Source organism: Astyanax mexicanus, chromosome 2 (genome assembly GCF_023375975.1).
Source record: "Astyanax mexicanus isolate ESR-SI-001 chromosome 2, AstMex3_surface, whole genome shotgun sequence".
NCBI classification, from domain to species: Eukaryota; Metazoa; Chordata; class Actinopteri; order Characiformes; family Acestrorhamphidae; genus Astyanax; species Astyanax mexicanus.
In genome coordinates this window covers 64,872,415-64,944,503 of record NC_064409.1, presented here as the reverse complement: position 1 = coordinate 64,944,503, position 72,089 = coordinate 64,872,415, and the positions used below count along the sequence as shown (strand labels likewise).

The 72,089-nt window shown below is 38.1% G+C and overlaps 2 protein-coding genes across 2 annotated transcripts; one reads left to right on the top strand and one right to left on the bottom strand.

Annotated features, from left to right (window-relative positions):
* The first annotated feature begins 38,472 nt into the window (after window positions 1-38,472).
* Window positions 38,473-46,674, top strand: smu1a (SMU1 DNA replication regulator and spliceosomal factor a). Its single transcript, XM_007228037.4, has 12 exons — window positions 38,473-38,631; window positions 40,471-40,681; window positions 40,804-40,956; window positions 41,366-41,476; window positions 41,589-41,717; window positions 42,769-42,888; window positions 43,013-43,129; window positions 43,224-43,351; window positions 44,660-44,786; window positions 45,032-45,199; window positions 45,347-45,499; window positions 46,313-46,674. Exons 1-12 carry the CDS (start codon window positions 38,606-38,608, stop codon window positions 46,409-46,411), a joined length of 1,542 nt encoding a protein of 513 aa, XP_007228099.3. The 5' UTR covers window positions 38,473-38,605; the 3' UTR covers window positions 46,412-46,674.
* A 1,644-nt stretch (window positions 46,675-48,318) lies between these two features.
* Window positions 48,319-70,716, bottom strand: elp1 (elongator acetyltransferase complex subunit 1). Its single transcript, XM_049474722.1, has 37 exons — window positions 70,621-70,716; window positions 70,219-70,383; window positions 69,130-69,282; window positions 68,955-69,036; window positions 68,233-68,313; window positions 68,034-68,119; window positions 67,743-67,842; window positions 66,830-66,920; window positions 66,570-66,693; window positions 66,056-66,149; window positions 65,734-65,964; window positions 63,827-63,997; window positions 63,559-63,643; window positions 63,281-63,442; window positions 62,096-62,202; window positions 61,790-61,893; window positions 61,648-61,701; window positions 61,330-61,435; window positions 60,914-61,029; window positions 59,626-59,699; window positions 59,443-59,521; window positions 59,267-59,346; window positions 57,725-57,871; window positions 57,288-57,373; window positions 56,999-57,147; window positions 55,783-55,906; window positions 55,572-55,669; window positions 54,512-54,713; window positions 54,099-54,160; window positions 52,153-52,215; window positions 51,976-52,036; window positions 51,759-51,872; window positions 51,435-51,546; window positions 49,974-50,101; window positions 48,924-49,075; window positions 48,535-48,613; window positions 48,319-48,440 (listed from the first exon to the last, which is right to left on the bottom strand). The coding sequence occupies exons 2-37, from the start codon at window positions 70,366-70,368 to the stop codon at window positions 48,373-48,375; spliced, it is 3,975 nt and encodes a 1,324-aa protein (XP_049330679.1). The 5' UTR covers window positions 70,369-70,383; window positions 70,621-70,716; the 3' UTR covers window positions 48,319-48,372.
* Window positions 70,717-72,089: the final 1,373 nt, after the last annotated feature.

Genomic DNA, 72,089 nt, shown 5'->3' with positions numbered 1-72,089 from the left:
CTATACTACCCTGACAGGTCAGAATTTCCATAATTCGGATTTATGAAGGTTTTATTTTTAGAGCACAGAGTAGGATTATTGATTTGAGACAATAGACGGCTTATGTCGTGTATCCAGAAAATGTGGTCTGTGTGAACCATCCTCGATATTTTAACTTTATATACTGAGGCTGTCCGGACAAAATCTTATCTCATTGTTTTCAAAATTTGAAACTAGCAGTTATTTTTACATTGTGTCAAGCATTTCTGCTTGTTTTGCTGGGTGGTGTTGGTTTTAGCTAGCCAGCTGAATGAACAAAACATGGCTATTGGTAGAAAATCATCCTAGAACTAACCAAAAGAGAATTATGTATGGAAAATCTTTTTTAGCTGTAAACACCACTGATAATGTGCAAATTGAACCCTATTGTTGCCAAACAAAATGTAATAATGACACAAGATGAGGACTGCAAAGCCTGCAGTTTTAATACAACAATGATGTGTATTTTTTTTTAAATACAAATTGCATTATTATATTTTTCAATTTCCAGAAATCATTAGGTCCTCTTTTAAAAAAGATGAGCTGACTAAAAGTCAGGGAAGAAGATGAAATTGAGAGAAAGAACAAAATTGAGACATGCCTTAGACCCATCCTCGTAATCTAACATCCTATAAATACAATCTCTACCTTGTTCACGTGTCCATGACAAGTCTTCACAACCCTCCACCACCTTATCTCCTCCAGTTTAACTCTCCATCCTGGCTACACTTGGTATTGGTGTTCTGCCAGTTCTCTTCCCTCTCTTCATTCTTCTCTCAAATCAATTTCTGCTGATATGGTCTGAACTAGGAAACTAGATTTTTGTTTTTATATCTGTTGTTCGTGGGTGTAAAGCTTTGGAAAAAATTGAGAGCACTTCAGTTCCTGAATCAGTTTCTTTGATTTTGCTATTTATAGGTTTATGTTTGAGTAAAATGAACATTGTTGTTTTATTTTATAAACTACGGACAACATTTCTCCCAAATTCAAAATAAAAATATTGTCATTTAGAGCATTTATTTGCAGAAAATGAGAAATGGCTGAAATAGAAAAAATGAGCTTTCCGACCTCAAATAATGCAAAGAAAACTAGTTCATATTCATAAAGTTTTAAGAGTTCAGAAATCACTATTTGGTGGAATAACCCTGTTTTTAATCACAGTTTTCATGCATCTTGACATGTTCTCCTCCACCAGTCTTACACACTGCTTTTGGAAAACTTTATGCCACTCCTGGTGCAAAAAAAATCAAGAAGTTCAGCTTGGTTTGATGGTTTGTGATCATCCATTCTCCTTTTTATTACATTCCAGAGATTTTTTTATTTGGTAAAATCAAAGAAATTCATCATTTTTAGGTGGTCTCTTATTTTTTTTCCAGAGCTGTATTGTGAAATTCCAGCTATAGACAAAACCTCAAGCTGAGTTTTGTAAATTAACCCAGATAAAACAATAATAAAACATCCAATGTGATTATCTGCACTGACAGGCAATTAAAACCTGCATTCCTACAAAAAATACATAATTCTCAGTTCTCATATTATCATTTGTAACTCTTCTCAGTGTATAATGAGGTACAGGTTCCAATTTGCTAGAGAAATTGTTCTTTTAATGACCTGCTTTTAGCCCACACACCCAGAACAAATACATTTTGATGGCAATATTATTAATAATGTTGTTATCCAGCATTATAGTTATTGCTCTGCAGTGCAAATTTCAGTCTTGTGGAAAAATTGTACTTACCATGACCTCATGGTGCTAACCAACATAATGTGGTATTTTATACATCAGCAAATAACTCACTGAAGCATGACAAAACATTATTGTACACTAACTACATGTGTCCCTTTATTCACACCTAATATTCACACAACAACTTATAATGCTGTTACAAAACGCTGCATATAACTACTAAAGGTAATTATTGTCCAAATGCAGCATTAACTCAGATAAAATATATACTGCAAAAGATTTCCATTTTAAACACCTTTGCCGGAGAAATACAGTATAGTGTGAAAGTCACAGTCCTGCACTCCATGTAGGAATGACCATAACATGCCTGCAGTATGACCTGAGGCATAGCATGCTATCTGTCTAATGATGTGCACTGCATAGAATGTGTAGAACCACTGTAAAACATGTCTGATTTTAATTTACATATAATAAAGTACTCAATCTTACAGACTACATGGTTCATTGTCATATAACAAGTCATGGAATTGTAGCATTTAAATTGGCCATTCATTGTAACATCAAGGTGACTGTATAAGTTGTGAGGTGTTATCTTGTAAGTGAGGCTGAACACTGACCAGCATGCTCTTAACAAGACAAAGTAAATTATTTAAGTATGAGCCAATCCTGATGGTGGGTGCCAAATAGATGGATTATTCTGGCTGGATTTTTTGCTTCTATGGGACATGGCAAAAGTCATGGTACACAATACTATTCCTGTCCCATGACATTTGGCATGTCATTTTAAATCCTTATATTTACAAACATAAATGTGGAATTGATTTAAAGTTTAGAATCTGAACATTAAAACAGTATTTCAGTAATTAAAACGTATACCATATTTTCCACACTATAAGGCATACCGGATTTTAAGGCACACTATCAATAAAAGTCTATTTTCTGGTCTATTTTTACACATAAGGCACTGGATTATAAAGCGCATTATACGACACTAGAAAGGAACAGGGTTGTCACCTGTAAGGCTAAGCTAATTTAAGTAAACAAAACTGTAATTCTTAAAAAAAAAAACGGTCTTCTTTTAAAGTCAAACAAGCGCTGAGTGTTAACCTACAAAGATTTCTCTCCTGAAAAGTGTTTATTTGCGTGAGTAAAGTGCTTCTGTTTATGTACAGTAAGCTTAGATTTGCAGATTTCCACTAAGGATAGTCATGGTTAGCGGCCAATGTTGCCAGGGTTAGCAGCAGTTTACAGTCTGATATACTCACCTCTGAACAGCAAAAGAGCTAGTGGTTAATAAAGTTAGTGGGTAATGCTAATACTGCTCCAGCAGTGCTAGCTGGAGTTAGCAGCAACCTGCAGGCTGATAATACTCACCTCTGAACGGCAAAAGAGCAAGAGCTTAGTGCGGTTAGCAGCTAATGCTAATATGGCTCCAGTCTCGAGTCTCAGTACTGGAAAGCTAAACTAAAACTCTAAACTAAATGTATAATGCTGTACTTCAGCAGAGTGGCTTTACTGATCTTTACAACCTGACTGGTAAAATTAATATATAAAGTGCACTGGATTATAAGGCGCACTGACAACTGAATTAAGGCAAATTACGCTTGTTTTTGTTATTAGTGATACCCTCAGCCCATTGAACTTATTAAATGCAGTGTCATTAGAAATGTTTGTATTATATTGCGATTGTTTAAATCAAATCAGTTTTTAGAAAGAAAAATGTCATAATATTAAAAGCACTTCTAGATTAATAAAATCTAAATAAAAGACAGGTCTACTTAGTATGCAGTCAGAATAGTATCTAACAACAGAGGACAGTGCTGTCTAGTTGGTTTGGTTTAAACACAACAAAATGAGCCACTGTCTGACAAAATCTTTGCATGTAAAGATAATAAAAATGACCAGTTAATACTGTTTTTGAAAATGGTATACAGTATTGCAGAACAAAATATCACCATACATACGATACAATATCAAAACATTCCCACACCTCTAGTTTGTATGTATTTTTGTATATTGGCTGAGCAATAGCTCTCTTTCTACGCTGATGTCTCTGTTTTATTATTGTACTAACGGCTCGGGCGGCTGCATGTGTTTGAATTTATTTCCACTTGTAACAAATGGCCAAAATCTGCCTGAGTGTGTTTGCTTTAAACATGCATATTAATGTGAAGGTCAACAGGCATCCTCATTGGCTGCCGCTGCCCCGGATGACCCATTGCATTTTCATTTCAACTAGACTTTTTTTTTTCAAAAGCCAATATTGTGTGAGAGACTGACTCAGTGGAGGCATCACCCTCAGAAGGTTTCAGAGAGCTTTCATCTTCGCTGTGCTTCAGAGCCGACTGAACAGAGATTCGCTTCAGACGTTTGATGGCTACATGGAAGTGCACTCACAAGCCAAGCTAATGCACTTCTCCAAAAGCTCAGCTCACATTAGAGCTGGAGTGTGTGTGCCAGCGGAAATTATGCTAGATTTTCTCCCAGGAACATCCACATGTGAAGCCATCTCTCTTACAGAAGATAACAAGAAGTCTGGGCCTGCATTTATATAGGAGGTTACGACAGGAGTGTGAACCTAGTGTGGAATCGGATCTCACCTTGTCTATCATTTCTGTGCTTTAAAGGAAGTTTTCTTTCTTTCCTTTTTCCTTTTCTCATTTGGAAAATGTCAGCTGTCCTTCACATTGTGTGACCGTTTCATGATAATGGAACCAATAGAAATGGTTCATACTTACAGCTCTGGAAGAATATGAAAAAAGAGAGCTCTTCAGTTTCTGAATCAGTTTCTCTGATTTTGCTATTTATAGGTTTATGTTTGAGTAAAATGAACATTGTTGTTTAATTCTATAAACTACGGACATTTCTTCCAAATTCCAAATAATAATATTGTCATTTAGAGCATTTATTTGCAGAAAATGAGAAATGGCTGAAATAACAAAAAGCTGCAAAGCTTTCAGACCTCAAATAATGCAAAGAAAAGAAGTTCGTATTCATGAAGTTTTAAGAGTTCAGAAATCAATATTTGGTGGAATAACCCTGGTTTTTAATCACAGTTTAATGCACCTTGGCATATTCTCCTCCACCAGTCTTACACACTGCTTTTTGATAATGTTATGCTACTCCTGGTGCAAAACTTCAAGCAGTTTAGCTTAGTTTATTGGCTTGTGATCATCCATCTTCCTCTTCCAGAGGATTTCAATTTGGTGAAATCAAAGAAACTCTGTAAAATCTTTTTTTTAAGTGGTCTCTTATTTTTTATTATGTGTAATAAAATCTAATTTATTGACAGCAGTAAAAGTAAGATTTTTTAGCCATTTCTCTGTAAAGTTACCATTTTACAGAGATAACAGCACAAATGTATACATCTATACTGTTTTGATGATAGTACTTCGCTGTAGCCACAAATAAAACCATCTGTACATTGCGGAACAGTGTCTGTGTGATGTAGGAAGAAATAATACGTAACCAAAAAAAATCTGTAGAACATGGATGGGTAACACTTTATAATACTGTTCCATAGTTAATAGGAGTTCCTAAGCAGGAACTAAGCAGTAACTAATTAATAGTGCTGCATTAACACCTAAATATTTTCTATTAACTACCAGGGAGTACTGAATAATTACTCAGTAGATAGTACTGAACTAATATTTATAGTAGTTCACTATTAACTCCACAATAATTACTGAGACTTACATATCTCCCAGAGAACTACTTACTAATGATGTCTTCTTTATAATAACGATTCATTAATTACTGCTCAAATCAACATTAACTACTGAAAACCCTTACATGCCACCTGGGGAACTATAGATCTAAATCAGTCTGCACAAACAACTATTCTATCAGTGGTGATATTAAAGGCATATTTGAAGCCAGTGACACCATTTGTAGTAGTAGTAACCTTAATTACCTTATTATCATCATTATCTTCCAAATATTAGCAACATGTAGTAAAATACTACAGTGTGTTGTAATTAGGGCTGGGGCGACGCATCGACATAATCGACGTCATCGATTACAAAAATACATCGATTTGCATAACGTGCGTCGGCGCGTCGTAAACATGGCGGCGCCTGTGGAGAGTATTAGAGGTTAGATCGGGCCCAAAAATTCCAACTGGCTGTTTTCGGGCTGTTTTAATGAGCGAAATATGATCAGAATTATGTTAATTAACACGGTAACATAGAAGCATAGAACTATTATTAATTAAAATGATTTTTAAGAACAGCTAAACACAGTTCTGCAAGTCAAACGCGGAGGAGTTCACGTGCGAGAGAGAGAGAGAGAGAGAGAGAGAGAGAGAGAGAGAGAGAGAGAGAGAGAGAGAGAGAGAGATTTGCAGCTCCCTCAGTGTTTTCTGCCGTATTTTGCGGCTAGCGCGAGCGCTTACAACTGACACCGCGGACCGCGAGGTGCCGCCGCGTTTGTGCCGAATCCGACTCTCTGCTGAATCTGACTCCCGCTTCGCGGACAGAATCGGCACAACACCCCCGCTGTAGAACTGCGGTAGTGAAAACAGCGCTTATAAATAAATTAGTTTAGTTTCACTTTCAGTTTTCGTTATTTTTTTTTTTTTTATAAAAATATAATTAAAAACAGACGCCTACATCTCGGACTATTTTCTGGAGCCCGGGTCGGATTTACGGGCGGGCCTCGGGTCATGTCGGGTTCGGGCAGAGAATCTAAGCTCTAGAGAGCTTGGACTCCGGAGAGCAATCTCCAGCTACAAAAAAACGCCAGCGGGCATCTAAAGTTTGGGAGCATTTCACGCAAAAGGGCAACAATGTGGTCCTCTGCCATACGTGCAAAAGGAGCACTTGAAGCGCAAACATCCAGGAGCACTATGTCAACAGGGTCACACAGTAAGTTACCGTTTACATCAGGGTCTCCGCGGGTGTCCTTAAAAAGACTTAAGGCTGTCTACCAAAGGTTTTAAACCTGCCACAGGCAGAAATTATACATTTTTGGTTTATATTTGTGCATGGCATTTCGCAGTTTCCAGAAACAGTAGCATTATTCATAAGTTCAGGTGTTTAGCTAAGCTAGCTGCCTTAAGTTATTTTAGCTAGCGCCGTCGGCGCTGCGGTGTCACACCGTTTTCTGTCACCGTCGGAATTTTGTGACCAGTGCTCACGGTTATGAGCGTTCATTGGCAAAACGGAAGCTTTCTATACCTACACCTTACCCTCAGCCCTAAACTGAACCGTTTTGGCCAGTCGGGGTAAACATTAGAAACGAACACGTTTCGAATCGGCCAGTGCACCGGTCTGCCGAGAACTACTTGCCAGTGGTCACAAAATCTAGCGGTCACAGAAAACAGTGCAACACACGGTTGTGGTGTATGGGAGCTTATCCATTTTTAGCGTTATAGATCTAAACAACGTGCTGTACATGTAAGTGATTATAAGTGTGGGGTTTGGTTTAGTAGGCTTGTGTTGTTGTTGTTGTTGTTATTATATATAAATATAGTAATTTATCGTTTGATTTAAAACGTAAAATAATTATTTAAATATGTTTCTCAATGAATAGATTAGTCGACTAATCGAAAAAAATAATCGTTAGAATAATCGTTTAAAAAATAATCGTTAGGGACAGCCCTAGTTGTAATCTGCTTAAACTTTATAACTTAATATTATTACATAGTAGACATTATTGTTCTCCAGAAGGCATCTAAGACTATAAGACTGACTGTACTCAATTTTGTTTTAATGGTCACTGCTTTAATTTTAAGCACCAACCTTATAAACGTTCATCTTTAGCCTTGCAGTCTCACAGACTTTTATTGCCCATTATTAGGGTAATTACGGTAATTCCACAGCGCCGGACCGCTAGCCTCTATCAGTGTGTTTATCTGCTGCTGCAGGTTATTCTATCAGTGGTGATATTAAAGTCAGTGACACCACTTATCATATATTAACCTTACTTACCTTAGTATGCTCAATATCTTCCAAATGTTAGACACACTGAAATGTGCAGTAATCTGCTTAACCCCCATTTTTGTAATATTCTGTCAGTGTGTTACAGGTGTTTATTCTAAACCTGTGCTCTTCTTCAGTCCTCCTGGAGATGTGCTCAGTAGAAGTGATGGCTCACATACAGCTTTACTCTAGGCTGTGTCCTACATCCTTATTCTGGGGGAAATCATGTTTAAATGAATAAATATTTGTGTTAGATAACGGACTAGGTGTCCCTGTGTTCTTCATAGATAATTAATAAGGGGTCCCTGTCTTCTTTTTTCGGGAGTTAACAGCAGCACATGGTAACCCGTTACTAATGACTGAGGAGTTACTGTAGATCAGAACACAGTATTATAAAGTGAGAAACATGTTAACTAATTACTAATTACTGAGGAGTTACTGTGTTCTTCTTTAGGAGTTACGGCAGATCATATCACAGTATTATAAAGGGAAATATACATTAATAATAATAATAATAATAATAATAATAACACACATTTAACCTAGCTAACTAACACACACACATTTAACCTAGTTAACACAATTAACCTAGCTAACACACACACATTTCCCCTAGCTAACTTAGCTTGCTAACTAACACACATTTAAACTAGCTAACTAACACACACGCATTTAACTTGCTAACACACATATAACCTAGCTAACTAACCCACACATAAAAGTTAACTTAGCTAGCAAACGAACACACATAACCTAGCTAACTAACACACATTTAAACTAGCTAACTAACACACATTTAAACTAGCTAACTAACACACATTTAAACTAGCTAACTAACACACATATAACCTAGCTAACTAACACACACATAACCTAGTTAACTTAGCCAGTTAACTAACACACACACATAACCTAGCTAACTTAGCCAGTTAACTAACACACACATAACCTAGCTAACTTAGCTGGCTAACGCTAACTACACACATAACTTAGCTAACTTAGCTAGCTAACACACATCCTAAAGCTGGTTAACAACCCACAAAGAGTCCTCCTCTGATCCGGGGGTAAAATCAGCTGGAAAAGATCTCAATATCTTGATTACTAGTTTATTTTCAATCAAATACAGAAATATGAAAGCAGCAGAGTCTCTCTAAATCCTCCTCCTCCAGCAGCAGCAGCGCACAGCAGAGAATTTACACGAAGGACCAGGAGAGCTGCGTCCGCTGTGAAATTACCGTAATTACCCTAATAGTGCGCAGTTAAAAAAAAATCTCTGTGAGACTGCAAACGCTGAAGATACACTTTTATAAGGCTGATACCTAGTATTAAAGCAATGATTGTTACATTATTACTGTCTCACAGTCATTCTTAGAGTCTTAGATGCCTTCTGGAGAACTTTCATCAATGTCTTCTATGCAATAATAATTACGTTATAATGTTGTTTTTTTCTTCCAAAAATGATGGTTAAGCAGAGTAATACACACTGTAGTATTTTACTATATGTTGCTAATATTTGGAAGGAACTGAGGATAATAAGGTAATTAAGGTTACCACTACTACAAATGGTGTCACTTGCTTAATACAAAAATGCTTTCAATTAATATGCATTTAACTCAAATATGCCTGATTTAGATCTATAGTTCCCCAGGTGGCATGTAAGGGTTTTCAGTAGTTAATGTTGATTTGAGCAGTAATTAATAAGTAGTTATTATAAAGGAGACATCATTAGTAAGTAGTTCTCTGGGAGATATGTAAGTCTCAGTAATTATTGTGGAGTTAATAGTGAACTACTATAAATATTAGTTCAGTACTATCTACTGAGTAATTATTCAGTACTCCCTGGTAGTTAATAGAAAATATTTAGGTGTTAATGCAGCACTATTAATTAGTTACTGCTTAGTTCCTGCTTAGTTACCTATTAACTATGGAACAGTATTATAAAGTGTTACCCATGGATGCTCATTCCTTATTCTGAAGATTACTTCCCTACTTCTCCCACACCTGATCCAGGTAATTAAGGCCTTCAGGGACATGTGAATATTCTTGACTCAGGTGTGTTAGATCTGAAATCTCCAGGGTGGTAGATCTCCAGGATCAGGTATGAGCACCCCTGCTGTAGAAGAACAACTGCTGGATCTAATTACTGGTTCTTTAAAGCAGCCCTAGAAAGGAATAATGTTTTTCTTGTGACAGACAAATAATGAGACTGCGGTGAAAAGCTGTTTTGTAACAGAACTGACTTATTTTTTATACCAATAATATTTGCATCCACTATTCCACTATCTAAGGTTTTTAATATGCAAACCTACAATATCTCCTTCTTACTTCTCCTAACTTCAATATAACGTAGAGCAGACAGTGTATAACAGGATAGCTCAGCCATTACTGTATAAATATGCAACACAAGTGAATACATGTGCCAATTCTGATCGTTGTCCCTCTCTAGTGTCAGAGTTACAATTTTTTGGGTGTGACTGGGGTGCACGCCTGTTAAATTTGGTGTTTTTGGTATCGTTCTCTCACACTGACCACTGGACATTCAACATGGCACTTCATGGCAAAGAACTCTCTGATGATCTGAGAAATAGAATTGTTGAGATTTAACAATTCTAATATTATATTTTAGCTAGGATAAAATAAGATTGCCTGTAACAGAGTTACAGCACGGGGGGCAAAGTCACTCACCTTTGGGAGATACTGTAAATATTGAAATCTGAAGGACAATATGCTTTTCTGAGAAACTAGTTCCCTTAGTCCAATATCTAAGCTTGGTTTAAAGGTTAAGGTTTAGCCAAATGGCCTTTATCATCTTTTCTTTGCATTGTCTGATCCTTTCAAAATAACCAAGTCTATCTCAGCTGAAGCAAACTGGAGCTGAACTTGCAGCAGAAGGGAAAGCATTGAAAGCCAGAAAGCTAGGCTAAAAGCTCATTCAGCAACAGTCTTTTAGCTGCCTAACTGCACATTGTGCTACAAGAACACCAACAGAACACAATCAGGGCAGCAACACTTAAGCAATACAGTATTTCTCAATTGGTTTGGTACTTTTCTCAGATCAGAATTGAAATTCTCAAAACAGTTCATTCAATCTCCACATCTCCCTGTCACTTGTGCACATCACTTTTGCAACTGCATTTCTTATTGTGTTTCTCATATTGCAAATGAGTTTTCATACATGCAAATAGACATGTATAATTTTCAGTTGTTTTTTGCATTATCCATTGGTTAAGTTGGTAAAATCCTGGTCTTACAATGGCTGAAGCTGGTCGCCGAGTGCAGCCAAATATTGAAAGAACTACTGTGTTTTCGATCTTTCAAAAGCATTGCAAGGGATGATATTCAGTGTAACGTGAATGAAAACGTGGCGCAACTGAGAGGAATGCAGTCAGAATGCATAAAAAAGAAAGAACTATAATTCCTTAAGTTTCAGTCTCAGGTTATTTTGAATGTTTAGAGTAAGTTTCTAATTTTGTATTTTTTTCTTCGTGTGCTTAGAGTGCTGTCAAACAGTTGTCTGTTTTTCCTAGATTTCTGTCAGATTGCAGTGCAAACAATACAGTAAAAGAATATTACTCAAAATGTTTGATTACAGTCCAATTTCTTGCTGTCAGTCTCCCACATACAGTCACGATTAACTTTGTTTTGTGTAAGTTTGTATTTTGTGTGTAACACATGCAGTTTTAATTGATTTGACTTGAATCAAAAGCTTTTTTCCATCAGAATATACTTACACTGTACACTGTTGACAACATGACTAAGTATTTTGACTGCCTTGTTCATAGGCAATGACACACAGACTAGACATTCTGGTGGCACTGACAAGTTGATTGAAATAAAAATTAGCTTTTGAAGCAAAAACAAAGAATTCTAAGTGAGGTTTGCTGTTTGCACTGTTTTGAGAAATGCACTTATTGTGATGCCAATGTAAATCATGATGTGACAAATGAACCAAATCGACTGAGAAAAACAGTAATACACAAGAGGGAGTGCTACAATGTGTAATATTGGCACTGCACTGCAGGCCGAATTCTGTAGATCAGCACAGCAGTGCAAATATGACACGTTATAGCACGAACCTCGAGTGTATTATTGCGATTATACCACAGTTCCATTATCACTGTTTATTGAACGATTATGAGTTAAAGAGGATGAGAAAATATGATCTGTTTGGTTATAAAAAATCCACGAGATAAAATAGTTCCATTGCTGCTCTGTTTGTAGCTGCGCTGTTTGGCTGTTAAGCACTGTATTGTTGCTAGATTACCTGTATGTGGCAGAGTAATACATGGAGAGCTACAATTACAGTGCATTACCGGCTGATAATGGCACTCATACAACGCCTGTCAGCCAATCACACTGCAGGGTCAAAACTAACTATGGTATAATATTTTGACTCTGAAATAATAACAATAATAAAGAAAAAAGTTTATCTAACAGGTAAAGAACTGTATGATATTTTAAGTAACTGATATTGCAAATATATAGTACATCTCACCTGATTTCACCAGAAGTCACCCAATGTCAATGATCCAACATGTCACGATATGAATTATGTACTCTGTGTATTCATGATTCCAGTATAAAAAAGTATTTCTCAATTCTGATCCTGAGGCCACCTCTACCTTAAACATTTATTGCTTTCCCTTCTTCCAACACACCTGATGCAACTAATCAACTCATTCCAAACACTTTCAGAGTTGTAGAGGTGTAATAAAGCAAGGAATTTACTAAAAAAAAAGAAACACTGGAGTAAAACAAGATATAATTGTTTTATATATCTGTGGTAGAAATGTCATTAATACATTAGAACAGTCAGGTTGTAGCATAATGTGCTAAATACATTGAACATTGCACCAACCACATTCAGGTCCTGCAATGTAACTACTTCAGATGCCCAATAAATCGTGCAGCCTGACTACGCTACACTTTTACAGTGCTGTAAACCAGCCATTAAAAATAAAATACGGCAGATTCAGATTTACGGATATTTTTTCATATTCACAGATACCATATTCTGATAGGGCATTATATATGTATAGATGTTTTGCAGAGCTTTACGAGGAGAGACTAGAAAGCTGCTCATGTATATTTCAAAGCAATCATATCACATAGCTGTGGTGCTGGAGAACACTGAAGCACTGTGCTGTTAAACAGCCAGCATGCCAGCATGAAGGATCCATGGGAAGGTGTCGGGGGAGTGTTTCCATTGTGAGAATATATATCACTCCAGCTGCAGCAGCCTTGTTTAGTGCCATGTTGACTGGTTCTCCTGACCGAACAATAGGCAGCCCTGCTTAATGAAGTTGTATGTTTTGTCCCACCTCTCGCCTAGGAGACGTCAGCCAGGTTCTCCTGTGCTGTAATGAAAAGCAATGGATCTCTTTGGGAACCAGGACCATGCATGGGCATTTTATTCAGATATGTATCACTTAGAGTGTTTTTGAAAATGCATTAAGCAACAAACCACAAATGAAAACTTGACATCATGACAACATCTAATTTCCTGGCAGCTTATCGTGTTCATACAGAATTCCATTGTTGACGTACAAATGCCAAGTACTATGTGTGAATATGTACACACATATAGCAACCCATAGGCATACAGCGCTACATCCTGCTAAAACTCATTTTAAGGAGGTAGCACCAAGCCCTCACCTAACTCCTCCTCCTTTTTTGATTTATTTTTATGTCACTCATGTTTTTTGTCTAATATGAAAACGTGAAAAAATGTGACACTAAAAAACAATTAAGACATTAAACTATGTATTATGGTTAATGTTATATTTTTCAACTTATGTTGTGCATTTTTGTGTTTTATAAAACCACAGATCATGTGGCCTTACTTATTCTAAAGGACATCAATAGAGCAGTACAGCTAGCAGATATAAGCAGCAGATATACTGTTGAATGTTTTACCCCTGTAACCTTACCTCAACATGTCTAACAATCAATTACCCACCCTGAACATTACAGGCAGGGGTAGTGCCTTTTAAATTCTGTTTTTCTAAATATTCTGCTATGGAGCTAAAGAACTGCACTTATACCATATGCACTATCAAGATAGATGTCAAGTGTAAATCCTACCCACAAAGAACACTAATAATTCTGCTGAGCAGCACAAAGACAGGCTGCACCGGACCAGTCCATCCCACCCACAAAGAACACAGGTTGATCTAATTAACACAAAAACAGACCAATGAGAATGGAAATCCCAGCCACAGAGCACACTGATTGGTCTAAGTACAAATGGAGACTAATCTAAATCCTCTTACTGTGTCACCTAACTGTTCCCAAAAAGGGCATGAGTGATTTAAGGAGTATTGTGTATGATTTGAAAGCATCACATGGAAGTTACAGGAGACATGTACAATAGAAATAAGTGATATTTAAAAAGGTATTTACATTCTTTATTATTGGGTTCAATTTGACCCCAGCGATTAAGACCTCTCCAGCATCGGGGCTGGAGCAGCATTAGCATTACCCACTATTTCCACATTCAGAGGTGAGTATTATTGGCCTGTAGACTGCTGCTAACCCGGATAGCACTGCAGAGCAGCATTAGCATTAGCTGCTAGTTAAAACAAGCTACATGGTATAAACTGCTAGCTAATATTGCCTTGGCTTACCGGAACTCAAGAGTTCCTTAGTGTAGCGCTGTCCGGCAGCATTAGCTGCTAACCGCTAGGAGTTAGCCAATAAAGCTAATGCTCCAACCTGCTGAAATCGGGAAATCTAAGCTTGCTGTAAGTAAACAGAAGAGCTTTATTCACCCAAACAAACAGTTTTCAGGAGAGAAATGAAAATAGACCAGAAAATAGACGTTCATTGATAGTGTGCTTTATAATCCGGTGAGCCTTATATGTTAGCAGGTCACATGTTTAAACAGAAAGTATTTTATGTTTCATTGTCGAACTATCATTGGTTCTTGCATTACTAGATGAGCTGTGTTCAAATATGTTAGGAGTATTGATATGTCTTATGCTTTGTACAGCCTAAACAGCTTGGGTTGAGATCTACCAGTCAAAAAAACTGGTATGTACAGTACATGAACACTATATTTATATTTATACACTATATACACTATATTTAACCATATTATATTATGGTTGTTTTTATGTTTTTCTTAATCAAATTAAGAAATGTATTACATATGAATTTTTAAAAAAAATAATCATTTTTTCAGTGATGTTGAAAATCAAATGGAATCAAATTGACCCCAGTGTTAATAATAGGAAGGTTAACCCATCCATGGCAGTGAACATGTATGTTCTAGTTACTAGGGGCAGTGAGCACACACCCTGGGGGGTAGCTGCCTTGCTCAAGGGCACCTTAGCCATGAATGTTGATGGAGAACAATCTGTTTCTTCACTTCCCCCACCCCTGCTTTCTGCCGATTCAGGGAATTACACCGGTGACAAATCTGCTTCTCTAACCTTTAGGGCTGGGGTGTCAAACATACGGCCTGCAGTCATATGCATGGAACCGTCCGATAAAGATTTTAAACCAGTCCGGCCCTGCAAATGAGTTTAGAGTCTGTGTTCTTAATGGTGACTATTTAATTGAGTTCAGCTGTATATAAAAAGAAAACATCCACCTACAGCATCAGCAGGTCCTCCACCCACTGTTGGAAAATTGCACATTAGGTGGTCGATGTGGAGCGTGTGGAGGTGTGGCTTAGTGATGGGCAGACAGGGGAAAAGGAGCCAGTCAGAGCCCTCGTTAGGTGGGTTACTGCTTGTCCTGCCTGGCAACAACCATAAAATGATAGCAAAAATGTTGCTAGAAATCTCAAACTAGACCTGGTTAAACTATTAGTTTTTAGCAATTAGTAGTTGAATGGGTCTGTTCTGACACTGTTGGTTCAAGGTGGATCTTTTACATCTCTGTCGTGATTCTAAGTGACAATTGGACCACTAGTAAATGCCAGACATGGTCCAGGTTTGGTCCTATTCATTCTGCTTTAAGGGAAGGAGCCGCAGTTTTTTTTTTTTTTTCAATGTCTCTGTCCTGCTCTTACTCTTTAACTGCATTGGTTTCTTCAAATAAAGAAGAAAGCCACAATCACTTCAAGAAGATGCTTTTTTTGTCTGTGGAAATGTTGAATCTTTTTAACGAGTCCAGCACACAAGCAGCAAGGTCTTTCAGTTTCTCCAGCAGATGACCGATTTTCAAGAGAGCAGCCTGGCTATTGATTTTTTCCCCGGGGTGCTGGCGATCATTTGAATTTCAGAGCCTTCTAAGTACACTGAGTGCTGCTCCCAGTGCGATAAATGCTTCTATCAATAGCTATAGCCCGGTGTCAGAATAGGGAGGAAAAAAATCTGACCACACATACCTCATACTGCTTATAGCAACGGTGCGCAACTAGACGTATCTCTGCCGTCATCCTGCTGGAAGGAACTAGAACGTGTGATTAGCGACCTGCAGTGCCTCTCTGAAAGCTCTCTCTGTTTGCCACAGCATGGCCCGGGTGTTCATCTACACCAGCAACACAGCCTGCAATTACTAATGCCAGCGCAAGAAAAATCTAAGACAAATGTGGATCTGACACAGAAAGCGACGGCTGTAGATAAGACCCTGTCTGTGTGTAACTGCTGTCAGATCCTCCGAGGCAGCCCACTCTGAATTGGGTCTCTATTGCTCTGAGTGTAAGAAACAGCTTGGGACAATAATCGGAGAGAGATTGGATGGCCTTTAATATCTGCAGCATTGTGTCCTGAAATTCCCTCGTGTCACTTAAATTCTGTTTGTCATCTTCCTGCAGCCTGGTGGGAAATAGAGCGACTCGGCGGAGCAAAGCAAAAGGCATTGCAGTTGATCGTGCAAAGAGAGAGTCAAATACTCACAGCGTTTCACATAATAGTGCTGTGAAAGTGTGCGTCTGAAGATACAATGACTGTGATGCTGTAGGATGGTCTAAAACCCATTGCAGGGCATTGTTTTAGTAGCATCTACAGGTCAAAGGCTTTGTTTTTTAAAAAAGAAAACTGACAGTTGTTTTGCATTACAGATAGATAGATAGATAGATAGATAGATAGATAGATAGATAGATAGATAGATAGATAGATAGATAGATAGATAGATAGATAGATAGACCTATATGTGATAAAAGAGACAGACAAGATAGATAGACAGGCAAAGCTATGGGTGAAGACAGACAGACAGACAGACAGACAGACAGATAGACAGACTTTGAGCAGCAGTGCCTGTGGAAAATGCTCTGTATGTGAGTCTATTATTTTCTCCGCTAGAAGGACACATTAGATCTGCTGCAATAAATAACTAATGACCTCCTTTAGACACAGATGAGAAAAAAATACAGCCTAAGCCCATACATCTGGTGAAGACCATTTTTAATGCATTGATCTGAATGAGCTTTTGGTGAAAACAGAACAGCTTTGTTGGTTGAAAAAAAGGCATTTAGCACTCAGACAGCTTGTTCCCAGCTAACTGAGAACGTTATAAGAATGTTTAGCAACATTTTTAAAGGTTTCAGGAAGGTTAGTCCAAAACATCACAGAAATAATGTTACAGGAGTGCTCTGAAAACATGTGACATAATAAAACGTCCTGAAAACATGTGACACAATAAAGATATGCATCACAGCGTTATTAGAATGTTTTTCACACAACGTTCCCAAGTAGACATTCCCAAAAAACAGATGACTCGGTTAAAAGAATTTTACCAACAGTATCCTATCTATTTAATAACCACCATGTCCTCAAACAACTAACCATGCATTTTATATGGTTTAGGTAAAAAGTGAAAAAAAAAATAAATAAAAGCTGTTTATATTCTGAGTGTATTTAAAGCACGTTTCTCTGAGCTGCAGCCAGTGTTGTTCTCTATGTCAGGTGGTGTCTATTCTCAGAAATGAAAATGAATGTTTGCGTACATGGTGATGAAGGCCACGGTGTCACGCTCTCTCCTTTTATAATCACGACAGCAAATTATCTTCACACTGTGATTTCCTGAACGTGCCAATTAAAGCATCTGTGGGTTAGATCAGCCAGTGCTTAGCCCAACACGCCCCCATCCAGAACGCTAAATTAATGAACTGTAAACCCTGCATTTGCTCTCCTGGGCTACTTTTAGACAACATGCTATGCACATACAGATCCGAAAAAGAGAAAAATCTAAACATAATATCACTTTATTACAAAATAAAAAAAATCTCAATTTAGAATAGTCCTGATCTCCTCTGACAGCAGATGTTATACAGTGAAAACATTTATCCAGTTGAAATCAAGTTCAGTTTCACTCAAGTAAGATTCTAACAGGTTTAGTATTTATAGCAGCTTGTAGTCTGCTGTCATCAGTGTCAAAGAATGGACGGCACAACACCTCCTAAAAGTAAATTCACCACAGTTCTTGAGCCCATACTGTCTGTTTTGTGTCTATTTCCATGTGTTTCAATGACAGAAATGTTTTTCCATTTTCAATCCCAATATCTATTTCCAACAGGTCGATTTTGCTGTGCTAATATTTAGCATATTTTTATATTTTCCTTCCAAAATTGATCATGATTGTGATTACAAATGAGGACAGTTATAACATTCTCTTCCTCATCGCTGTGCTCTGACTGTCACTCCAGACTGAGCCAGTATTAATAAGTGCATCTGCTGTGTTGTGTCACTGCATTGTAAACATGTCTGATATAATAAGGGGGATTAATCTTACAAGCCTAAATGTCTTACATATTTGTCATGGCAATGTGCATGCACTGTGTGTGTGTGTGTGTGTGTGCGCAAATATGGATACTTTAACTTTAAAATAAAGGTTCTTTATAAAGCGTTTATTAATAATTTCTAAAGGAGTTTATTGATGGTTATAATTATATTATTATATTATTAAGTTGTAAATACTTTTAAAACATTCATAAGCACTTACAACACGTGAATAGAAAGAACAACAGTGAAAATAACATTTTCAACCTATCTAATACAATAATTGTAATAATTTCATATGGTATTATAGTTCAATGAATAATGTTATTAAAAGAAAGGTTAATGCTGACTGATGGAAAGGCCCAATTACAATAAGCATCTAGTTTAACATAAGATCTGAGGTTTAAGAGTATAAATGAATGTGGAATCACTATTTAGTATATTGCAGGCCAATGTTGCTCATTCCATTTATGTGTTGTAACTGCTTACAAATGGTTTATAATCTAATTATTAACCAAAAATAAACTCCTCTATAACTATTAATAAACTATTTATAAAGCTTTTTTTTTTAAAGCCTTAATTTTAAAGTGGTACCCACATATGTACAGTATGTGTGAACACCAAGGGATCATGAGTACACAGATGAAGGTGTAAAGGGTGTATATGTCTGTAAAATGTATAGGACCTGCACACATCATTCACATGCACATTAGGTATTTTATTTTGGTATTCATTCTCATATTTAGGGTCATGATACAGATGGAATAGTACTTAACGTAATCAATAAACTAATGGCCTTCATAATTAGTTACCTAGCTACCAAATGAATGGCTTATTTATGGATCTACATAATTACCTACTGACCTACCAATCTACAAAATTACCAGTCATCCAATCAGGTTTCCTATCCATTCACCTCTGTACATAATTGTCCACAAATCTCGCAAATGGCCTCCTTACTTACTTACTTACCAACCTACCAAATGACCATCCTACTTAAATACCTACATAAAACACAACCTACATAATTACTTACCTGAACATACCTACCAAATTACTGGCTTACTTATGAACCTACCTAATCACCTGCCGACCTACCTACCTGCAAAAACACCTGCTTACGTTTTTACCTACCTACATACTTACCTACCCACTTAATTACCTACCTTCCAATTAAATGATCTGTTTAATAATACCTGACTACTTTACAACCTACCTGCCTATACAATTTTCTACCTACTTCCAGACCACCATAATTACCTACCTAATTACCTTCTGTGATGATATAGAAATATCATTTTATGTTAAATGTTATGTCTCATTATCTGTATGTTGAATATAATGATGTCATAATTGTACATTCTTAACTCTTTAAGTGCTGTATTACTGGTTCTTACAATCCCTTGTTTTGTTGTACTGCCAATGAAAAGTTACAGTGAAGAAGAGTGTTTGGGAAGAGAGGCTATGGGTCTGGCCAGCCCATGCTTTTTTTCTCTCTCTCTCTCTTTCTCTCACACATACACATACTTTCAGTGGGCATGTGTGTATGTGTGTGTGTTAAAGTATAAACAAAAACAGGACTGTCCGTCAGTCTGGCTGAGGTTTACCCGAGGGGGTGGTTGCACCCGTCCAGGATCTTCTTGATCAAGTGGACTCCTGTCAAGGCTGTTTGGGCTTCCCGGTCTGAAATGGGCAGTGGATTCATCATTTGATTTGTGAGGAGTTTTTTGCTTTTCTATCACTATTTACATATATCTGATAATGCTGCTATAAATAAAGCCAAATTACATAAACATTTAAGCCTCTGTGTTGTCTGAATTCTCACCAATCACTTTACAGAGCAGTAATATATTTATACAGCAAAAGACCTAGTTAATAACCAATTTACCCAAATAATTACCTACTTTTCTATATTACCTATCAAATTATCTTCCTGCTATTAGATCTACCCAGTTATCTACCCAGTTATCTATAATATATATATAAAACAGAGGTTTATTGTACTTTATTGTACTTTTTTTACCCTCAAAGGTATAATATTGACCTTTACAGGGACAGATGTGTTCCGTCTGAGGTACAAAAGTCTTTCCTAAAAGCAGAAAGTAATAATTTGTACAATTTAACCAGCCAAAAGGTACATTCGGTACTCACTGTATCACTGTACTAACAAACAATATATATATATATATATATATATATATATATATATATATATATATTTTATGCATACATATTATGCATTTTTCATTTGAAAGCCAGACAATTGTGGATCATCAAGTTATTGACACATATTCAGTTGTTGATGACAATGTTTATAATCTTTATAATCTATACTGGGTACAGAAACATGGGTACAAAAAAGACTTTCACTGAAAGTTACTCTAATGTACCTCAATATAGCATACAGCCCCAGCAACAAGCTTTGTACTCTAAGTACAAATCTGTACAATTTGTTTTAGCGTGCATAATTGCAGACTTATCTTTAATCATCTACCCATCAAATTACCTACTATTTATAGGTACCTTACCTAATTACCTATTACCTACCAAATGACCTATCTATGTACCAGATTACCCACCATTCTATCTACCTAATAATCTTCATACCTGCATAATTACCTAATAATTACATTATCTACCTACCAAATTACCTATGTACTTACCAACCTACCTAATTACCTACCTACACTACCTAATTACATACCTATCTACCCAATTAATCACCTGCCTATCTACCTAGTTACCTCTCTACAGCTCTTTGGAGTAGTGATGAATAGTAAGGGCCTGATACAGTAGGTTAGCAAGTTTATAAAAAGCCTAAAGTGGAACTCGGTTGGCTGAGAAGTTCATAAAAGCCTAAAGTACAGGTCAGGTTACCCCATCCACACACATAACACAGACTGTATTTCTCCAGCCGTCATAAACGGACCACTTAGGAACAGATCATGTACCCTGTTCTTCCCTTCAAAGTTATCAACCCCAAATGGGATCTTCAAAGGAGAGATAAAAAGACATTTTATGCCTTTGAATGATTTTCAGTGAAATGCTTTAGACTTTGCAGCTACTCTTAGTGCCACTCTCTGATGTGTACAACCTCCACACAAACTCTCTCTCTCTCGCTCTCTCACACACACACACACACACACACACACATTTGCTCTTGCAAAAGCAGAACATTACATCACAACTCTCTCCTGGATCCAGTTTCCTCATGCAGTGAGATGCTGAACATAAGTCCTTGTGAAGAACCAGCACGATTGCCAATACTGAGAGGTAAAATGCAGTGGGATATTAGATTGCACAGACTGGATCGATGGCTGTAGACCAGGCCAAAGTGTGGCTGAGGAATCTTGTGTCTGGAGTGTCGTTATGCTGCCTATGTAGTGCTGAGTGCCCTACATTAAGGGAAGACCACAGAACCAGTGAATAATTCATGCAGCTGGGGATGCACTATGGATTAGCTCATATCACATCATTGAGCTTGGGGATGGTACGATCATCCAATAGTGGAAGGCTTGAGAAGACACACCCATTCAGTTCAGTAGGACATGAAAGGAAATCTCAGGGTCTTTTGAAGTACTCACACAGTGATACCGACTACTTTCAAGAAAGACGACCAGCAATACAAAGTGTAATTTAACTGTACTTATTTTTGCCCTTTTGAAGTGTGTAACATCTGGCTGATATAAAAGGTAGATCACATATCAGTTTTTCAGCTCTGTGATGTATAATGTGAATGTAGACTAAGTTATGTAAAAGTCAGAGAATGTGTAAATTATGATAAGTGCTCAAACAATAGCTCAAGACCTGAAGAGAGTCTGGCTGTAAGATTACACAGCCAGCGGTTTAGCATTCTCTGCTTATTATCAGCCAGTAAAATTTGTTAATACAAATGTAGCCATTATTTTTTATTCTTTTAAGAAAAGCATACATATTTTTTTGTTTTCTGTACTCAGTCAAAAAGTCAAAAAGCAAAACGTCCAAAAGAATATCTGAAGCAGCATGCATTTTATTAGGAGTGTGAAAATGGAGTAAAATGGTCCTGTAGGGTTTTTTTATTCTTCCAGTATGAAAAAATATGTCAATTTCTGATCGTGCAGCTGTGTGACCTTATCAGGGTGAATTTATACTGTCTCCTCAGTCATCACAGACAGCTAGACACGCTCCCCTGGCCATAAATGTCACTCGCACTTCTCCAAACTTTCTGTATTTGGAAAATATATGGAAACTCCACCACAATGACAGAGGTGGTGGAGGCAGCCTGACATTTCTGCCTCCTTCTGTTCAGCACTGATGAGAGAGAGAGAGAGAGAGAGATTGGGGTTGAGAAAAATTTAGATAAAGGAGGAGATTGAGGGAAGAAAAATATAGAAATATTACAGAGACAAAAAGAAAGAAAAGAAAAAAAGAGAGAGAGGTAAAAGAAAGAAGGAAACAGAAAGAGACAAAAGCAAGAGAAAGAATGGAGAAAGGTAAATAAAAGAAAAAAAGGAAACGAGAGAAATGGCAAGAGAAAGATGGGGTATATAGATGAATGTATATGGGTGTGACTGAGGAACAAGAATATAGATACAGTATACAGTACTGTGCAAAGGTTTTAGGGCACTTGTGGAAAAATAGAATGTAAAAGCTACTTGTCTGGCATTAAGTGTTTATTTACTCAGTAAACTTGCTTTTAATACTAATATTAGAATAAACACAAATACCTCATACAGAAAAGTAAGTTCATACACAAAAAAGTGTTTTTTCCGTGTTTTACTGCATTCATTATTACATTTCTATAGCTCTCCTTGTGAGAGTCTAGTATTATTTATAGTTATCATCATATCAACTGCTGGTTTGGTAAATTGGTGTATGGAATTGATCAAATCCTTGTGCTGACTGGGGGCATCAAGGAGACATCTGCAATTTAAAACCTTTGTTCTTTAAACTAGTTCATACGATATGGACTGCTTTCTCCAAACTGAGAAATTCTTTTAATAATTGTTATTATTTTTATTTCTTAAATGCATTACTTCTAATATGAACTGGCAATTTTAGTTTAAAAAGTTAAAACACGCTTTTTGCTTATATAAATGTTTTTAAATTATACGTCCAGGTGCCTAAATCTTCTACACAGTAGTGTAAATATATAGACAATAAGGAAAAGACAGTCAGAAGGAGACAATATAGAGACGTTAAAGAGAAGAAAGAGGAAATGGAGAGAAAGAGACTAAGAAGGTTAATGTGTATGAAAGTAAAAGAGGGAATAAATTAATTTAAATAAAATAGAAAAATGAAAACAGTAAAAGGGGGAACTGAAAAATAAGTACCTTAATTAATATAAAAGACCAAAGATGAATAAAGAGAAGAAAAAAACATAATATACAGTATAATATTTGTATTGAGAGAAATTAAAGAAAAAGAGAGGAAAAACAAGAAAGAAAGTCAGAAAAACAAGAGAGAGAGAGAGTGACAGCTTGGGGCAGAGATGGGCAGTCAGACTGGCAGAGAGAAACAATGAGAGGTGGATAAATATTTGAGGAGTCCTCTGGTCCGTATGAGAGCTTTTGTTAAGCTCAGCTGTGTTGGTCAGAGAGGCCTCTCGCTGCTGACCTGTGCCCCCAGAGCTGAGTGGAGATTTATGTGGCAGACACTGATCCCAGATCAGCACACAGGACCAATATCAGCAATGGCAGCTAAAGCAGTGAGAAAACAGACTCGCTGCTGTGCTGTTATACTGAAAGATTTTACTATACAAATAAAATACAATGTATTCCCAGTACACACCTGACAGTATGGGTTGAGGAATGATATATGCCGACACAATTTCAGAAATATAACGTCCCCCACTACCTGCCACCCACTATCAGGCCTCACTCCAACTCTGATAATTCATGTTCCCTTACTCACTCACTCACAAGATAACACCTTACTGTCCCCTGTCCCCTTATGGTGCTATACCATGAATTTTGGCATGGCAGTGCACTGTACTGTATTAATGAATAATAAAACATAAGCAGAATGTTTGTGGCCTGTCATATTGTGTTTAAACCTTTAGATGAATTGTCTACATCTGTCATGATGAGCACAGAATTGCAGACACATGCAGATACTGATAAAAATATATGTTTATTATAAAAATAAACAGATGTAATACGTGGTTGATACAGAAAACAGTTAATCACCAGAAACCAGAGCAATGTAGACAAAACCATACCATAAACGAGAGACAGTCCAGAGTTCATACACGAGAGATCCAATGTCAGAGGTAATCCAAGAGGCAGTAGTGAAAACACAGTCCAGGTAATACACAAGCAATCCAAAATCAGAGGCAAGGCAATAATCGGCGTCGAGAAAACAAAGGCAAGGTCAATACACGAGATAAACAGAGACAAGAGATATAGAACGCTTTGTAATGAGGAGAACCTACAATACGCGGCGTGGGTGTTTGTGTGGAGTGCTCTTTTATAGTGCCAGTAATCAGTATTCAGGACTTCCTGGAGGAAGCAGGTGAGGTGTCACGTGATCAGGTGAGTGCGTGATGTCAGCGGGTGGTGCATTCTGGGTAATGTAGTTGTTGACCTGAGAACCTCCGTTAGAGCTGGGTGTGGAAGGGACAGAGGAGCTAACAGCACCAGACGTGACAACATCAACCTGTAGGCCAGAGTAGTAGCACTGCTAGGCAAATTTAATGCCAATTCTATAGACATTTACCAACATAAATATTTTAAACTTAATAAATTACTAAAAAATAATAATTAATAAAAAATAATACACCATATTTAGGTTAAACTTAGTGTTAGGATTGGCTAAAACAACACAACTGGCAGGTTATGTTTATATTTTCAGTGCAAACCAATGAAATCTGATTATTTTGTTTATTGTATGGCATTCAGCCATCATTAATTAACAAAATACTGATTATTGTTGTATATATTGTTTATTTTTTACTATGACTGTAAAACTATGACTCATATCTATCTCTTATTACCAACAGAAAGAAGCCCAGTAACACCCAAACCAACACTCAGTAGGCAGATCCAGCCTACGAACTAGCGCCCTCTAGTGGTTGATACAGTCACCAGACTGCATTTATCATCATATTCTCAGTGTCATATCTCCTCAGGTGCATGCTTAAACTAAGATTTAATAGCAAAGGGCAGTCCTAGGTCAGCGCAATCAGTGCAAACAGCTGACTTCCAGCCAGAGCCACTCCCAGCAAGATCTTATTGCATCAGCCCAAAGCCTGGCCACTGATTGGCCGCTGAGCTGTGTTTACAGGATCATTAGTAGGAGGTGTCCTTCTCAGCCAGGACTTCTAACACAAGATGGATTTAGTTATTATCTCCTCTCTGCTTCGGCCGTGCGGAGGGTGCTGGGAAATCAATACGCTCTTCAGAGTGGAGGGGAGAACGCCTGCCTCTTACATGTATAATCAAAACAGCACACCCTGCCTGAGTAAAAGCTGTTTAAGAGACTTCCCTCACTGTCGTCTCCCTCAGCACTAGCAATACCAGCAATCTCACCCATCTGCTATCACTCCTTATATACAGCTCTTCTCTGAAGGCACTGATATTCCAAACAGCAGGTCGAGGTCTTTAGGACAGATGCTTATTTCACTGCTTACTCAGAGACAGTAAACAGAGATGGACACAGGGTTTCAGCGGTAAACAACACACAGAGTTTACTCATGGATGGCGAAGCAAATGTACCCACACATGGCCTGATTACGCAATAAAACACAGGAGGGAACGTGGTCCATAGACTGTATTCACACTGACAAATTATTATTAACCTATTTTTAAAACAGCTTTGAAAAAAATAAAAATAAAATGAACTAGCATTGTGTTCCATTAATTTTTTCATGCCACAAGGAAGCTAGAGAACCTAACATGTTGACTTTCTAAACTGAATTTGGATACGATTTTACAGACATTTCTAGCCAGACACTGCCAGTCACAATCATTACCACCCACTAAACTGTGCTGCTGTCCACTGTTGGTGAAAATGTCTTCTATGACATATTCTTGTAGATTTAGGAATGTTAAACGCCCACACAACTTCAGAAACTATTAAACCATGCTCAAATGATCGATCTTACTCACAAGATAAGACCTTACTTACTTATACTATTAAAGATGTGGACATTCCCAAGCTATCTGATGAAGTAACTCTTTATAAATAATTTGCCTACAGCTAGCCGATGACTAAGCATGCCAGTGTAATGTATTTTGAATCATAAAACATGCATTTATTGTTTATGGCCTATCAATATTTTTGGTGTATGATGATTGGTCTATACCACCCATGGGCCAAGGTAGCTCTGTGAGGCAAATCTGTTTGGAATTAATACACATTTTTCCAATCTTAAAAATGTAATATGACAAATTACTGTTCTTATAATAATTTCCAAAAAGAAGACATCATATTAAGGTTGAACGTGGTGTTTGGAGTGGATAAACCAATAAAACTAGCAGGCTATGTTTATGTTTTTGATTGTATTAGTTTATTGACTCCTTGGCATTCTCCCATAGTAAATAATACTAAAAAATATGGTTTATATATATATATTTTTCATTTTAAAAGAGTATGTAGTTCTACACAGGAAATTTGGCAGTGTTAAATCCCAATTAGCCAGACTAACCAATTAGCCAGACTAGTCATGTGCTAACAACTCAGTAATAGCACAATTCAATCCACTATAAGCATTACTTTATAACACTATCTATAATGTTATAGTTTTTACACTCCTACACATAAGCTCAAAAAACCCTACAGACCTCAGAGAAAGGTAAAAAGCATATTATATGTTCTTTCACACTTTGAGAGGAAAGGCAGTATTGAGGTATAAAATAACACAATAACTGCGGTATTACTCCCTCTGTCTTAAGACATAAAACTATATGAAATTCAGGAGAGAAAAGATTAAGGTTTGTGAACATCACAGATCATTGAGCTCTGGCAAAGAGAAGCCACAGTGAAAGTCACAATATCATAAACACTGTTTCTCATCACAGCCACAAGTGCTTACCCTGCTGCATCCAACCCCCAGCTTTAAAACAGGTTCCACTTAACAGACCTAGCTCTCGTTAATGTCCCTCAAACAGCTGCTACTGAACACTTTTGTTTACACTTGTGTCACTCTCGTCTCTGCCATGTTGTCACAGGGCTTCTCTTTAGCTTCATGTCTTTGTACAGCTGGACGGTTGATGTACTCTCAGTATTGTGCTGATGTTTAGTATACACACATTAGCCACTTCATTAGATACTCCTATTGTGCATGTCTCTTCTATTGGAGCTCAGTTAGACTATAGCGAAAACAGTGGTGCTTAGATGCTGAAATGATGCTTGGATATCCTCTGGCTTGTCATCCATCCATCCAGTTTCTGAAAAAAGAGCATCTTTGTAGTAGCAGTGGTACTGATGTGCGTAAAAGCCTAATAATGCCATTGTGGTGAGTGCATTCATACTATTGCATCATCTGTACCGTACCATCCTTGCTGCAGCTGTATTGAGAATATTCCTTCTCAGTTCACTTCTCAATAATATAAAAGTTGCATACACCCAACCTTGTAGCAAAATCCGGGTTATCCCTGAACAGGTCAATAAAAGAAGAGTTCATAATTTTTATGAGCCCTCCATAAAAGAAAAACAAACAGTGTTTTATTTTGAAACAAAATAACAGGGCTGTAAACAGGCTTGTAATACCGCTGAGCATTCTGAACCGCAACCAATGTCATATATTTGCTATTTCTACATCAAACAACAAAATAAGAAACCCAATAAAGGAATTCTATGAGGTTCTTTGATTCACTATGTAGTTATTGCAACCTTTTTTAAATTCTATCATTTAAAACTCCATAAAGTCCAATATTGATATTGCAACTTATGCTAAATCAGAGACATTACTAATGAAGATTAGCCACTGGTTGAAATAATGACTTAACTCAGTGTCTGGTCTCTAGTGTCCGGCCTTTTCTCATTCAAAAGAATTGGAGGCTTGTTGTGTATGATCTTAGATAACTACCTGCTGGCTTTGCGAAGATGGCCGCTGAGTCTTTTGCCAGGAGAACCCACACTAAGCCTGTCTGCTCTCCAAAATTACATTTTGCCATTAAAAAATATGCCATTAAAAAAACACACCAGCAATTTACCTAAAGTTATTGCCGTTCTTGCTTGAGATTTAGTTGTGCCTCGTCGTATTTTTATTTTATTTTATTTTTTCCTTTTCCGTCAATTACCCAACCCACTCCCCCTGTCACTAGGGATGCCCCAACACACCAGGAGGGTGTGTGACTAACATGTTTCCTCCAATACATATGAAGTCAGCCACTGCTTCTTTTCTTGGAGGACAGTGCAGCGGCTCGGCTCCGATACATCAACTCACAGACGCCCTGTGCTGCAGACATCACCGCAGGAGTGAGAGCCATCTACCCACCCGGAGGAAGCAGGGCCAATTGTGCTCCCTCTGAGCGCCGGCAGCTCGATGACAAAGCTGCATGAGCTGGGGTTCGAACCTGCAAACTCCTGCTCATAGTGGCAGCTCTTTAGACCGCTGGACCACTAGGCGCCGTATACTTTTGAAAGCTTAAAACACATTCACACATCCAATCAGCACAGAGATCACTTCCGGCGCCGTGCTGAGCGGCAGCCTTTCCAGTAGCTCCGTCTTTTGTGTACGTTTTAGCCTTTTTTTCCTTAGTTTTACTTTATTTTAGACGCTTTTATCACTCGTGTAGTGATTAATTGTATGTCCTATGGACATGGAATCCACTTTCGTGAGCGCGCGGGGAACTAACCTTGTTTACACGAGGGAAGAGCTGCTAGCGCTGCGAACAAAGGAACACACCGGCCAGACGCATCACATCCCGCGGGTGTAGAGCTGGAGCCAAGCTAAAAGCTAAGCGCATGGAGAAACGCTGGAGGTTTAAACCATCTGTTCCTTCCGTGGTGATGGGGAATGTGAACGCTCTGACCAACAAGACGGATGAACTGGTTGGTTAGTAACCAGCGGTTGTATCGGGAGTGTAGCATTTTATGCTTCACGGAAACGTGGCTAACTAGCAACATTCCGGATGCTAACGTGGCTATCCCCGGCTTCACCTCCGTGAGAGCGGACAGAGACCCCAAACGGAGCGGCAAAAACAAAGGTGGGGGTCTCATGCTGTTTGTAAACATCAGATGGTGTAACCCAGGACATGTAACTGTGAAGGAGATCATCTGCTGTCGGGATGTTGAACTGTTGGCGGTGAGTCTCCGACCCTATTACATGCCCAGAGAGCTTTCCCACGCCATTGTTGTTTGTGTTTACATCCATCCTCGTGCTGATGCCGAGACTGCGTGTGACGTCATTCATACAACCATCGCGAGACTTCAGACACAGCATCCTGAAGCTTTCATTGCCATCTCGGGGGACTTTAACAACGTCACGCTGGACTCAGTACTCCCTGCTTTTCACCAGTATGTGAACTGTCCCACCAGGAAGAACAGAACTATTGATCTCCTTTACTCCAACGTAAAGGATGCATACACTGCCACACCTCTGCCCCCTCTGGGAAAATCGGATCACAACATGATCTACCTGCAACCCCAGTACAAGCCCCAGGTCCGTAGACAACCTGCATCTACACGCTCCTTCAGGAAATGGTCTCCTGGTGCTGAAGCAGCTATCAGGGACTGTTTTGAGTCCACTGAATGGAGTGTATTGCAGGAGCCATATGGGGATGACATTGAGGGGACTACACATTGCATGACGGACTACATGAACTTTTGCATGGACATTGTTTTTCCTGTGAAAACTGTGCGTTGCTTTGCTAACAACAAGCCCTGGATAACCAGCAACGTTAAAGGCCTTCTAAACAAGAAGAAGAGGGCCTTTAAAGATAACAACCAGGAGGAGCTTAGGAGCGTACAGAGGGAGCTCAAAGTCCATTTGCGAGAGGCCAAGGAGTCCTACAGGAAGAAGGTGGAGCAGAAGCTGAGGGAAAATGACATGAGGGAGGTATGGAATGGAATGAAGACAATCACTGGCTGTAAGCAGAGGATGGACAGTTCCGCAGATGGTGAAGTAGAGAGAGCCAATGAGTTCAACACCTTCTACAACCGGTTTGACTGCCCTATTCAAGACCCTACAGCTCTGGCAGACACCTCCTCCACACCCCCCCTCATCTCATCAAGCAACTCAGCCCCCGCTCCCCCCTCCTCCCCACACTCAGCTGTCCTGACCACCAGCACCACTGTAGTCCCCCCTCCTCCTCCCCCTCTGCACACCTTCACTGCTGACCAGGTTAGAGGTGAACTAAGGAGACTCCACCCAAGAAAGGCAGCTGGGCCGGACAAAGTGTGTCCCAGACTACTAAAGTCCTGTGCAGCTGAGCTGGGGGCTCCCCTGCAGCACATCTTCAACCTGAGTCTGCGTTTGGGGAGGGTCCCCACGCTGTGGAAGACATCATGCCTGGTTCCAGTACCCAAGAAGACGCACCCCAGTGAACTCAATGACTTCAGGCCTGTCGCCCTTACATCACATATCATGAAGACCCTGGAACGTCTGCTTCTACACCACCTCAGACCCCAGGTTCAACATGCAATGGACCCCTTGCAATTTGCCTACAGAGAGAAAGTGGGAGTGGATGATGCCATACTGTACTTTCTCCACCGGACCCACTCTCATCTGGACAGAGGAGGCAGCACTGTGAGAGTCATGTTCTTTGATTTTTCCAGTGCTTTCAACACCATTCAGCCTCTCCTACTGAAAGACAAGCTGGTGGGGATGCAGGTGGATTCATATTTGGTCTCCTGGATCACAGACTACCTCACTGACAGACCTCAGTATGTCAGATTGAAGGACTGTACATCAGAGACTGTGGTCTGCAGCACAGGAGCACCACAGGGGACTGTGCTCTCCCCGTTCCTGTTCACACTCTACACCTCAGACTTCCAGTACAACTCTGAGACGTGCCACATGCAGAAGTTTTCAGACGACACTGCCATTGTGGCCTGTATACGGGGAGGAAAGGAGGAGTACAGACACCTGGTGAAAGACTTTGTGGCGTGGTGCAATAGAAACAACCTGCTGTTGAACACCTCCAAGACCAAGGAGATGGTGGTGGACTTCCGCAGGGCCAGGCCACCCATACAGCCAGTATCCATTGTGGGAGTTGATGTGGAGATGGTGAAGACCTACAGGTATCTCGGACTGCATCTGGATGATAAGCTGGACTGGTCAGCCAACACAGACATCCTGTACAAGAAGGGGCAGAGCCGGCTCTACTTCCTGAGGAGGCTGGGGTCTTTTAACATCTGTCGGAAGCTCCTGCTGATGTTTTATCAGACTGTGGTGTCCAGCTGTCTTTTCTATGCTGTGGTGTGCTGGGGAGGAAGCATGAAGAAGAGGGACGAGATGCGTCTGGACAAGCTGGTCAGGCGGGCGGGGTCCGTGGTTGGTGTGGAGCTAGACTCTGTGGTAACGGTGGCAGAGAGGAGGACACTGCAAAAACTACTCTCCATCATGGATGATGATGGTCACCCACTGCATTTCATCATCATGGATCAGAGGAGCAGTTTCAGTGGCAGGCTCTTGTCACAGAGCTGCTCTACGGACAGACTGAGAAGATCGTTCGTTCCGAGAGCCATCAGACTCTTCAACTCCTCCCAGTGGAGCCGGAAGAGAGAGGACAGATGAGGAACGAGTCTCAATATGTGCTTTCTTAATCAGCCTTTTTTTTATCTGTACTGGAAAGCACCCTACACATCTACACCCTGGGACTCTTTTGCCTTTTTACTGTATATACTGTTCATTTGCATCCCTGGACACTTGGCACTTTACTGTACACTCTGTACCTTTTCACTCCTGGACACTTTACTGTACATCCTGTACTTTTGCACTCCTGGACACTACACTACGCACCTTACTTAAATACAATACTTGCACAGGTTTATGTTTAATATTGTCATATCTGCTGATACCTTCTATACTTAAATTATTATTTTACTGCACTACCTCATATCTATGACTGATTACTTTCACACTTTGTATAGTTTTTTTTGTATTTATATATTTATGTATATATTTTTAAGTCTCAGTTTATAATTTTATAGTTTAGAGTCTTATATTCCTCACTGTGCTCTTTTATTTTATTTTATAATACTTATTGTTTGTTTCTACTGTGTACTGTTTGTTTCGACTGTGTTGTGTAACTGCTACTGGCTGCTAAATTTCCTTCGGGATCAATAAAGTATCTATCTATCTATCTATCTATCTATCTATCTATCTATCTATCTATCTAAAAAGGGACTCTTATGGGCTAAAGAGAAGAAAAAAAAACATCAATATAGAAATAAATTATTCCTAACTGTTTTTGATGCAGAAAACTAGAGATGTGTGTGTGTGTCAACCACTGAATTGAATATTGGAAGAAAACTTTAATTCACAATCATGATGTGAATGCTTAACCCCTATAACCCAAACCTAGGCTGTATTCGGAATGGCATACTACTATACTGCGTACTGCATACTGCACTAGTATGTACTGCATACTACACACTGTACCTGTAGTGCGCTACAGAATCTCAGTTTGGTCACATACTGTGTACTGCATACTAGCTTTAGGCAGATTTAGTACGCGAGTTGTATGTAGTATGCCATTCCGAATACAGCCTTAGTTGTGTTCAAGCCTACAAGCAATATTTTAGACTATATAGGGAAGTAGAATGTGTACTAATAGTTCACAGCAGAGTCAGTATTGTAAGTGGAAATGTAAATGTCACCGGGGAAAGGACGCACACCAAATGACAAAATAAGTTTTTTGATTTCGGGTATTTTATTCTGATTAAATTGTACTTAAAATAACAAAAATAAAATGAATACACTGTAAAACCCTAGCTTAGAACACAGTACAGTATTTGGTAGTGGCACTAATTACAGAAAATAGATAAATAACATTAATACCACAATAATACCATTAACAGAGCTCTTTTTATATTTGTTTTTAAGCTCACCTCGATTTACTCAGCTTTACTCAACAAGATTTGAGCATTTCATCAAGAGAACTTGGACAAACAGCTTCTGTAACCCAGAAAAATACAAGGCTTGACCACGAGGAGCACACTACCCCACAGAAACAATGCCATCTGCCCGCATCTGGTTGTGATTCATTCAAAATACATGTTTAGAAAGGCAATATAGGCATCTACTACTGTTATAGGCCAACTAAACCTTATATTGTTCAGTATTTCCTGATTTTTACCTCTTATTTCATTAGGATGGCTCTGGATGGATCCTAAAATGGAGCACCACCATTCACTGCAGCTTGAGCCTCCTTCTCTACCATGCTCTTAGCTCCTCCCTTTCCTCTCTCAGGGTGACAACACTTCTGATTGTGTTTCTTAAAGTTACAGACACACATTTTAAAGGTGTATACTCAATTCACCACCTGGCTACATAAAAAACAACAGGGAATAGGCCCTTTAAAAAAAGAATCATGTAGCACCTAAGCACATAAGTTATGTTGTGTTATATGTGATATAATGATATACTGTGTGCTGACTACTGTACTGCATTCACTGTGGTGATTCACAGACCTCCAGCTAGTAAGCCACACTACTTGCTCTGGTTGCAGCCAGCAAATAAAGCTTGAAACCCAACCGGATTCCAGACTGGCCTATGTCACCTACAGTATAAGCACAGAAACCAACATGGCATAATTCAGCCTGACAGTCTGGGTTTCGAATGCTAAGAAAAAGTGCACAGGGCGAACAAAGGGGAAAAAAAACATCATTCACTGTGCATTTCACAAAAATGCTTATGTTAGTGGAGCATCTTGCAGTGGAATGACAGTAGTGCCTGGTAAGATAGCTCATGCACGAATGTCAAACATTAGCTTGTGTCAGCACTTTGGGGTTTCATGTAAATCCAGTGAGGAGAGTGCCGGAAAGCTCTGCCCGGAGAAACATGTCGTCAGCTCAGGACACGGCAGCACTCACACACTTTACACACTTACAGTAATAAAAGCGTCAGAATTGTTGTATCTACTGTAGAGAGGATGTGCTGAGGTCATACTCTCGCTCTCGCTCTGTCTCTCTCTTTCTCTCGTTTCTCTCTCTCTCTCTACATCCATTAACACATTAGCTTACTAAAGCAGTTCCATTCTTGACTAAGCTCTTTATCTACAGCCTGGCTGTCTCAGGCTTTTGTTAGTTCTGAAACTTAATTGTGCAGTAACATGAAGCAGACTGCTGTCCACACATTCCTCCATCCTACCAAACCTCCTTGCTATTTTTCCACACTTTCAGGAGATTAGAGAGAACCTGGTTTACACAGACTAATCCACCCCCTTTAATGAACAGAAGAACTAACCAATATTTGTCAGTAAAGCTGCACTTTAATGTGGTAAATGTCTGTCTTCAGTAGGTCACTGCCACCTACAGCACATACTTCCCTCCAGCATCGTTCTAGAGCAGTGTTTCTCAATACTGGTTTCCCTGCTTTATCCACTCTGTTGACTCAAACAGGGTTTGGTAATGGGCTGATGGGATGAATCAGGTGTGTTGGGAGAAGAAAAAGCACTAAATGTGCAGGAAGGATACACTGTATCCAGGATTGAGAAACGCTGTGGTAGAGAATAACAAATTAGAAGGAATCAATGCTACTTTTTCTTTCCCAGACCTGTTACCAGGACCAATACAGAAAGCTGAAGGTAACTAAAGATAAAGCCTGATATACTGTTCGAACCCTTGTAGCTACAAATGTGCAAATTTATAATAATAATAATAATAATAATACAATGAAGGTATATTACATTAAATTTCCATTAAAATTTGTATTTTTTTTTAATGTTGTTTTTAAATTAACAGTAAAATGGCTTTGTGGTTTCAATGCAAGAAAAAAACAACAGTAAGGTACAAAACCCTAATGGCCATACCCTCAAAACACGTCACAGACTCCGCTACTTTATTTTTTGAGAATGTACCTACTCTAATCCCTGCTCATGTCATCAAGTTGTTTATGCTGGTTGACCAACTCATCTCTTTACCAGCATAGGGCATGTTTTAGTTTAAGCCTGATGGTTTAGCTGGTCTGTAAGCATGATATATACAAGCAGTATGATCACGTTTGTCCAGCATGACCTATATGACCAAAATACTATAATTTTAATTGACACCACTAGTATACAGTAATTGTATTTTACATTTCTTACATTCATTATTTTATTTACATTTAAATATCCACTATAAAAAATTGCGTCTGAAGTTAATCACAGAATTTTGTTGTGATTAATCAGATTATTTTTTTTAATTAATTGAAACCACTAGTAATAACATGCTTAAGTTCTCTCCTGACTTGTAGGGGAACCTTCTGCTTGATGTGAACTCTTCACCCAGCTACAGTGGAATTCACCAAGCTGGGAGAGAGTGTAGCCCACCCCAGCCCCCAGAGGACCACTACACAATAGTACCCCAGCAGTGTGGCATTCACAAACTGATATTTATGGCCTTCAGTAATGAAATGGTGCCTGAGCAGATTGCATACTGTGGAAATAAGCGGATACTCCAGCATATTTCCCGCAGACCGTGCTGCCCTCTCTGTGTTTTTATATCAGAGCGTGGAGACAGGGTGGTGGGCTTTTTGTTACAAGGGGCCTGGTTTACTGCTGAGGGGGCTGCTGGTATCAATATGCCCCTGTATTATAGGAGCAGTGTGTGAGATTGATGCAGCAATAAATGTTTTAACCTTGAAAGACCTTCATTCAAGCTGCAATAAAGCCTGATCAGCCTGCAGCCGCGCCGCGCGCTCCCCCTGCCGGACACAGTGAGGAGGTGCAGCAGAATTACATCAGCATCAGCCCGGACAGGAGAGAGTGAGAGGAGGGCTGGAGGAGTGATCATCACACACCACCCATAGACAGGCTTTTACACTCTATAATTATTACAGACTGAGTGTTCACTGTGTTTAGAGGACAGTAAGGTGAATTACATAATCAAATTATTCATATTTTCATTGTTTGTGCTCACCATTAACAGTTATAAAATCAATTACATGTTTGTTTCTGTATAATATGTAATTTTAGCAATTAAAAAATACATTTTATGTCTAATGTCTTGCTCAGCCATGTTACCTGTTTTAAAACCACATGAAAATCTGCCAGCAGTGCTAATAAAAAACAGTGAGATATGCTTCTTACATCATTGGGGTTTTTTTTGATGACACAACAAGAAGTAGGCCTATATTAATTACTGACCAAATATTTTATTGTGATATTAACTAAATCCCATCTCCTATTCACTAATAATTAATAAATTATAATTTATAGTATGTTGGAAATCCACACAATTATGTGTTTAGATGTGGAATCTAGTTCAAGATTAGCGTTGTTACTGGTTAAAATGCTATTAATAGTTTTGATGTACCCACACTTCTAGAATGAGCCATATAGTGTACACTGATCAGCTGATTGTTAACCTAGGTTGATTTTGTGTTTTTGATCTAATTTTTTTCTCTAAATATTAGTTTAATACAAATCCACTACATAAAAAAGTGTTTGTTTGTTTGCTTATAGTCCAGTATTACTTGTGATGCTAATGAAAGTCATTGATTTATTTTATTAATTAATTATCCATTTGTTGTGTTCAGAACACAGCAAATGCTGGTTTATGCTCTGATTGTAAACATATGCAGCCCAATTTAGCAATTTTTCCCTCTCCGAGTGTGCTGTGATGCTACTCAGCAATGCTGCATTAGCAGCAGTTCCAAAAGAGTTGGTGGCTGACTTTACATGTATTGGAGGAGACGTGCTAGCTTCACCCTCCTGGTGTTGGGACATCACTAGTGATAGAAGAAGGCCTAATGAGTGGTTGGGTCATTGGCTTTGTAAATTAGGGAGAAAATGGGATAGTAAAAAAAGAGTGTGACTTAAGCTTATTTATTATAACTTAGTCTAAATATTAAAAAATGAAAAAGTCAGATAGATGCAATGTGTAGTAAAGTGCAGGGTGCAAGAGATTGTATAAGATGGCAGTGGGTTGGGTTGGGCAGAACACTGTTCTACTGGCTGTTCCACAGCGTGGTTGCCTGGGGGAAGAAGCTATCTCAGAACTGGCTGGTTCTGATCTTCAAGCTTCTGAGCCTCCTTCCACTCGGCAGCTTGTAGCTACAAATGTGCAAATTTATAATAATAATAATAATAGAGTACAATGAAGGTATATTACATTAAATTTCCATTAAAAATACTGCATATTGGTAGTAGTAGGCCTATAATTTTATTTTTAAAAAATGTTGTTTTTAAATTAACAGTAAAATGGTTTGAGATGGTTTGTTCTCCCTGATGAGAACACCAAGGAACTTGAAGCTGCAAAAAGTGTCAAGTCAAGAGTCAAGTCAAGAGGCTTCTATTGTCATTACATCTGAGTACAGGTACACAGTATAGTGAAATTACGTTCCTCTGGAACCATGGTGCAACTTGGGACAACAAGCAATAGACAACATAACGTGCAAGAGTGACGTTAGTGCAACATAAAACTATAACACTACAATAAATACAAAAGACGAGACAATTTAAAAAACAGGACAGTGCAGTACTGATACGGTATAATAATGTGCATAGTGAGGATAAAGTGCAGAGATACAGGGGTTGGACAATGAAACTGAAACACTTGGTTTTAGACCACAATAATGTATTGTCCCGACTGACAGTTCTGGTGGAAACAGGAGTCCACAGTTAATCCTGTTGGATGTGGTTCGTCCTTTTTGGTGGTATGCTGACATTACCCTGGATACCGTGGCTCTTGATTCATCACAAAGACTTGCTGTCTTGGTCACAGATGCGCCAGCAAGACATGCACCAAAAATGTGTACTCTGATATGTCACCCATAATGCATTGCAATATTTTGAGCAAAACTGTGCTCTTACCCTGCTTATTGAATCTTCACACTCTGCTCTTACTGGTGCAATGTGCAATTAATGAAGATTGGCCACCAGACTGCTCCAATTTAGCCATGAAACATCTCACACTAAAATGACAGGTGTTTCAGTTTCATTGTCCAACCCCTGTATGTAACATACTGTAACATATTGTGTCAATATGGTATATTGTATTTTTTTTTATTATGTGGTTTGTGTTTCTCATACTAGACAGATTCCTCGTATACAAACAGTGTATGGGATTAGTATATTTAGTGTATGGGGGTAGGTGGGAGTAGCTGGCAGTGGTCGCAGGGTGGCGCTGAGTGTCGGCGGTGTTCAGCAGGAGCGCAGAGCAGGAGTCCGGACGTTTCTACAGCCCGTGCTGTGTGTTTGAGTGCGTGTCGTGTCTGCCACTGATACTAAATCTACACCATGTCTTTGGAGATCGAGTCAGCAGAGTGAGTACACCATACTATCAGTTCTACAGGCTGCAGGTTATAATAATTTACCTGCCTACAGGGCGCATATCTCAGTGCCGCTGGCTGCAGACCTCGCTGTGTACAGCTAGCTCGCTAGTTATAGCTAACGCTAACTACGCTAGCTAAGTACCCGGGTCAGCTAAGCTAGCTAACGTTAGCTTCTGTAGCCAGTCTCGATCCAGACTCGTGTAAAAAAGGTCCAGTTTTTACCTATATCCTATACACTCCATATTTACAGTATTTTCCTGTGATTAATCTACATTTAATATTAATTTCTTCTTCAGTCAGGGCTTTGGTTGGTCGCAGCTGCTTGTTTTTGTAGTTAGCATTAGCATTTAGCTTCTGCTGTGGACTGGCGTTAGATTACGTGTTAAACACAAACAATATAGATAAGTTACTTTAAATAAAGTCTTTGGCTGTTTCCAAAACGTTTTTGAGCATAAAACAAGTAGCGTTATGTATTAGCTAACACAACTAGCTAACCTAAGTTACAGTGTTATCAAACTGTCTTGAAGCATTTTAGGGGAACTCATTGACTTCTGATTTATTCACAACACTAACCTGGCTAGATATAACGTTATATAGACCATGATTCATACCATGATGCTACCACCACCATGCTTAACTGTAAACAAGAAACAGTCTTGGTACTCTTTGTATGCTGGACACTATTGTGTGAGGTACTGCAATTGCATATTAATGTGTGTGTATTTGTGTGTGTATAAACGAAAAAGTGACAGTATGTGTTAGGGGTGGGCAATATTATATCCTATACAATATATCGTGACACAGAAATATCGTGATATTAAAAATCCATATCGTGATAATAGGGCTGTTCTGTCTTAAAAGTAGTCTATTATTTACTGTGAAGCTGTGAAAAGTGTATTTATTGTATAATTGTGTTAGTTTGCAGTTTATATGCATGCACTAAATATTCTGCAATATTTTTTGCTGCATTATATTATTTTATGCTATATTATTTATTTTGCCACATTATGATTATTCTGTTATACTATTATACTATATTACTGAAATGAATGGATTATTTTAGTTTTCCTATATCGCCAAGTATATCGTTATCGCAAAATATCATGGTATTATTTAAGAGCCATATCGCCCACCCCTAGTATGTGTTACTTTTTGTCTCATAAAATCCCCTTTCTTCCATAAATGCATAAATAAAATGTATGTTATATGTCAATTTTTATGTCAAAGCTACACTAAGTGGACTAAGCCAGTTTCTTTAGATGTTTATTTTATGAACAAACACTTTATTCTCAGTAATCAACTGCCCAGGGAAGGTTTTTACTTGAAAGGGGTTTGATTGCATTAGGAAACAAAAATGTTAACAAGTTCATGGTGTTAGATGATCATTACAGCTTAATGCTGGGGGCTTTATACCCCTCTAACCCACTCATAATGCATAATGACAAAGATTCTTCTTTATCAGTTTCTGAGACTCCTATTCTATTGGCAATTGTTCTCTGCTAGCCAAGCTAGTCGTGGACCATCTCACCAGAATGTTTCTGTAGAACAATCTCAAATGAAACAGCAAGATGTCCTTGTTAACATTTTGACCGTTTAATTGTGAAGAGTTTCTAAAAGATGTTAAACATAAGCATTTAAGTTCATTTAACTTCAGGTTTCAGGTAAACTGGCAGTTCACAAAGCATCCCAGTACAGTTATTGTATGGATCTTTTCCATAGAAGTTGTACACAACTTGTTGAATCTCCATTCCAGGTTGTAGCTAACTAACTAAATAAACCAAGACATTCTAAATGAAGGATCCTGATGTGTGATTTTGTTTTGTTTTTCAGCGTAATCCGTCTGATCATGCAGTACTTAAAGGAAAATAACCTGCATCGCACACTGGCAACACTGCAGGAGGAGACCACCGTATCCCTCAACACAGTGGACAGTATTGAAAGTTTTGTGGCTGACATTAACAGCGGTCACTGGGACACTGTACTACAGGCTATCCAGTCCCTCAAGCTGCCAGACAAGACCCTGATTGATCTGTATGAACAGGTAAGTGTTTCTCTCTTGTTGGTAGTGTAACAGGGTTTACAGTTTTTTAAGTCAATCTTTGAATTGACTTGATCTTTTAGACTTCCTTTTCTAACAGACTGTTTTTATTGCTTTTCTGACAGGTTGTGCTGGAGCTGATTGAGCTGAGAGAATTGGGAGCTGCCAGGTCTTTGCTGAGACAAACTGACCCCATGATTATGCTGAAACAGACTCAGCCTGAGAGGTACATTCACCTGGAGAACCTGCTGGCCCGCTCCTACTTCGACCCCAGAGAGGTGCGTTGTGGTGCTGTACAATATGTTGCATATTATTTGTGTGCAGATGTGTCTAATATCTAATAATTAAGGAAAGCAAATAATTGGGGGTCAGAATTATGCAGATCAGTTTTTAAACTCATGGTTGGTTCTCTGTTGTGGTTTTACATTGAAATTAAGTTTAAACTGACCTGCCAAATGTTGTGGAACTAGGATCATGTCCCATAAACACTGAAATGCTTAGACAACTGTCCAATCACATGGACATGACAAGAGCACAGTTTAAAATATATATATATATATATATACATTAACAATAAATATGAATTAAAATGCGTTAATAAAATCACATTGCTGTTGTATTGTGTTGTATATCACAATTCAAGCACATAAATTATGTTATCATATAATTGTTTGTGTTTCCTTGTAGGCTTACCCTGATGGCAGCAGTAAGGAAAAGCGCCGAGCAGCCATTGCCCAGGCGTTGGCTGGCGAGGTCAGTGTGGTGCCTCCTTCACGTCTCATGGCTCTGCTTGGACAGGTGAGGAATCCTGAGCTTTTGTTTTTACATGCATGTTTCCTTTATTTTGTACTCGTTGTTATTTTTTGTGATGGAAGTTAATCTCTAGTACTGCTCCCTCTGTCTTTCTCAGTCTCTGAAGTGGCAGCAGCACCAGGGTCTTCTGCCTCCTGGTATGACTATCGACTTGTTCAGAGGCAAAGCTGCAGTGAAGGATGTAGAGGAAGAGCGATTCCCCACCCAGCTGAGCAGACACATCAAGGTACATTAGAAATATACATTGACCCCTTCTGCTGCAACGTTAATGATTAGGTTCTGACTTTACATTCAGTACCTACTATAAATTATTGAGGAATTATTCAGTATTTGCAGGGAAATTATCTATATTTGTTGACTGGAGTTTATCATTCATGTTAATAAACTATGTACTGGAAACTAACCTACAAAGGTAGTTTTATTTATAGTCTCAAGTAAGAATGATCTGAGTGCAAAGTAATCGATCTAGGTCTAGTCTATCAAAGATTTGTTGTATTAGGAGATCACCTTAAATGCCAGAGAGTAATTTCACAATGTTACGGTGACGCACACTAGCATTCACACAGCATCCAATATCATTTGATGCTTGCTCTTTTGTATATCATTGCTATCAGAGCTGTCTTGCTATACAGCTATATTTTGATACATCAACTCCAGATTGTGTAACTGTGTCTTGCATACACCCTCTTGATCAGCTACATGATTTCCATAAACCAATGGTGTGTGTGTGTGTGTGTGTGTGTGTATATATATAATTTTTTTTTTTTTGTCCTATAAGAATGAAGGCTGGAAAAACTTAAACCATAGCATAGCTATCAGCTGAAATGTCATGGCAACAGATACAAATACTGAGCAAAATTAATAGGAAATTCAGTGATGAAGCTTATTATTTTATGATTTATGATTTAGATTATTTTCTTTGTATATATATATATATATATATATATATATATATATATATATATATATATATATATATATATATTTATTTTTATTTTTAAAAAGTTAATTGTAGCTACCTTTTTATATTTCACACAAAATATCTTAGTGGGTCACAAAGGAAATGCTATTTGTGCATAGGCATCTTGGCATGGCAAAATTTGAGAATCATTGGTATGAGGCATCCATGCTTTCTCTGGTAGAAGTCTAAGATATTTTTGAGAAACTACACGAATTCTGTACATAATAAAAGATTGTAATTCTTAAATTTGACTTGAACTGTGAGCAGATGATTGATTTATCTGGTTGCCGATTTGTGTGTGTGTGTGTGTGTGCAGTTTGGTCAGAAGTCTCACGTGGAGTGCTCCCGCTTCTCTCCGGATGGTCAGTATTTGGTCACTGGCTCTGTTGATGGCTTCATTGAGGTGTGGAACTTCACCACAGGCAAGATCAGAAAGGTACATTAATTAACCTGCAGCTTTTACATCGAGTATTCACGTCTGTAGTCAGAGTGGTCTTCATCAGGCAGTGTCTGGTACTGGTTGTACATTCCTTCCTAATTGCAGTATCTCTGTTCCACAGGATCTGAAGTACCAGGCGCAGGATAATTTTATGATGATGGACGACGCTGTGCTGTGCATGTGTTTTAGCAGAGATACAGAGATGCTGGCTACAGGAGCTCAGGATGGCAAAATAAAGGTCTGCCCAGCATAGCAGTGTGAGATTTTTGTTTGTGTGTTCCACCTAAAATGGACTTAATCTCATGTATATATATATTTGTTTATGCATTCAGGTGTGGAAGATCCAGAGTGGTCAGTGTCTGCGCCGGTTTGAGCGTGCTCACAGTAAAGGTGTGACCTGTGTGAGCTTCTCCAAAGACAGCAGTCAACTTCTTTCAGCCTCGTTTGACCAAACAATCAGGTATGTGAATATCACACAGACTGGCTTCCTTTCTATTGGAAGTGGTATGGCAAAGCAGGATTTAAATTGTATGCATGAATAATCAAAAAGTGTAAATTTAATACTTATCCAGAGGAACTTCAGAAATTTACAATGAATGACCGCTAAACTGACACTGCAGTACATCTTTAGCTTATGAGATGAGTCATACCATAGCTTAATCTAAGCCTCTTTCCAGTTATCAAACCCAGGGTCTTAGTATTACACAATTTTACTGGTAATATTTAGTGTTTGTGTCATTTACATATAAAGCCTTTAAACAGTATTTTATTGGGAATGTACACATGTACATGCAGTAACAGAACATAACATGCACAAAATAAATAGAGAATCTGAAGTAAAACCTGACTAATATAAAAAACAGAATTGTGTATGTGTATGTTCAGAATTGTGCATGCAGCTATTGCAATTTCTGATTAAATCAACATCATGTATTTTTATTTATTTAAAATAATAGCCTCAATATACAGCTCTGGAAAAAAATGAGACCACTTAAAAATTATGAGTTTCTTTGATTTTACTAAATTGAGATGATTACAAGCCATCAAGCCAAGCTGAACTGCTTGAATATTTGCACCAGGAGTGGCCTTAAGTTATCCAAAAGCAGTGTGTAAGACTGGTGGAGGAGAACATGCCAAGATGCATGAAAACTGTGATTAAAAAACACGGTTATTCCCCCAAATATTGATTAATTTATTTATTGATTGATATATCAAATATATATTTTTGATATATATATATTTTTGCGTTATTTGAGGTTTAAAAGCTCTGCATCTTTATTTCAGACATCTCTAATTTTCTGTAAATAAATGCTCTAAATGACTATTTTATTTCAATTTTGGGAGAAAAGTTGTCTTTAGTTTATAGAATAAATCAACAATGTTTACTTTACTCAAACATATACCTATTAATAGCAAAATCAGTGAAAGTGATTCAGAAACTGAAGTGGTCTCTAATTTTTTTTTTCCAGAGCTGTAAAATTTATGCTTAAATAAGGGAATTACAAATCTCTTATTACCCTCTGGGCTCAGAATACTGCTACTGCACTTTGGAACTTAATATTTTGAGTAAAGTATTCTAATATTACTGTACCACATCATTCAGATGCAGCCTATAAATACATGTGTGCAGCTCCATGAGGGGGAGCTCATAGCATAGATTTTTTATTTACGGCACTGGAGTAATAGTAATGAACTACGCTTCCCTACTGGTTATGAATTGTTTCATGTGCGAGTTTACATTTTGTAACAGAGGTGTTTGTGTGTTCAGAGTTCATGGGCTAAAATCAGGCAAGTCTCTGAAGGAGTTCCGAGGCCACTCTTCATTCGTTAATGAAGCCACATTCACTCCTGATGGCCACCATATTATCAGTGCTTCTTCTGATGGCACGGTGAAGGTATGGTATTTTACAAATGGCAGTTCACTAACAACTACTGTAGCCATTTTTATTTATATTTTTGTACGAGAAGCATATAAACTCAATTCAGTTTACTAATCTTTTTTTATTAGAGGGGTTTATGTTGACAAGAATGTAATATAAAGTTGTAAATCAGTGCAGTTTTTTTTAACTGGAAAGTAGAAATGAGTAACAGAATGTAATGCATGAATATTTATTTATTTTACATTTTATTTTTTTTATAGATTTGGAACGTGAAAACCACAGAGTGCACAAGCACATTTAAATCTCTCGGCGCCTCAGCTGGCACGGACATTACTGTGAACAACGTCATCCTCCTTCCCAAGAACCCAGAGCATTTTGTAGTCTGTAACCGCTCCAACACTGTGGTCATTATGAACATGCAGGGCCAGGTAAGGACATAGTTTGAACATAGAGGCATTGATACGTTTATGTGGATGGCAGAGTTTATAAAAATGTGGCAGCTTATAGCCATGTTTTAATATAAATATTTGCAACCCATTGTTGAAGTATGTTCTCTAAATGTCTTAATAATGCAGATTGTGAGGAGTTTCAGCTCTGGTAAGCGAGAGGGGGGAGATTTCGTATGCTGCACACTTTCCCCCAGAGGAGAGTGGATCTACTGCGTGGGAGAGGACTTCGTGCTCTACTGCTTCAGCACAGTCACTGGCAAACTGGAGAGAACCCTGACAGTAAGCCCACTTTTCCTCTTCATATCTGGTGCTTGACTGGTAATAGCACTCAAACATGCCTGCACTTTTTGGTCTGGTTAATGTGGATTCTGGTTTACTTTTATCCTTGCTGCAGTGAGTTTTTAGGTGGGTGTGAATACAGTAAGACCTTTGAGACAAAGTGGTCTTGGTCTGGTCTCAAATAAACTCTGGAGCAGTTTGTTATGAAAGTCCTGATCTCATTCCGACCCAACTATCATGTATACTCTACAAGACTGAGCTAAATGGCCCATTTATCTCTGTAGCCAGATTTACCTAGTATACTACACAGATCATTAATACAGCTATACATAAATGCCATTGATGCCATTGGTCAAGTGTTAAGAAATCTGCACTAGACCAGTACACAGGATCCTACACCGCACCAAATAAATATAAAGAACAGAAAGCCAACATATTTCCATGGACTTGTACGCATTTGAATTTGTACAGTGGCATGTACAAATGAAACAAACAAAAAAAAAATACTTTTGATAATAGTGCTTGGAATTGATATTATCTGTGTTTATTTGATGCTCTGCAAAAGATAGATGCAAGAGCATATAAATATAGGTGTGTGTGTGTTGTTTTGGTGAAAGGAATCAGTTTTAGAGATTTGTGGAGTTTTATCAAATCAGTTAATAATTTTCAGTTTGTGTTTAGAGTTTTGAAAAACAAATTTCTAGAAATGCGTTTAAACTGAGTTTTTAATTTGGTAAAATCAAAGAAAGACATCATTAAGTGCCTTCATTTTTTTGGAACTGTATTAAAGTTTGTTTTTTTGTTCTCAACCAGGTACACGAGAAGGATGTGATTGGTATTGCCCACCACCCTCATCAGAACTTGATCTCTACATATAGTGAAGATGGTCTTCTCAAGCTTTGGAAACCTTAAAACATTAGCCATGACCAGAATATTCCTAGGATAACTTTGCAAGTTTTTTTGTACATATTTTTTTATTTGAGTGACAGGTTGAGTTTTCTTTTTTTCAGTTTGAAAGCAAAAAAAAAATATCGGGACAGGTGGACCTTTCCTCTCCAATGTTCTGTACCCTTGTCATTGTGATTGTTTAACAGCAAGTAATTGTCAATATTTTCAAGTATTTTACATAAAATGTTTTCTTTAACCTTTACAATTAAAACATTTTTGATCACAAAGTTGTATTTTTATTTTATATTTTGTCCTCAAATGCATGGACTGCTTACAGTGAAGTGCTTTAAAAGACTAAACAATAGTTTTTAGGAGAAAAGTAGGCCAAGAAGAGAAGACATGCACCTTTTTCTAGAGTGTCTCTGTAATAATACGCTCCAGTGGAATGTGCATCACCGTACGTGGAGTGCTTTAGAGCAGCGGGATGTCTTGCAGCCCACTGAGCTCTATGGGGCTGATAATGCAGAAAGAAATGGAAAATTGAGACTTGGACCATTACTTTGGGGAACCTATTCAGCCGGGAACTGCTTCAGCCAGAAGAGGCAAAACAGGTGCTGAAAGTGATGTTTGATCAAGACTGGAGTGTTGAAAAGAAAAAGCCATCACAACAGCATAGCAGTGCAGAGAATAAGCCTGTTCAAAAAGCATTAGAAAAATAATATCTGCAGACAATGTACTGGATCTCTGGATGCCAAATGTACACATGGATTTTCACCAAGTGAATTTATTTTGGCTTGAGGTGCAATGGAGAACATGAGGGAGCAAATTTATGCTATTTTCATAATTGATCCCTTAGTCTAGTGGTTCTCAAACTGTGGTACGGGTACCACTGGTGGCACACTTGATGACCTCAGGGAAAAAAAAAAGTCGAATTGCATTAAAATATTAAGGACAGAGATTTATGAAGTTTGCACATGTAATTTTCCTAGCATTACATTTTTTTGTGTTTAGGAATTTACACATTAGTACCTTTATGTAAGCTTACACTTCAGTCCTTCACTCTCAGAGCTACAATTTTATTGGCCCTAGATTAAAACCCAGTGGAATGCCAAAAGATATGCAATCAAACAACTTACCCAACCATACTAACTTACACAACAAGTGAAGCACAATTGGCTAAAGATATGTGTATTATGTCTGGATTAGCATACTGTGTTTAAATAAGCATGTGTGTGATACATGTGTCCTATACATTGGCTTGTAGTTGGTACTTGGAAGTTTTAGTTTGGTCATTGGTGGTACTTGGTCTTAAAAGTATGAGATTGGGATTTAGGGCCCTCTCTGGTGAGAATGGGTAATTGCACCAAGCAATACACTGAGTGGGTGTGATGCTGTTTCCCTTCAGAGAGGAGGAATTGGATTCCAGGTTATGTTCAGTCAGAGAAAGAGAGAGCGCGATCAGTCAGAAACTGCACTTTTTTTTATTTTACTAAGAGTGAATGACTTACTGAGGTCTGAGTTTCCTCTTCTGGAGTCTCCATTGCTCCACCAGCCACTTTTGTTCAGCAAAAACTGAGCCGGATCCTCTTTTAGAGGCTCTACATGTGATGCAAGTACGCAAAGAAGTGTGACGTGACCAAAAGAACTCCCGTGAAAAGCGACCCGACACCCCAGTTTTTAGAATTAATATATAAGGCTTAGCAGGGATGGTTGTTCCATTAAACACAATTTTTTGTCCCGTTTTCACTTAGAAATGCTACTGCTTTCAGTTTAGAAACAAAATAATACAGACTGCCACTTTAAGAACCCCTGCTCTACTATGAATGAAATAGCTTTGTATTGCATCTGGACTAGACATTTTATGATAGAACAAAGGTTTTATAAAGCAAGGAGCATAATTTTATTTTGTTAAAGTGAATACACTGCTGAACTCCAGAATATTCTTTAATGATACAATGTAAAATATATTTTAACCTAAACACAATTTACTTTAACATGCAGAGTTTCCATTTGACAGACTGTCGCATTTTGGGTCGTATGAGGATTTCAGCATCTGAGAGAGAGAAACAAACAATTCTTATTAATACAAAGTTCACAAGACTGACATGTTATTGTTTATGTTAATAAGATCCTATTAAATCAATCACCTTGCTGAGGCACTGCAGACGGCCTGGGTTGCTGGAAAGAAGCCATGATACTGTTGGCGGTAGAGTTAGGGCCTGTGATCTGAAATAAAGTGAGACAGATGTAGGGAATATTAAATTTATCTTAATAGGTAGGTAAAACTTTTTTCCATCATAGCCTGATTACTAAAGAAACGTGCTGCAGAAACATCCTCTTATAAAAAACAAAACTGCTTCAACAACATAAAACTTTCTACTACATTAACAGTGTTCCATAGTTTAAAAAAGTGAAATTATATATATATATATATATATATATATATATATATATATATATATATATATATATATATATATATATATATATATATATATATTAGGATATATGAGTGCACGGTGTAAATCTGTCTTACTGGTGTCTGGCCCTGTTGAAGACCCTCCTGCCAGATTTCTGGGATGCCCTTTTCTATAAGCTGGAGCAGCTCACTGTAGTTTGTCTGTAGACTGCTGGCCAGTGTGTCAAACTGAAACAGCACCAGAGCTTTCAGAAGACTGTGGATTTCCTCTGTAGTGAAGAAAAAGCAAACACTTTAAAATCATTTAAAAAACCTTTTCTGAACCTACATCAACAAAAGCAGTGCTGCTATATGTGGAGGGCTTGGGAATACTTGGTTTATCTCTCAAAAACATATATGCACTGCCTGGCCAAAAAAAAAAAAGTCAATGTCAAAAAAAGGTCACACTCTAATATATGGTTGGACCACCTTAAGCTTTGATTGTGTCTCGCATTCGCTGTGGCATTGTTTCGATAAGCTTGACAAGATTTCCTTCAAGCCAGTGTTGCATTAATTTTTGACCAAGATCTTGCAGCATTGTAGAGTCTTACCACTGCACAAAGCAGCTCTTCTCCAGCACATCCCAAAGATTCTTAATGAGGTTAAGATCTGGACTCTGTGGTGAACAATCCATGTGTGAAAATTATGATCTCATGCTCCCTGAATCACTCTTTCACAATTCCAGCACCATGAATCCTGACATTGTCATCTTGGAATATGCCCGTGCCATCAGGGTAGAAAAAATCCAGTGATGGAATAACCTGGTCTATATTCAGTATATTCAGGTAGTCAGCTGACCTCATTCTTTCAGCACATACTGTTGCTGAACCTAAACCTGACTAACTGCAGCATCAGCCCCACATCATTTGTTTAGTTAAATCCAGTTCTTGTACAACATAAGATTCATCTGTCTGATGCTGCCACTTGTACCATGCTTCACTGTAAATGTAAACATAAAAAGAGTAGTCTGAAAGACCAGTCTAAGGACAAATGACTCAATCTAGTAAAGCTTTCATATTCAGGTGTTTATAGGAGGACGTCCATGAGGGTCCATGTTACAAAGCTAACAACATATGAGGGACCCACTATATATGTGTGTATGTATTTCTGTACAGCTATTAATCTCACCCCTCATCTTGTCAACCACATGGATGATCTGACTGAGGGCATGGAGAAGAGCGATATCCTCGAAGGGACTTCCCTCCTTCAAGCTGTGCTTCTTTCCTTCTGCTTTCCTGCGGTTCTTAGAAGATCTCCTAAAGAAAGAAAACAACAACATCAGTTAGTCTCAGACTATCAGAATGAACCACTGAGAAAAACAACTGCAAACTTTATGGTTAGGTTAACATAGTGCTGGGCCGTATATCGGTTCATAAGGTATACCAGAGGAGAATTTACAACCGGTATGCATTTTTACCATAACACCACACCACTAGAGGCGCTGCGAAGCACCGTGTAGAAGCTCATAGTGTAAAACAGCGTCGCCAAAGAAACACCAAAGCTCGCTAGATAATGCTAGCCAGTTAGCATAACAAGCTAACATACTGGAGTGACTGAGAGCTCGGAGAAAAGTTCCTTATTCAGTACAAGAAATAAAACTATAAGTAACTATAGTCCTTTTAAATTTATTAATACTGTAGCTTAAAGGATCATTTTAATGCACACTGAACTGAATGTATTTTTAACTGGAGAAACAAGGGAATTGTGGCTGGTTTTAATACTGTAATTGCTTCAAGAATAACATTGTAAATTGATATTGCCTGACTTTTGCAATAGAGCTTTTGAGAAATATTTCTTTTAAACACTTAAACATTAAGTATTTTAGGTCCATTTATAGTGCTTATGGAACTACTGTATTTAAAATATTCAGTTTAGTAAAGGAAGCCGTGTTAAAGTTGTTGGAGTATCTCTTCTTTTTAAGGTCTATTGTTTATATTGTTCAGCTGTTTTTTCTGCTAATAAAGTCTGATTTCTTCATATATTGTGTAATTTTGTTGGTAAGCAAATCCAATAGTAATCAAAGCTTTAATTTAAAGACGTATTGTTTTATATTATATGTATTCCTAACAGTAGAGTAAGTCACAAACCTATATAAAAGCCCAGTCATGCAAAATATATATATAATATATATATATATATATATATATATATATAAATAGTCATAATTGTAAAAATACTGTGATATACCGTCAGAATCTTGAAAAATACTGTGATATACATTTTTGGTCATACTGCCCAGCACTAGTACAAACTGTATGTGTATCATTTGTACATCTGTGTCGGCAATAGACGCAGTATCAATGTGTTCTTTAACTTAAGTCACAAACCTACATAAAAGCCCAGTCATGCAAAAAACTATAAATAAATCATTCTAATAAAAATACTGCTATATACTGTGAAACCGCCAGAATCTTGAAAAACAGCGTGATATACAATTTTGGTCATATTGCATAGCACTAGGCTTTAGTTTCTTTTTCTCCTTCAATAACCTGCTTTAGGAGAACATTCTATGTGCATATCTGCTGAGAAGTTTTGTGTAAAGGGCTGTGTGAGCTATGTGTGTGCTACAGCTGCAGTGTGGTAACTCACGCAGAGATGCGGGAGTTGCTTTTTGAGTATTTTGATCCAATGCGGCTGCCGGTGAGAACACTGCTGGCCTCCGAATAAAGCTCAGCATCTGCACAGTCAGGCCCATCCTCATCTTCAGAACACAGAGATCAACACATGAAACAATTAGAACAATTTACAGCAGCTCCTAATCAAACCTCTGCCCTGATATCACTTGTAGACATACAACTCAGTAGCTACTACAAATGATTTAATAACTAATATGAAACTAATATGAAGTTTGATTTGATCTATGTAGTCTTTGTAGTGTGGTCTTATGTAGATTATGTAGGTACAATAATTTACCAAGGAGCTCCAATCTAGCCTTCTCCTTCTGCTCTCGCACCACGACCAGGCGGTTCTTGTGACGTGTGAAAAGTGTCTTCTGAGACTCCAGAAAGGTCAACTGATTACTGTGAGCTAAACCAGAGAAAGAGCAGGCTCAGCATTTGAAAGAACAAATAGTTAAAAAAAGAAGAATACAATAAGAGAGTTCAAATCAGATACAAGGGATTTATACAACCTTCTAAAAGGGCAGGCTTCAGATGAGTTTCAGCTATGTCCTGTCTGCTGTAAAGGTAAATCTGAAACAGTGGAATGAGCAATAGATCATATATCCAAGCCTGAAGACCTCTATTCAACAGCAGCAGCAGCACATCACAGAAATAAATGAATCAATAAAATGTAAGAACAGACTCACTAGCCTGAGGGCTTCCTCCCATGCAGCTCCTTCTATCAGAGCAGAGATCGCCTCCTCACAGTCCTGCAAACACAGTCACATTTCACTTAGAAACATGCAGAACAGACCATCATCATCTCAGCATTATTTACTGGATCACAACAGCATCAATTACAACCTGTTTAAAAGTAATGGCTTAAAAATTAAGCTTCACAACATACAATAAAAAAAAAACTCTCCAGGAGCTCCTGTTTTCTGCAGCATTGTGTCATTTTCAGCTCTTAATACACGTGATTAATCTCATCACTCAGTTAATACTCAATGTCTGAGCTGACAGGGGAGTGGACCAGAGACTGAAACAGGAGATTTAGAGAGAATCAAAAAGAGTTGCAAGAGTTGAAAAAAGAGACTTGGAGAGGATCAGAGCTGAGGATCACAGGGAATTTAGAGAGGCCCAGTGTTAAAAAAGGGAATTTATAGAGAACCAAGGTTGAAAATCAAGGGCTTGGAGACGACTAGGAGGTGAAAAACAGAAATTACAAAGAGGACTAGAATTAAAACCAGAAAAAAAACGTAGACAGGCCTAGATTTGAAAACACAATGTAAGAGCTGAAAACGGTAAATTTCAAGATGACCAAAGATGTAAACAGGTAATTTTGAGAGGATTAGAGATGAATACAGTAATGTAGTGAATACTTAGACCGAAACGAAACTTTTACCGAGTACTGGGATTAAAACATGGAACTCAGGGATTGAAATATTAAATTAGAGAAGTGAAATCAGGATATTTACAGGTGACTACAAATGATAAAAGGTAATTGTGTGAAAATCAGAGTTGAAATCTGAGTATTTAGAGAGAACTAGAGTTAAAAACAGGGTTTTTACAGAGGACCAGAGGACCAGAGTTGAAATCAGGATATTAACAGAGGACTAGACTTGAAAAAGGTAACTGTAAGTGGATCAGTGTTGAAATCAAGGTATTTAGAGAGAACTGTAGCTGAAAAAAGGTAATTATGTGAGGATCAGAGTTGAAATCAGGGTATTTAGCGATAACTAGAGTTGACAACAAAGTATTTATAGAGAACCAGAGTTTAAAACAGGTCATTTGTGTGACGACCAGAGTTGAAATCAAGGTATTTATAAAAATAAAAAAAACTAGATTTGAAAACAGGTAATTGTGACAGAACCAGAGTTGAAATCAAGGTATTTAAAGAGAATTAGAGTTGAAAACAGGGTTTTTAGAGAGAACTAGAGTTGAAAAAAAGATAATGGCGGGAGGATCAGAGTTGAAATCAGGGTATTTAGAGAGAACTATAGTTGAAAAAGGGTAATTATGAGAGGATCAGGATTAAAAATCAGGGTATTTAGCAATAACTAGAGTTAAAAAGAAAGTATTTATAGAGAACCAGAGTTTAAAACAGGTCATTGTGAGAAGACCAGACTTAAAATCAAGGTATTTAGAGAAAACTGGAGTTGGAAATAGGATATGTACAGAGGGCTAGATTTGAAAAAACAGGTCATTCTGAGATGACCAGCGTTGAAATCAGGGTATTTAGAGAGAAATAGATATGAAAACAGGACACTGTAAGAGGACCAGAGTTGACATCAGGGTATTTAGAGAGAATTAGTGTTTAAAACAGGTAATTATGAAAAGACCAGAGTTAAAATCAGGGTATTTAGAGAAGGCTAGATTTGAAAACAGGTCATTGTGAGATGACCAGCATTGAAATCGGGGAATTCAGAGAGGACCAGAGTTAAAATCAGGATAATTACAGAGGGTTAGAGTTAAAAAGAGGTCATTGTAATTGAAGATCATGTTCAATCAAACAGGTTCTTGATCTAGTGAAGAATGGTAAAAATTAGGTATTAGTTTTTAATGGTGGACATTTGAGAATTGAGAAAACAGAACGCCAGAGTCAGGACGTGTAATGTTGATGTATAGAAAGTAACAGCAGGGTCTCCAGTACCTTAGCATACTGTTCCAACAGCACAGCAGCCTCCGCATGTCGCCTCACTTCAATAAGCTTCTCTGAAAATTAAATTAGCAACACAGCAGCTGCTTTACTGAGATTAATAACACCACAATAAGAAACAGCATTTGCATACTGTGCGTATGGAAAAGATGATCCATAATGCATTAACACCTCTGTTCTAATCTAGTCCATTCCATTAGCTGCTTCAGGTTTTGCTAATTAAATGCACTCCAAAAACTCTGATTGGGCAAATTGATCGCACAAACTACGCAAGCCATGCAATTTATTAGGAAGATGAATGACTGTGTGCATGTGTACACAAACACACACATTTTCTTTATTATAGAATTTCTCATACATCTGAAGCACTATTAGCTATTAGTAAAAATTAGTGAAGGGTCCAGTACCTGCCAGGTCTCTGGCAAGCTGTGCCAGCTGTTCAGGTGGCAGAGGGATGTGTACTGCCACAGCGAGGGCATGTCTCCAGCTTATGCAGCTGACGAAAGCCTGCAGGGCCCGGGGCATCTCTCCACAGCGCCACAGCAACAGCCCCGCCTGCTCAGCCTGCTGCTGCTCTACAAGGTGCTCTGCATAGGCCACACTCAGCATCTAGAGGACACATCACAGGAGATCAGGATCAGACACATCGCCTCGTAGCTACACAACGTCCCAAACTAGCTATTAATGATGCAAAGGAGTAAAACTACAGAAGAGTAAGACAAAATGAACAATTTACCAACATTTCTATCTTTTATGCTGACTAATCACAATTTTTTAACAAAAATATGGAGGTACTGAACATTTGGCAACCAAAGAAAGATAAAAATAAGTAATAAAAAGAATATTTTTTCTGCAGCAGTTATATACAGCTCTGCTGTATAGTGCAGTAAGTGAGGAAAGGAAGCCAGCAGGGACCCGGCAAACAGTTCTCACATTAATTAAACGAAATAAAGCATTCCCCATCACTTACCACACTTAGTACCAATGTACTCCTTTTACTACCTCTATAAGGGCTGTAACTTTCATAGTGAGCTGAAAGTTACAGCTCACAAGCTGCACAAGGCTAGTACGGTGACATCAGCTTGTTCGTTTACCTCAAATGTGATATGAGAACTGCTAAGGCAAATTCATAAATAGAACAGCACTGTTGAGGTAGCTAGTAAACTAAATGTGGCTAGAAAAGCACTGCTGAAGTAATTGATCAAAGTAGCACCGCTGAGGAAAACGTATGAGTAGAATACCACTGCTATTGGGATTTGCTGGTATGTCAGCTGAGATATTAAAAATGTTAAGTTTAAAAAAAAAAAAAAGTTCAGCCAAAGGTTTTCTTATGTTTGGTTTTGGTCCAAACTTTTCATGTCTGTGCATCTCTAAATAAACATAAGTAAACCTAAGTAAAATAGCTGAAAGCCAGAAAAATCTAGAAACTGAACACTGTATTTAATGGACCTTTAAAAGAGGAGTAACCTTGTATTGCTGGCTTTCTGCAGGGTAGAGCTGCAGAGCTTCAGTGTACAGCCTTTGATCCTTCACCAGGTTTACTACCTCAGTGAAGTGTTCCTCACCTAAGGGAGACAGGAAGAGAGAAAGAGAGAGAGAGGGAGAGGGAGAGAGAAACTGGGTTATACTATATTTATGTTTGTTTTCTGTTGCCTGAGAGCAGAGTGAGAAATCTTACCACACTTGCTGAGGTGATGCAAGGCTTTCTTGTATCTCTTCAGGTGTTTGTCGATGGTGTAGCGCTGGTAATTAGGCTCCAGGGTTTTTAGCATATTCAGAAAGGGAAGGTACTCTTTGGGGTCCTAAGAAGGTCAGAGTGAGGAAAAAAAAAGTGTGTAGGTCTAGGGCTGTCACGATACCAGAATTTTGACTTTGATAGTATCATCTGTAGTATCATGATTCTCAATACCAAAACGATACTTAGAAAAAACACAACAATAAAATTGTCTGAAACTGAAGTAATATCTGCCAGGCATGTCATACTTTCTTCTTTTGCTGTATCAGACTTCTGAAGAGCACTAGCTCTTCAAAGAGCACTTACTCTCTTAACACCTCTAACACACTAACTACTTCTAACCTCATTTCCTTCTTCCCCTCCTTCACTCCTCTATCCCTTTATTTCCCTTCGACCTCCTTTAAGCCCTATTTAAAAAATGGTTCATCTTAACTTCTATTATTTTTGTACTTGGCTATTGTAAGTCGCTTTCATCTATCTTGAAATAAAATAATAGAATGAATCTGCTTGCTAATGGACACAAGCTGAGGCTGGCAGCAAAACAATAATCCATAATAATAAATTTGATGCTGATCTTGTAAAGGCTAGAACTGCAAAGAGTTGAGAGCCATGCTGTGACTCACTTCTCAAACGATAGATGAAACTTGGTCCACGCAATGTATTGAGCTACAGCCCTGTTTAGTCTTTCTGATTCTTTGGAGGATTTATCATATTTTCTGTGTCTGTGTAGCACAGATGTAATGGTAGCCTGACTGTATGAACTTGAAGGGGTGGCAGAATTTAAGTTCTGAGTAGGAAAAATAAAGGAAAATTAATAGTGAGAACATTTATTAATGCTATGTTAATATGAACACTCATTATTCTGTTTTATTATTCATTATTTTACAGTTTTAAATAGGCCCGTGCTCAATGTAACGATCATGCAGGCTAATTTTCGATTAAGTTTTCTTATGAATTAAATAAAATCATGCCTAATTATTTGACTCTTTTGAAGCTAGTAAATGGGCTTTATACAGTATTGAAAGCATTGGACACTAAAGAACTGAATCGTTTGTCACGACGTAGTATTGAAAGAAAATTATTTGGCACACTATATTAAAATATATTAATCAAAAAATAGCTAAAAAAGAATATGTAAAATGTATCCATGCACACTAACCTTCTGTGACTTCTCTGCTACCATAAGCACCAAATCAAAATCGTAAGTTCCCAGAGAGTGTTCATACAACTCATTCACATTGACCAAGAACAAGAGATACTTCAGGGCCTCTTCAGCACTCACAGCATTCTTCTCACTCGGTGGATTCACTGAACACAAAAAAACAGTAACAAAACAGCACCAAACAGAGGTTATGCATGTACAGATACAATATATACACATTACAAAATAGATTAAAATCTAATAGGATTTTCCAAAAATCTTCTTTGATTTAAAAGCCTTTCCTCACCACGTAATTCATGGACTTTCTGTAGAGCTATTTCCAGTTCTGGTGTGGTCTTCCTCACATGTGATGTTAAAATACACAAACAAAATCTGTGTGGACAAAAAGCAAACACTGCTTTAGGGAACGGAGAATAAACTTGAGAATAAAGTTTATTAAACTATAAAAATACAAATGTAAAGCAATATGATTTACAAATAGTGATTAAGAAAGTTAACAAAATGGATACAATAAATGGCAGATTTAGGGTTAATAATAGTTTTTAAAATGTATTTCAACTATAAGGTTTAATAATCATTATTGTCCCTCTAGTGGACACTGATATAAAAAATTAGATTACACTGTTTTTTTTTTTGTATTTTAATAAAATTTTATTTTCAAAATAAGGCAAAAAACCTTCACACTTCATGTTTTTAAAATGTTTGATAAAAAAAAAAACATACTTCAGTGGATCAAGGGTTTCCATAGCTGACCGCAGAGCATCACAGATAGTGTCCACTTTCTTCTTCCCATCTGCTCCACTTGCTGAAGCTGACTGGCATGCAGCACTTGCTGGATTTGGGTACATTGTCTTGGTGGTATCATCCTCTCTAACAGGGGATAAACATAATCAAACATAATCTTACATAATCTTAACGACACATGATTTAACATTACTAAGGGTGTATATTAATACTGTTACATCGAAGTTTTTTAATTACATTTTTCATGCATCTTGGCATGTTCTCCTCCACCAGTCTTACACACTGCGTTTGGATAACTTTATGCCACTCCTGGTGCAAAAATTCTAGCAGTTCAGCTTGGTTTGATGGCTTGTGATCATCCGTCTTCCTCTTGATTATATTCGAGTGGTTTTCAATTTGGTAACATTAAAGAAAAACATCATTAAGTGGTCTCTTTTTTTCAGAGCTGTATATGTATTCATAGCTTAGCTTGTCCATGTTGACATCAAAGAGTTCATACATCCAACGCAAAGTTCACAGGCAGTAAAAAAATAAATAAATAATAAAAAAGTGAAATTTGCTTCGATATCCCACTCACTCCCCTCAAACCCCCACCAAACATCTCAAAATATACTGCGATATACTGAATTATAACCCCTGAATTGTGATACATATTGTATCACTAAAGTTCTTCCCAATGAGCCACAGTAGCCCAAACACATTACAAGGGTATTAACCCTCCTGTTATGTTACGGGTCAAATTGGCCAGTTTTAAGTTTAAAGATCTAGGAAAAATAGTTAAAAGTATTTTTTTCAGTGTGAAACTACTTCTGCTTGTCTTAAGTAATGTAATCAACATATAATATGAAAATGGTTCATCCCACATATTTGCAACCACCCCCTGCAAAAACTAAAACAAAATTGCAGTGTTATGTTTCAATGTTATGTAAAACTATTGTTTTATATGGTGTTCTTTCAAAAAGCGAGTGAATTATCCTAATTGAACCATTACCTGTCAGAGGTAAGAAACACCATTGCACTTAACATTTATAGAATAATTACTAATGGAGTTAGTGAAGAAATATTTACACTGATTGTTAGGATTTGTTTTGGTTTCAGACATCTTTTGGATAATTAAACATGCACCTGGTAGATTTAACCCCGGAACACCATTGCTGTTCCTGACAAGTGAACATAATAGGAGGGTTAAAGCAGCATTCTGTAATAAACAATAGACTTAATTAAACCAAAGACAATGGTTTAATGTAATAGATAGTAAATCATTTTCTATCTGTAATGGTGATCACTATCATTTTTAAGTAATACTAAACAATCACTTTTGTATTAGGCACTGCTGTTTTGTGTATGGTGGGACAGAGCTGGCAGTTATATCCCAGGTGTTTCACAACACCAACAATTTAACTGTGCTCCTCAGCCAATAAATACAGTGCTATCCCCGAACAAGCTGTGCTATGATAGTCAGTCCTCACAGCAGATGTTACAGACAGACTCAGAGGTGTTATGCTCACATGAGAAACTTACTTGAGCTCTGTAAGGAAAAGGTTGACGTTGTTGATGGAATCAATCTGGTTCAGAAACGTCTCTACATTTTCCAAGAACACCTACGTTAGATGAAAGATCACAGAGACACTTCAATAAGCTGTACAGACAAGAAAAATCACAATAAGAGCAAATAACTTCAAAGCTACATCACTCACTTTGGGATTGTGGTCGTAGATGAGGTTGAGGTTGATGCGCAGCTTCCTCATGCACTCAAAGGCATCTCTAAATTTCAGACTAGAACAACAAAATGAATAATAGTAATAAAAAAAGGTTTTAGGGAGAATCTAGAGAGAATGCCTTCCTTTCACAGATATTCAGTAACAACAGATATCACTCACTCATCAAGCCACTTCCTGAGTTGAGCCAGCACAAGTGCTCGATGATGGATGGTCTCTAGGTTCCCTCGGGGCATCTGGGAAATAAGAACCAGAGAATAATATTAAAGCTCATCTAAATCCATCAATGATTCATGCAAACCCACAGACACATCCAAACACTAGCTCAGAAACTAAGATCTGACTTCCTTGCAAGTGAAGTGTGTCAAATTGTAAGTTTTAAAGCCAGAGATCCTATGGCTAAACCTTAGACCAGGGGTTCCCAACTCTGATGTGCTATTCCAACAGGACAATGCTTGACCACATACAGCTGCCATCTCAAAAATTGTCCTTGAAGACATAAGATAGATGCTGTGCCATGACCAGCTGCACAATCAGATCTTTCCCCAAATGAAAATGTTGGGAATGCTATTGGACACATTATCAACTCTCAACTACTACCACAAACTCTGCAGGAACTGTGTGAGAATTTTGAACTACACAGGATGCATTATTACAGGACACTATTAGGAACATCTACAACTCCATGCCAATATGTCAGGCATATCATATTGCACATACAGCTCTGAAAAAAGATAAGAGATCACTTAAAAATTATAAGTTTTTTTTTTTAAGTCTTTGATTTTACCAAATTGAAATCCTCTGGAATATAATCAAGAGGAAGATGGATGATCACAAGCCATCAAACCAAGCTGAACTGCTTGTATTTTTTGCAGCAGGAGTGGCATAAAGTTACCTAAAAGCAGTGTGTAAGACTGGTGGAGGAGAACATGCCAAGATGTATGAAAACTGTGATTAAAAACCAGGGTTATTCCACCAAATATTGATTTCTGAACTCTTAAAACTTTATGAATATGAACTTGTTTTCTTTGCATTATTTGAGATCTGAAAGCTCTGCATCTTTTTTGTTATTTCAGCCATTTCTCATTTTCTGCAAATAAATGCTTTAAATGACAATATTTTTATTTGGAATTTGGGAGAAATGTCCGTAGTTTGTAGAACAAAACAACAATGTTCATTTTACTCAAACATTTACCCATAAATAGCAAAATCAGAGAAACTCATTCAGAAGCTAAAGTGGTCTCTTAATTTTTTTCAGCGCTGTATATTGACTTTTTATATGTGTATACAGTTGTCATCATATCACTTCCCTGTTTACCATTTTTACCTTTTGTGCCTTATAACCTTTAAGCTGTTTTATTCTATATTGTGAAAACATTTTATGATATAGTTAAGAAGTTTTTTCCCCTGAATGTAGACGTGTGTGGCAGAGACTGTTGAGGGTTAAAACCTGCAGGATGAGCCTGGTGTCCTGTGGAACCACGGTAACGATGCGAGAGCCTCTCTCTACCCGGCGTGTGCTCTCATCATTCTGAGTAGCTTCTGAACTCAGAGCAGCTTTTAGATCTGCACACAACAAGAAATCCACTGAATTCACAATCAGGCACAGAAGGCTTTCTGCAGCAGATTCTCCACATCACTGAAAACCTTATAAATAAAAAAACATGTCTATGTTGTTTAATAATATACTTGGCGAATAGTGGTCACAAACAAAGCAATACAATATCAGACATATTAATCTTACATAAAGTGACTGGAATTCAGGCATAATAATTGTATAATTGTATAATGAATACAAGCCACTGCCAAACATGCTTTTAAACTGTCAGGAGCAAGTTTCACCATTAATAACATCTATAGTCTCACCTTTGAGGGACATTGTGGCCAGGTGGAGACAGCGGCAGGTGTGAGCATGTGTGGTGAGCAGTAGGAACTCATCATAGACCACAAACGAGGAAACGTTTGAGGCCACCTACACATTTAGAAACATTTATGTTAGTGTTTTCTTGTTCCAGCACACCAATTTTAAACCTGACTAAAACAAGAGCACTAAAATTTGTATTTAAAAAGGCCATTTTCTTAAAAAGGATTTCAAAAAGCTAATTTAAATGAAGGTTCTGTTCTTTAACATGACTTTTATTGGATCTATACAGGATAGATTATGTTATTCAGAGTTCTACATACCTCAGAGTCACCAATATAGAGGTGGTAACGTTCAGTAAGACCTACTACATGCTCCTGTTGGGTGACAAAAGGTATATTTAACATTTAATACATAAATGAATGAAAAAATATATAAGATTAAAGCAAATATGTTGACTTCTACCTGTCCATTGATGGTGCACAGTGCAGTATGTACACAAGGTAGGGGAAAGTTTACAGTGTACCCAGTAGAATCCTTCCACTCTGATACAGTCACCTCTGTGGAGTCTAAACAAGAACATCATACATAACACTTACTACACCAGAACTTACATGAATTACATTCATATTACTTTGTACATGTGTTTCCATGCTTGGATATTTCAGTGATGGGTACAAATTAATAAAGCATCCATCATCTTTTCAAATAGATTATATGGAGGGTAAAAATACTAGATGAAGCCTTTCACAGAGCTCAGCATCCCCTTACCACAGTGCACTCTCCTAATCTGACCATCCTCCAGCTGCAGAGCCAGCGTGTCACTTTTAGGACTGTGGCACAGACTGATCACATGGCCTTCCACCTCGACTTTTGACCTGAATCATGCACAAAAACAACAACAGACTTGTTGCATGATTGTAAACAGCTTCACAGTATCACACAAAAGTAAGTACACTCACATTTTTGTAAAAAATTATCATGAACATTTCATGGTATTTTCATGATAATAATACTCTTGGCAATATGACAAAACACTGAATTAATATTATTAAATTATATAATTTGTAACAGATTTGATCCAGAATGTCATGATACTAAAAATGCACTTCAAATATTACTCCATATATCCAGGACTGAAGTAAAATGAATGATACTGGACATATTATTAAATGGACCAGCTGACAGCTGACTGAACACTGACTACTTTACATTGTATCAAACTGTCATATCTTCAGTGTTGTTCAAGAAAATGTATGATAAAATATTTACACAAATGTAAGGGGTGTACTCACTTTTTTTTGAGACACTGTCATTTTGTAAATTTTCACTTTTTAACAAAATGTTAATGTTTTTACATTGTATCGACGTGTCATAATGAATGGACCAATAGAAATAAATAAAAAATGAGTGGGAATAAAGTCTTCCCACTTTATTCCATTGAAAAATAAGAATAACAGGAGGTGCAATGTCACTTAAGGCAATTAAATCAAACACATCATGTTGCAGTGTTTTCATTCTAGAAGTAGATTCACAGCGCTGTCTCTGTGTCTGTGTAAGTGACAGGCTACTGCTGCCTAAGAAGCACGAGGGGGAGGGGGAGCACGAGGGGAAGTGCAGGAGTAAACACACCAAAATGAACTAATGAATGGAACAAACACAGGAACATTGGTTTAGACACCAAGAGAAATTATTAAATGTACTTGCTTTATCCATGGCATGATCAATTTGAGGCCATATCAATGGCACCATTTCACAGTTTACCAACCATTAAGAATTTAGTAAATGTGATATCAGGTTTACTGAATGTTCAGCCAATGTCAAGCGTATTGTTTTTTCTACATGGTGCATCAACAGTGGTGTCAATGTTGTTTTGCGGTCTCATGACCAGTCTATATCACAGACACAATAAAGCACAACACAGAGAACAGAAGAATTGGACTGTAATATCTGTACCTGATCTCCAGTCTGTTATCTGAGCCCTCAGTCTCAGCTGGTTTAAGGAAGAGCAGGCTTGACTGGTTTAGTCCATCTCCACCTGCCACCGCCACAAACACATCCTCCTTCAGCCACAGCAACAAACGCATGGCCAGCACCCCCTCCTGGTCTACTGCAACACTGCATGCAAGGCAAATCATAAACAATCAAATGTTGAAATTAGAGAGGACTGACCTAATAGCTCAACAATACAGTTCAAACTTTGCTTCAATGCTAATAAACTAATGTTTTCTAACCTGTATGTCTTTTGTAAGACAGATGGCTTGGAGACAACTCGAAATCCAGGTGCTCCTTTACCATTTCCAGCTGCATCTTCAGTGCCTGAAGCAAAAGATTAAATAATTATATGTGCTTTAATAAAAGCAAAAAAAAATGTAGCGAACATTTAAATAACTTAACTTTGAGATACAGTTTACATTTTGCAATGTAAAAGTATTGCAATGTAAAAATGGCAAAGTATTAAACCAAAAAAAAAAACTTTATTTTAAGTTATAGCGAGTGAACCTCGGCCGTAGATATGTAGACAACTATCAGCTGTTAATGCAGCAAGCTCATTGGTCCTCTGAGGCTGAGAGTGGAAGGTGACCATGTTGACAGCAGCAGGAAGCTGCAGCTCATAGGAACACATGGGCGGAGGAACGACACACTGACGAAACGTAGTCACTAAAACTTTATCTGTAAAATATGAGGGAAATGTAGAATGAGAAACTATGATCATGTTCTAAAATAGTTATAGAGACATCATATACAGGTGCTGGTCAACGAATTAGAATAATTTGAAATAGTGCAATCATGAAATTCTTTGAATGCATTTTTTGTGCAGAAAGCAAATCAGGTGTTCACCGCACCTGTCCTACTCGTTAGACTAATCACAGAACCCGTTACCTGGAAAAAAATTTGCTCAGCTGAGCTTTCCAAAAGGCCCATTTAGGCCATTTAACTGTGACACTGTTGTTTTATTGAATTAGAATAATGGAGAAACTGTTTCATTGAATTAGAATAAATGCTCGAATTTTTGTTTTCTGTGAAGAGTGTTCACTGTGCAGTATAAAGTCAGGGTTGAGTAGAATTTCTAAGTTGTAAAATCAATCATGGGTAAGCAGCGCGACCTCTCAACCGGAATAGTGGCTCAAATTCAAGCCCTTCGCCAACAAGGCTTGACCCAAACTAAAATTGCTGAGCAGCTCGGCATCAGCCAGTCTTCCATCTGCAAAGCTCTCAAGAAAAACTGCAGCAAGCGCACCAACTGTTCCGGCGTCCGAAAAACTTCTGCTCGCGACAACAAGCAGCTGAGAAAGATCGCAGTCAGCAACCGGTTCAAGTCCACTTCCGAGCTCACCGACTTGTGGAACAAGCAGACCGGCGCTGACGTCTCCAGATCAACCACTTACCGTCGTCTGCGCGAACTCGGCTTCAAATCTCGCGTTCCAGCAGTAAAACCGATGCTGAACAAGAAACAAATGGAGAAACGGCTGAAGTGGGCCAAAGAACACGGCGAGTGGACTGCTGAAGACTGGCAGAAAGTGGTCTTCAGTGACGAATCACGCTTCTGCATCTCCTTTGGTGACCAAGGTCCTCGTGTCTGGCGTCGTGGTGGCGAAACCTACAACCACGAGTGCGTGAAAAGATCCGTCAAGTTTCCCCAGAGCGTTATGGTCTGGGGATGCATGTCCGCTCGAGGTGTAGGGAAACTCTGCTTCCTCAAGAAGACTGTCAATGCTGCCGTATATCAAGATGTTCTGGAAACGTTCCTGATTCCGACTGTTGAGGAACAGTTTGGCGAAGAAGACTTCATATTTCAACAGGATCTTGCACCGGCTCATGCGGCAAAGTCGACCAAAGATTGGTTCACTAAAAAACAGCTTGAAGTTTTGGCATGGCCGGCCAACTCGCCTGACCTCAATGTCATTGAAAACCTTTGGGCCATCGTCAAGCGGAAAATTTGTGACAGAAAGCCTACTACGCTGGACCAACTGAAGCAGAACATCGCCACTGCCTGGGAAGCTGTGAGTGCGGAAACTTGCGACAAGCTGGTCAAATCGATGCCGCGGAGACTTCAGGCAGTCATACAAGCCAAGGGGGCAGCCACAAAATACTGAGAAAGTGATGATTGTAATTATAATAAAAATGATTCTAATTCAATGAAACGGTTTCTCCATTATTCTAATTCAATAAAACAACAGTGTCACAGTTAAATGGCCTAAATGGGCCTTTTGGAAAGCTCAGCTGAGCAAATTTTTTTCCAGGTAACGAGTTCTGTGATTAGTCTAACGAGTAGGACAGGTGCGGTGAACACCTGATTTGCTTTCTGCACAAAAAATGCATTCAAAGAATTTCATGATTGCACTATTTCAAATTATTCTAATTCGTTGACCAGCACCTGTATATGAATATATGATATTGTTACTCACCTCCATCAATCACTGCCACATTGGCATTGTCCTGAGAATCATCTCCAGGGCTGCGGTCTGTGCACCAGCCCCAGTCATAAGTGTAGCTGGCCCAGGCTCGAGTCAGCAGGTGCAGGCGTAAGGGCTTTTCTGGGTCCCAACACAAACAAGCTGGGGCCTTCAAGGGATCATTTCCAAAATGTAGGCTCTGCTTTAGGTACCAGTGGTAATTCCCAACTGTCCACAGCTGAACTGAAAGAGATAGAAGTAGCAATCATTTCAGAAAAAAAAGTTATCAATGGCTGGTTGTAAATAAACAAGAAGAAATTAAAACTTCTCTTACTGTACGTGTTGCGTTTCCCATCCTCTCCTGGGTTCATGTCTTCAAGCCAGACAGCCAGCACTGAGGAGTCACTGTTCCAAAGCAACTCCTTCACCTGGGACAGAGAGAATAATCTTAATCACTGCTGTCTCTTCACAGAAAAGAAAATTCTGCATAAACAAAACACAGCTGGTCTACTCCATATCTACAAAACATTGACAACCTTACAAAATTAACAATTTTACAAAATTTTATTTTAATGTGCAAAATTAAATTATTTTTACAGCTCTGGAAAAAAATGAATAAACCACTTCAGTTATTGAATCAGTTTATCTGTTTTTACTATTTATAGATATATGTTTGAGTAAAATGAACATTGTTGTTTTATGAACTACGAACAACATTTCTGAAACAACAAAAAAGATGCAGAGCTTTCAGACCTCAAATAATGCAAAGAAAACAAGTTCATATTCATAATTTCTGTGGTTTAAAAAAAAAAAAAAAAAAAAACATATTACACATATTAATGGCCTACCCTGGCCTTCTCCTTTGCAAAGGGCAGAGTGAAATCTCCATGAAGCAATCCATTCTTCTCCATAAACACAACACTGTGTTTGTTAGGGTGCCGTTGACTAGAGGCTATTAGGCTTCCTGAGGGTCTAAAACATGAATACACAAGCAACATGTTTTAAAAACAAGTTTCATAACTTTGCACTAAATTAACACTTACTTTAACTTGAACATCACTTCCACAGACAGCTACCATATTTTCACACCAATCTCCGAAAATCTTACTTCCAGCAAAGAGGCTGTTCAAGGCCATTGACAGCCTCACTGGTAGCCTGCAGAACGCATTCTCGGTTCCACACTCTGACTTTTCTGGCCCCTGAAACAAAACAAAACCTTACTAAAGAAGCATTCAGTAAGAAATGAGAGGGAGTGTTTGAAATAGCTACAGCAGTCCAATTTCAAAACACCACAGAGAGTTGTCTGTCCTGGCCACCCCTCCATAGACACGAAGCTCACTAGGGTTGCCAAATTGTACTGGTAGCTGCGTTAGCCTATGCCAAGCCTGTTATACTAGAAAAATCCCACTGCTCCAAAAATGCATACCCTAGAGCTGAAGTAACTACTTTACAGGTCCTAGTAATATACTGCTTAGATTAGCAGATAACATATACATCTATATTTGAGTATTTTACTGTTTTATCTTTTTGCAGCCTGATCTAGATCTCAGTTATGACATGCCTCTTACTGCTGTCAAGCGAAGCCAGTGAAGGCTGGGCAGGTGCTGCTGGTAGGAGAGGCAGAGAAACTTTCAAACTTACTGCCAATATTTACTCTTGTTTTATTCCTTCTTTGGTCACTGAGCTTTGAGACATGCCGAGGTTTTTTAGGCTGTGTAGCAGCTAAGGTTTTAGCTGAACCTGCCCGCTTGCTAGCTTCCATGCTGCAGCACCGCTGTTGTTGGGCAACCTTGAGGGTGGAGTTAGTATTGGGGAACGAGCAGCAGGCAGAGTCCAAATAGGAACGTACTGGCTGAAGCGCAGCTGACAAGATGCCAGTGCTTTAACTCAGCATGTTTCCTTAATATCTGATTATATATCCCGATCAATTTATTTTTTTACAACTGAAAATAAAATCCTTAATGCTCTTTTAAAATATTTTACACTCAACAATTTCTTTTATATGCAAGTGAGAGACCTACCAGTCTGAGGGCAGATGGCACTGACAGCAAACAGCTGTCCATCACCTCGCCATGTAATCCTTGGCCTGCGATCATCCCATGGCACAGCGGGCTGCACTTCCTTTATAACATATGAAATGCACATTTGTAATTCATAACCAAAGGAATCACTTTATTAAATAAATCAACATACATTAATATAGCATCTTATGTACTCTGATCCATTTTAAGCAAAATTATAATTATAATATAATATAATATTATTTTCATTGAATAATACATAAATGTGAGTTCGGAAGCTTAAAGACTTACTGCAGCCTTCTTCTGAGCAGCCTGCTTTCCTTCCGAGCCATGGAACTGAGTCTCCTTCTTCCCCCATCCAACTGTGATGAATTTTCCTGATACACAACAAAACAATGCAATCTACATACTGAATACGCACTGCACAACAGTTAAACAAAAAATAAAAAAAACAAAAGCATGTTAGGTTTAGATCTTAGATATAGCAGACCTTCTCCAAACTCATTCTGGTGAATGTCCACCTCGGTTATAGGCTCAAAGTCTTTGGTCATCAGGATAATTGTCTCCTGGCCTAAAAAAAAACAAACAAAAAAAAAAACAAGGTTTAATAAAGCTCAATAAAAAGCATACGCACTCCAGTGAACATAGTATTGTATATACAGTGAATGTTTACAGAGTTGCAAAAAGTTATAAGAGTATGTAAGCACAGTATGTAAACTGATCATGAGATGTTATCTCAGGGTACAGCTTGGGGCCAACCAACACCTGTGTAAGCTGTTATCTTGTGGGTGAGGTTAAACACTGGCCAGCAAAGAGACCAAAATTGTATAGCCTAATAAAAATTATAAATCACAATATAGTACATTTTCTATAAATTCAGAGATTTTTTCATGAACTAACTAATGAAAGACCTAACTTTAAGAAACATTGATAAACTGTGCAAATTGCTAATTAAACATAACATAAAATTATATTTAAAAGTATAGTAACATACTTTTGCACCCGCAATTAACAGGGCAGTATATTGTAATGCTCATGGCCGGCAGCGTTTGGCTAGAACTGTTAGTGTGCAACCACATCCGCATTAAATGCAGGAGGCCCAACCTGCACATCCCACAGGTCAGTCTAGCATTCTTTAGCCTCCATGGAATAGTCTTAACATGAAAGAGTACAGTGTGTCATTATGAACCATCACTGATCACTGATACCTACCTGTGCAAAACACCACCACCTCTTGGTCTGGACTCCAGCTCATAGCAGTCAGACCACTGTCCACTGTACCAACACACTCCAACTACCCAAACAGAGAGACATCACAGACTAAGCTCAACAGAAAAGACGTGTGTGAGACTGAACAGACAGTGAAGAGAGCAGAAAAAAGTAGTACCTGATTAGTGCTCAGGTTGTACAAAACAACATCACCACGTGAAGTGGCCACACAGACGGATTCCTGATCTGGCAGGTCCTGAATACCGACTACAACACCCTGACCATCTTCTGGCAGATAGTCTTCAGATGTCAGAGAGACCTCGTTCAACACCTAAACACAAAAATTGTCAGATTCTGCTACCCAGAATTAGGTTAAACAGACCACTAAAAGACAGACAGGCAATTAGAGAGACAGACTGCTAGAGACAGATGGCTATAGACAGCTAGATATAGACAGCTAAAGAGGCAGATGGGCAGCTAGAGACAGAAAGTTAAAGACAGCTAAGGAAACAGACAGACAAACAGCTAGAGAAACAGATGGGCAGTTACAGAAAGATGGCTAGAGAGCACTAGAGAAACAGACAGACAATTTGAGAAAGAGAAAGACAGCATTACAGCCAGCTAGAGACAGCTAAAGACAGACAGACAACTGGAAAGACAAACAAGCAACTAGAGACAGAAGGCTAGACACAGATAGACAGCTAAAATGGTCAGTTAGAGACAACCAGATAGCTAGAGAGACAGACGGGCAACCAGAGAGACAGACAGCTAGAGTTAGCTAGACAGACAGACAGGCAGCTAAAGACAAATAGCAAGTGATAGTTGGACAGACATACAGGCAGCCAGAGACAACTAAAGAGACAGATGGGCAAACAGAGAGACAGACAGCTAGAGATAGCTAAAGAGACAGACCAGCAGCTAGAGACAGCTAGATAAACAGACAAGACAGCTAGAGAAACAGACAGACGGCGACAGAAAGAGACAGACAGCCAGCCAGCCAGCGAGACAGCTAGAGACGGACAGGCAACTAGACAGACGACGAGAAACAGATAGACAGCTAGATAGCTAGAGAGACAGACAGTTTTTAATATTTAAGAATATACAGCTATTGTGAAAATATAGCAGTTAAAATATTTACAGAAACAAGACTGAGAGTTCTTTAACATATTAGCAGACAAAAAAACACACTGAGAAAAAATATCAATATTAGAAAATCAATATCAGAAGCAGTGAATCTCTGCTACACCTGGCCACAGTGTGAGCTCACCTGTCCTGTAGGGGGATCATATTCAGTGATGGAGAACTGAGAGGAGATCAGCAGAGAGCCAGTATCTGTCCTAACAGAGAAACACTGAGGAGAACCTGGACTCTGCAGCTCCACAGAGCTCAGACACTTCAGCAGCTTCAGGTTCCTCATGATGATCACCGTTCACTGTAGAGCAGAGGAGAGAGAGGCAGAGGATTAATCTAACACACATTAAACATGCTCAACAGCTTTTCTTACAGTGCTGCTCTGAGAAGCTTTCTGAACTAACATAGCTTAGCTAACCTAGCCTGCACTACAGGTTCAGGACAGAAAGGGTGATTTACCACAATCTGCGGACTTTACTGGCTAACCAAGCTAAATAACAGATAAAACATGTGCTAACAGTGCCGGTAATGACGATACCTTCTGATAAATATAACCATTAGAAGCACGAAAACAGAAGCACGCTGTCAGCTCTCAAACACACCATAGATATCCTCACTACCACAGAGTATCTACAGAGGAGAATACCCACTTCTGGGTTTCTTGAATTACAAGAGGGCGCTCGCGAGTGAGTCTAAAAATGAATCGGTTATATACTGAAAATTATATTACATATCTCAACACAGAACAATATCAAATCAGTTCAGCACTAAAGACACAATCCTAAATCCGTTCAAACCTAGTGCTGACTTTTATTTCCAGCATTCTTAAGAACTTTAAGAACTTTACGCACTCATTCACTTTACCAGCCTTAAGCTATATACCATATTTGCACTACTGTTATATACTATTTGTACTGTACATCTCAATCACCATCAATATTGCACTATTGTCTTATGTATGTTTATCGTGTCTTGTTGTATTGTACATATAGTGTCTCCCACTCTTTTATATTATATATCTATTTCTTTTTTTACTTATATTTATATATATATTTCTCCCCCCACCACTACTGCACCTTGTTTTTGTCTCATGTATGTCTATTTGTGTCCCTGCTGTATTGTACACATAGTGTCTTCCATTATTTTTATATTATGTATGTTATGTAAATTATCTGTACCTGCTGTTAAATTGGGAAGAAGAGTAACGTAATTTTAATTCTCTGTATGTCCTGTACATATGCAGTATTGACAATAAAACTACTTGACTTGACTTGACTTGATTAGCTCACTAATCTACAAACTGGTCAGCACACAATATTTGGAAGTATTGGAAGCCATTCACTGTCTTAAATTGGTCTACTGAAGGACAATTAAAATATTTATGTAGGTCTCCACATAGTTTCCGAATTTAACGGGATATCTGGGACAATTACTTTGTTACTAATTTTAATTATTATTTTTTTGTCTTTAGCTCCATTCACCCCATTCACTAAGGTCTCGCTCGTTGGCTCCCTCTAGCAGTTCGCACTCATTTTCTGCTGCAACAGGGGAGCTAGCAAGTGGGCAGTCTCTCCATAAACCAGCTCTGGCTATTCCACTTACGCAGTGGTACAGCAGAGTAATGCAGCTTTTAGATAACATCGCCCCTTCCGACAGGAAGGCGAAATTAACACCTTAATCTCACATTTCATTACATTACATTTTATTTATTTGTATTTTATTGAATGTAACTAACTTACTACAGATAAAACACAGAAATAAATATATATTATGTTTCATATAAAATAAAATAATTATAAATATAATTTTACAATGATATTTTATTTTATTCTATAAAAGAACTACAAACCTTTTGTAGAAATGCCATGTATTTTGAAGTTCAGATGGATATAATCTTTAATAACTATGTGTAATTTACTTAACCTCACTTTCACAAGAAGATAGTATATCGTAAACAGCCGTACGTTCAAAATTTTCAGTTAAGAGACATGCTTCATAACACATCGT

Coding starts and splice junctions, on each gene's coding strand:
- elp1 (XM_049474722.1), bottom strand. CDS start 70,368: ATGAGGAACCTGAAGCTGCTGAAGTGTCTGAGCTCTGTGGAGCTGCAG. Junction 68,314..68,954: donor GGTGGTGGTGTTTTGCACAG/GTAGGTATCAGT, acceptor GTTTTTTTTTAG/GCCAGGAGACAATTATCCTG. Junction 55,670..55,782: donor GCATCACCTCAGCAAGTGTG/GTAAGATTTCTC, acceptor TGTCTCCCTTAG/GTGAGGAACACTTCACTGAG.
- smu1a (XM_007228037.4), top strand. CDS start 38,606: ATGTCTTTGGAGATCGAGTCAGCAGA. Junction 41,477..41,588: donor TCATGGCTCTGCTTGGACAG/GTGAGGAATCCT, acceptor TGTCTTTCTCAG/TCTCTGAAGTGGCAGCAGCA. Junction 44,787..45,031: donor CTTCTGATGGCACGGTGAAG/GTATGGTATTTT, acceptor TTTTTTTTATAG/ATTTGGAACGTGAAAACCAC.